The sequence below is a fragment of the Trichoplusia ni genome, unplaced genomic scaffold, assembly GCF_003590095.1.
Source record: "Trichoplusia ni isolate ovarian cell line Hi5 unplaced genomic scaffold, tn1 tig00000182, whole genome shotgun sequence".
Lineage (NCBI taxonomy): Eukaryota > Metazoa > Arthropoda > Insecta > Lepidoptera > Noctuidae > Trichoplusia > Trichoplusia ni.
The window spans coordinates 81,404-139,002 of record NW_020799994.1 but is presented as its reverse complement, the minus strand read 5'-3'; the positions used below and the strand labels follow the sequence as shown (position 1 = coordinate 139,002).

General features: G+C 36.0%; 3 protein-coding genes, 1 long non-coding RNA gene and 1 pseudogene across 9 annotated transcripts in view; 3 read left to right on the top strand and 2 right to left on the bottom strand.

The window, feature by feature from the left end:
- Window positions 1–12,817: 12,817 nt before the first annotated feature.
- LOC113506987 (telomerase-binding protein EST1A) lies at window positions 12,818–34,105 on the bottom strand. 3 transcript variants are annotated; one of them, XM_026889835.1, is made up of 24 exons: window positions 32,755–34,105; window positions 32,444–32,583; window positions 31,866–32,026; window positions 31,468–31,740; window positions 31,251–31,377; window positions 30,584–30,939; window positions 30,399–30,506; window positions 30,202–30,311; window positions 29,848–30,085; window positions 29,272–29,761; window positions 29,088–29,198; window positions 28,807–29,004; window positions 28,513–28,574; window positions 27,548–27,699; window positions 21,120–21,280; window positions 20,711–20,784; window positions 20,529–20,626; window positions 18,629–18,791; window positions 18,147–18,264; window positions 16,830–17,003; window positions 16,487–16,640; window positions 15,950–16,186; window positions 14,467–14,636; window positions 12,818–14,268 (listed from the first exon to the last, which is right to left on the bottom strand). In XM_026889835.1, the coding sequence occupies exons 1-24, from the start codon at window positions 33,818–33,820 to the stop codon at window positions 14,221–14,223; spliced, it is 4,989 nt and encodes a 1,662-aa protein (XP_026745636.1). In that variant the 5' UTR covers window positions 33,821–34,105; the 3' UTR covers window positions 12,818–14,220. The 3 variants fall into 3 exon arrangements, with proteins under 3 accessions (XP_026745636.1, XP_026745638.1, XP_026745637.1); XM_026889837.1 differs by having other exon boundaries at window positions 29,848–30,025; XM_026889836.1 differs by having other exon boundaries at window positions 30,584–30,936.
- Window positions 21,764–22,921, top strand: LOC113506989. Its single transcript, XR_003401784.1, has 2 exons — window positions 21,764–22,393; window positions 22,526–22,921. It is a non-coding gene; the product is annotated as an uncharacterized LOC113506989 (long non-coding RNA).
- A 516-nt stretch (window positions 34,106–34,621) lies between the features above and the next one.
- Window positions 34,622–38,800, top strand: LOC113506988 (annotated as a pseudogene).
- Window positions 38,801–45,167: 6,367 nt separating this feature from the next.
- Window positions 45,168–48,747, top strand: LOC113506999 (transcription initiation factor TFIID subunit 5-like). 4 transcript variants are annotated; one of them, XM_026889853.1, is made up of 6 exons: window positions 45,169–45,817; window positions 46,196–46,419; window positions 46,929–47,118; window positions 47,305–47,506; window positions 47,886–48,062; window positions 48,350–48,747. In XM_026889853.1, exons 1-6 carry the CDS (start codon window positions 45,600–45,602, stop codon window positions 48,521–48,523), a joined length of 1,185 nt encoding a protein of 394 aa, XP_026745654.1. In that variant the 5' UTR covers window positions 45,169–45,599; the 3' UTR covers window positions 48,524–48,747. The 4 variants fall into 4 exon arrangements, with proteins under 4 accessions (XP_026745656.1, XP_026745654.1, XP_026745655.1 ...); XM_026889854.1 differs by having other exon boundaries at window positions 45,170–45,817; window positions 46,196–46,269; window positions 47,865–48,062; XM_026889852.1 differs by having other exon boundaries at window positions 45,170–45,817; window positions 47,865–48,062.
- A 59-nt stretch (window positions 48,748–48,806) lies between these two features.
- The window catches only part of LOC113506997 (protein phosphatase Slingshot), an 11,235-nt gene continuing 2,442 nt past the window's right edge, over window positions 48,807–57,599 (bottom strand). Inside the window, 7 exon segments of the mRNA XM_026889849.1 lie at window positions 48,807–49,081; window positions 49,083–51,156; window positions 51,242–51,511; window positions 52,205–52,399; window positions 52,603–52,668; window positions 53,236–53,399; window positions 53,768–53,939. Coding sequence (XP_026745650.1) covers window positions 49,046–49,081; window positions 49,083–51,156; window positions 51,242–51,511; window positions 52,205–52,399; window positions 52,603–52,668; window positions 53,236–53,399; window positions 53,768–53,939 — 2,977 coding nt within the window. The 3' untranslated portion in view covers window positions 48,807–49,045.

Sequence of the window (57,599 nt, the reverse complement as noted above, 5' to 3'; positions counted from 1 at the left end):
GCCGTCAATAAATTGATCGCTTAGTGGTTCGATTTCAATCACGACCTATACGGAGAGTATTAAAAAAAAAAGAAAAATATTTCTGTCCATTTCAGGTACGAGTACGTTGTGCTGCTTGTGCTAATGAAATCCTTATCATTGAGTCGAGACGGTATTTGTTTGGCGTCCATTCACTATTTCCGTGTCATTAAATCGAATAGGTGGATCACAAAGGTGGTAGTCGGTGTAAGTCGCTCTGCGTGCTCACTTTTTGCGTGGGTGTACTGTTACTGTTAGCCGAGTTTCGGCCGCCCCGCCTGCGCCTAACCTTGATACTTTCAGTTACGACGTCTAAGTCTATTTCGCACTCCTCTTGTTACCGCTGTCATCTTATTGTGGCCGAGTTAACTCACAAAAAATATCAATCAAAATTCTAGCACAAAAGCCCGCGGCATTCGCGCTGTCTCTTGCTCAACATATAAACGAGAAGAAAAATATTTTAACAACATCACTCTTACATGTGTAAGTAGAGCCGTGATCGCTACGTACGAATTGAGTGTTTTATTAGGATTTATGGTACACACGTGTTTTTGACTCGCATGCATATAATTGCTATGCAGGTACCCACGAACTTATAAGTGCTCGCGTTATAGATTGCTACTAACGGTATTTATGGACGTATGGACACAAATTACTGTTTCTCAACAATTTTGTGAGTAGATACAAAAAATTAAAGCAATTTTGAAAACAACTCTATCGAGAATAAGTTGTACTTTTGTTTTAGAATATATCCAGAATATGAGACTATTTTTGGCTCTATAATTACGTTTATTCTGGGACAAGTTGGTAATACATATAATAAAACGAAGATGGTTCAGAGCAATTTATATCTACACTTTATAGCCATCTTTATTACTAGAGAATATTTTATTTAAATACATGAAGCACTTGAAAGTATGCAAAAACTTAACGAGGTATGAAGGAATTTGTAAAATGCAAAAATGCTTGCTTTTCATGTTTGACTTTCTAAATGCTATCAACTTTTCCCTATAGCTGTAAGCTGTAAGTAATGTCTTCTTCCCCGTAATTTAATAATTACGTGGTTTCGTTTCGGAAACATTAGTCAAACTGTGCCGGCCGTTTACCTCACGAAAAGTTGTTCAAGAAATAGGTGACATCCATTAAGAACAATTATTTGTAAAAATATGTGTTTCTCTTTATTTATCAAAATCAAAACGGTTTCTTTAATTTATGGCAATTAAAAATTAAGTTGGAATTGAATTGAGTCGTAGTTTTATCCTACGTAAATTATTTAAATTAGGTTCGTACAAAGAAAAAGTAAATGTGGTACTGTAACTGTGCGATTTTCGCGTGTAGAGACGTATAAATAGGGTGTACGATTTTTTATTTAAGTAGAATGAAACGGAGGGTGTGTGTTGAGATGTTGAAAAAAGTTAGCGCAAGATGAAAAGGATGTAAGAAAAGTATATGTTCATGCCACGGGTATGACAAGAAACTTCGTAAAATGTTATATGGGTCCCAGTTAGTACATAAATAAAAATACACGTTTTGAAACAATGCTTAGTACACACGGCTTAATTTAAAACTGGTACGGGTAATCTAAGATGTGTTTATATTCGTGTGCTGATGTTTTCTTGGCTCAAGTACTCGGTGGCACATTTTCCACGTCCACCGTTACTTCTTGATTCCAGCGTGTAACGACGTCTAGTTAATAAATTGATAAATTGCTTTGAAATTGAAGAAATAAACTTTCTACCATCACATGACTCTGTATTGTAATGTATTGTAATATCACCTTTTTAATAAAAATAAAAAAGTTAATGTTGAGTACTATGTTAGTATGCAGGGTACAGTACTGTAAATATAAATTTCAAAGTAAATGGACAGCATAATTATATTTCTCATTTAAATACAATTTACTGGAAACATAAAAACAGGCTCGGTCAATTCAGAAACGTTTGATTATCTTCAGATATAGCCTCATATTATAACGAATGGTAACGAAAGAAGTATTTCAAGTATGATGTCTTATAATTGGTAAAGCCAAGGAATCGATAAATACTATAGCTACTATAGCTCACAGCAATCGGTGCAATATATGTATAACTTAAAAGAGAAATCCAAAATGTAATATACAAATATATTTCATTATAACTACCATACTACAGCAATTTATAGTACAACATAATTTGTACTATAAATGGAAGATGCATCAAGGTGTTTTGTCCGTTTTTACTAACTCTCGTCTACCTTTATAATAACAAAGATATTTTACAATCACAAGAACTATGAAGTAAGGAACGAGATGTAGCATGCGACGTGCAAGTTCAGTGACTTTACCTTCCTTCGGGATTGGCAAGAAGCGGCATTCGCGTTCCTCGAACCTGTTTGTGTATCCCAATATCGTCAGCGTGGGGATTTTGGCGACCAATTAAATGTACTTGCAAGTACAACGTCGTAAAATTGGCATGTACCGAATATTTGAATGCGTGGCGGACGATACACGTAACTTTTCTCTGTTACATAACAATTAGCGAGCGAGCTGGTCGCGGCGCGGCGCGGGCGCCTGCGTGCGGGGTCATTGGCAACGCGGCCGAGAGCTGCCACTTTAGGTTCAAGGGTATCTAGAACGGGCCTACATGCCATCGCGTCCGGACTGACTGCGAGCGATACGCGATCAATTACCGCACCGCACTCAACTTTATGTAAAACAACATATTACGCTCATGTCGTATTCTTATTATCTGAAATAATCTCAAGTGCCTTCTTCCGGTGCTGAACGGTAAAAATTGCTATTCAAGAGTAAAACTTTTATCAAGTTATGAAACAAAAAATGCATAGAGTGCAGACATTAAATGTCACAGGTGTGTAAAACTACACGAAAATTAGGTGTTCAAACGGTAATCTGTCTGTGGCATCCAAGTCTAATTTATGAAATAATTGCATTTAGTGTCGGTCAGGTATGGTGGCGATGTGTTGCTGGACCCGCGACCTGACGCCGCCGCGGTGGCGTCATGTAAGCCAGCCGTGTATCCGCTGTTCTTTGTCATTAGCGTACTCTCACGTCTAGTGCATTAGCTAATTTGTCATCGCTGGGTGCGCTTCGCTGATCGATTTTACATTATTACAATACGCTCCTTTATTTCACACCGCGCTTCTTAGAATCTCTAAGAATAGATAGCGCAATTAAAATTGTTTGAAATTATCCTTTCATTTCTTGTAAACAAGTCACTCAATCTTATTAGATATTCGTATATTTTGATTTAGCTTGGCACACTTCTCTCTAATTGACCATAAAATTCATAATTACTCGAACGGTAACATTATGCAAATGAAACAATTTTCAAAGGTCCAATTCTGACATATCTCACGTAGCCGCCATGTGCATGGTACACAGGTACGTATGCATAAGCCTTAAGTTAATTAAAACACAGCTATTAAAATTGAATGATGAAGTGTCGTTTCCGTTAACTTTTATTGATGTAACCCATAGAAATCTAAATAACAAGGTAATAGAAGTGCCAACGCCGCGTGACCTTGTCGCCACACTGGTGTCTTGGACGACACCAGCGCGCGAACTTACGCTCAGTCGCTCGCGGAACGTCGTCACAGCAAGAACCACTTAAAATGGTGTTTTGCGGCGTTTCTCAGGCTGGAAATTCATCTGCATCGTGTAATAACATAAATAAATAGATAACATTTTATCGGTAAATAAATTATTGCAGTAATATTGATGTTATTGCAAAATTAAATTTCAAAACATAACCTTCACTATAAACCATATTTATATCGCTCCATCCTGCAACAATTGCATTCTTTATTAATCATTGCCTCTGCAGTAAGAGACTTACAGAAATGCACCGTTGTAAAAAGAGAAATGTATAACGAAAAATAATATTTATCAATGCGATCGTATTTGTAGTGGTACGGCCGCACAAAACTGTCGGAAATAGTGATGTGGTTAAGTGCGGACAAATTATCCAAAATGAACATTGTATACGAAAAGTAACAATTTTAATAGTCGTTTGTTTTTGTGAACATATTATTGAATATATTTTTATTTCAGAATCCCGCAGGATGCAAATAAATACAAAAGACAAGTGACTACCACGGGTAAACGAAATTGGTACCCTACAACTTAGGCCGAATATACACTATGAAATTAGTTGCATGCTTGATAACTTGCCACACGCCGCCGCCGCGCCGCCCGCGCCCCTCTCCATTTTTACGGCTCGGACCGCGCTCGCAACTGAATGTTTCAAAAAGTACGCCATGCGCTATAGCATAGCATTGAATAAAAATTGCAATTTAAATTTATCCAAATCTCATAAATACCTATTTTTTTATTATGAACGTTTACTAGTCATTCGATACATGAACTGGGCTGCTTTTGTAAGACGATTAAAAAGTTACCGTATAAACCAAACCTACCTAGGTACCAAGTATTTCCTAATAATATTTTTTTTTGTCAACCGACAATTAGCGAATTTTTTTTTTGTAAGTAGGTACATATTATAATGTAATCCATAGAAGAATACAACAAGAAACATTGTCACTCATAATTTCGTCTTTCATTATATTTCGGATCCGTAGTCAATCCCTAGTGTAGTTTACGTAATCACTACAACTAATGCAAAAAAATGCAATGACTGTGTGAGTTAGTGAATCCATACAACGACAAAGTCAACCTTATTGCATTAGACGTACGGCCTAGTGTTGTTTGCTTGGTCTACTCGATGTTAATGTTTGCGTGATTGCGTAGTTATTTGCTGTGAATGTGTTGAAGCCCCGCCCACCGGCGACATGCGTTTCGATAGATCGCCGCGGTGTATGCCATTTCTATTACCTTGTTATTTAGATTTCTATGATGTAACCACACTTAAATGAGAAACTACAGCTTACATGTTTTATTATTTCCTTCACTTTAGTAGTTTTCAGAATAGGCATATTTTTTTTTTAGCTCTTCTCTATATTTATCGCGATGACTCTCTAAACCTATTGGTTGTCAATATAAAAAATAATTACGTGTCAATGCTGGTGAAGGGTACAAGTCATAAAATATTGTATTTAATCCTTAATAATCTAAGGAGGCTTATTCGTGTAGGTAATATTATAAATTTATCATACATAAAATCCAAATATGACAAACCTTCTAGTTACGATTAGGTTAATGTATTTCAAAGTACATACCACCTTATGTGGGTACTGGGCTACTGGGCCACTTATGTATTTTCGCAGCATAGGTGTTCGCGATCGCATATGCGTAGCACTCGTCACGGTTGCATCACTCCCCAGGCATTTTTGTAAGCCGGAGAAGCCTTCTCATTTATCAGAACATAAGGTACTTGTGGGAACGATGCACGACTATGACGCATTGTCTGCAGACGTCCATCACGAACTATACTCGTGCTTCGCAATTCTTTCAATTTTGCCTATAAATAACTATTAATAGATACCGACCACGAAAAGCAATCTCGCAGAATGGCAGTTAAGAGCCCTCAGCTTATTTTACAGCGAAACTCATTAATGAGTGAGGAGCGAATCCCGGGAATATGCGTCCAGGCTCCGTGCGCTAGGGTCGCTTCTCACGTGCCGCGCGCGCCACGCCTCGTCCCCACAACATTGTATAATTATTACTTAATTGTATAATTGATTGTAATACGTAAGTAGACATATCGTTCGCTTGCTTCGTATATCCGTAACTACCTAACAGTAAAACGTGAAGTTTCACCTAAGAAATAGTTATTCTAGATTATCCGTATCTAATCAGTTAATGTTATAAATTGATTTGGCTGTGAAACCGTATTTTCTTGAAATATAAATTACGTTTATTTTTAAATATTGTGTAACGATGGCCACTGAATGATATTGAAGATTGGATAAAAAACAAGTTAAAATGCTATTAATCATCCTCTGATTCTGTGTACAATGAACAGCGATGACGTGCTGGTTGCGTTGCGCCGGCGTTGATGTCTAATATAAAGAACGTTATAGGTTCGCGTAAGCGTACAACGCGTAATTCCCATTCAACTATTGATCGTGACATTATAATAGACGCGTCTACCTACTCTTGACTTAAGACTCAACTTTATGAATAAGTATCATGTCGCAAGAACCTTCTATTTACAGATAAGGTCATTTTACGATTCACTACAAAAATAAAATAACACTCGAAATTTTTGTGCTTATTTATTAAAATAGCATTCATAACATCTATTCTAACTAACGAGAATTGTTAATGTTTAAGAATAACCTCATTACGAGTATAATATAGCTTCGTAGCTCAAACGAGGTGATGTCAAACCTCACTATCTCAAAATATTGATTATAACCAACAGATTAAATTCTGACTTTAAGATCTCTCATTATAATATAATTTTAATGTTTTCTGATTCCCGCAAAATGTTGAAAAAAACTTAATAGGTTTTCGGCAAAAGAAGGATAACATACGTATTTCCTTGTAAGAGGGAAGTTAACACGGATTTCTACAGCAAAAGATATACTACCTGTAGTCAAAACATTACAAGACCCTAATGCCTGTAACAATAATTTATGTAATAATTTATGCAATTGTTTATGTAATTTCCATTTGTATCCATTTTAAGCCGCAATATAACCTTCTTCCACATACCTCGAATCTCTCTGTAATCCATTATTTTTCTTACACGAAACAGTGTTGTACGCGCATAAAGTTCGCAACCCTTAGGGAAATACATATTTCAACGAATTATGTGTACCATCTGTGTATCCGAGCCGCTCCATAACTATATTCCCTTAATTGGTTCTTTTGACATTTATGGTTAGAGATCGGGTAGCCTATGGGAGACCACGGTATAGATAAACTCCTAAATATATATTGTTAGCATAGGACATTCATATAGTAGAATATCAGATATCTTTACACAAAGAAAGCTTGGATGTTTGAAATTTAGTGGGAAAAAGGAAACCAAAATTACTGTTTTATAAAACAGATTATAGGGATTTAGAATCGCGTGTTTATATTTTCTTAAGTAATTAGGTATAGTTACATTGAAGTTAAGTACTTAATACCCAACTTATGTACCTGGTTGTTATTATTGTTTTTAGCCATTATAAATGTTCCCACAGCAAAGGGCAGCTAAGTAACTTAACAGTAGTCTTGTAACTTATGTTTTTATAATTTTTTATCATGAACATTTTTATCTTTTGCTGAAAATGTTACCAGATGTACCTACGTCATGAGATTTCTCTTCCTAAATATTTGACTCGGGTTCCAACACCTAAAAAAATAAAGTAACTGCCTAAATCGGCTGAGGCTTATATAAATATTGTCATGGCCATACAAAAAATAATATTTTTTTATTTATATGCGGTTTATCTGAGTAAATTTGTTAGTAAAAGCTGTTGTCGCTGATGTTAGCTATGCCGTCATTTGTATAGAAAAATCGTGTTCGCTGAGGCCTTCCTCGCGCGACTTCTATCACAAAAACCACCAAAATGTTTGGCGGATGAGCTAACCCGCCCCGTACCAGCGCACGACTCATTGATTACCTTGTAAAAAATTCAATCATCGGCTAAAATTAATATTCCCAACGGACTTATCGGATTTCAACTTAGTAGGTGAGTTTACCACGCAATCACTCAATCCGCGGAACTCGACGAGCGCAGCTTAAAACTGCGCAGTTACCTACCTATTAGTAATACACATTTTCCGTATATTTAAGTAATTCCTTATAATTTGCAGTCTATAAATCATATTATTTGAAAAAATAACAATGTTATTCCGTGTTGGAAATCGGTACTTATGTTCAGTAGGATGTAGTAGTAGCAGCTAGTCAGTTGTGAAGAAACAGAACATAAACGATGTTGTGTTAGATACATGTACTTAGATGTATGCTCCGATAGAACCCTAATTGCTTGATGAATCATGGGTCTATTGCAGGATCGTCATGGCAGACAAACCGGATACTATTATTATATAGGTAAGCTGATGTCAACAGGGATGACGTCTTCGGTGAGGTTTACCTCTGCAAAAAGCACGACTATCACGATAATACGATAACGACGGCAAAAAAATAGCTTGGAAGTATCGATAGGTCTTTATTAGTCATATATCGACATGTATAAGAAAATCCTATTAAAGTTTTTGTCTAAGTGTTTTTATCGTTTCTCAGGTAAGAGGCTCCCCTTTTCTCTTCGCGGTTCAGAGCTTTTTGCTATTGACCTTTATGTGAAACCTCCTGACCTTCTTAATCAACATCGTTTTGCTAAACTGTGATTTTTTTAGGAATTTATGAGTAATTTCATCGAGATTGAAGATGTAGTCAATCGGTGAAACTTCAATTGGCATTTTAATATCCAACCAATATCCATACCTCAACTTAAGCATTTATCTGAGAGTGAGCTAGATAAAATAAGTTCTAACAGCTCTATTTTACTCCATACAAGGTATCTTTCTGTAAGGTGTTGTAGATACACTAATAACCAGTTACCCGTCTATTATTAACGTGCTATTTTCAACATCACACGATACTCTACAATTTACTCTATGTTATGCGTATGCATGGATAACGGTAACGGTACATTCAGAAGAATAATTGTTATCAGTTTTTTTTGTTTACGGCGTCAACAATTGCATACAATCGATGTGATACCTGCGAGCCTGTAATTTTCTTGTTTTCCTTCAAGGCTCACGGAGCGATCCCCTTGCATCATTAGTGATAAATCGTTAGTGAAGCAATAACTTTTTATAGCGCTGGCGTTGATATGCGGGAAGTAGTAAGTGTAGCCTGTAAGAGATCTATCATTGAATCTGCCTAGTTTACAGTTAGTGTCGGTTCCCCACCCCTATAAACTCGGTCTCAAACATAAAATAAGCCCATAAAGTTGCAATCAATTAAACATCTTCAGAATTCTGACGTCGGCAAGGGTTATACAGCTGAACATAAATCAATTGCCGTCTATAAGGAAATTGGCACGTTTATGTTTTGAAGGATACATGTAGGTATGTATGTTTGTATAATCGCACCATTATTTTACATTAGTTCATCGATGCGTGAGTAGATTGTGATAATTGTGAAGGTTTTCGTTAGAACCGCAGAAGTGCAATATTGAAAAGAGATTTTTCATGAAATATTGTAATTTTTAAATCGTTTTTCTGGCACAGCACAATATTTGTATTGCCAGATTGATGACAAGTCAGTTATTAGAATTGGTCTTAGACAGGGACAACAAATAAGGTAAATAGGTACCTACACAGATTTTATTTCGTCTTCGTCGGCTATAGGTATATGAAAGTTTATTTTTTAACACATAAATAAAATTCAAAGTCGTGTAATTGTTCGGGTATTATTCCACGTAGTCAATAAATTATTGGTGACTAACTGAAAGAATTACGTAAAAAAATGAGATATTTAATAGCACCTTACTAGGCTGCGCCCCAAGCGCCGAGCGTCGCGTCGCCCGAGCCGGTCGGTGCGGCCTTTGGCTACGCGACGAGCGCGCCTGCAGGCTGCACGCCACGCTAGGTGGATCACTGGCGCCAGGGATCTGCTTACCTAAATTTGTTCCAACATTTATAAATAGGAATTGGAGACATAAACAACGAAGTTTGCTTAGATGGTTAAAGCTGTAAGATGAAAGAGGAGAGAGTTATATAGGTTTTCTATAAAATCATAAAAAAGGGATGAAAATTGTGCGTTAGGTACTGTTTTAATAAGTGGAGATAGTCTCGCACGTCAGTTGGGTTTGTTATTTTAATCTCTATCATTTGCGAAAAACCTGCATGCTAAACGCTAAGCTACAAACAACTTCTTAATCCTGCAATGCTAATTAAGTTAAATATTAGTCTTTCAATAATGACATACGAGGGTCGTTGACTTAAGTAAATATTTGAAATCTCTTTACCATTGTGTGAAACCTGATAGGATTATACTAGTACATCGTGCGTGGAGCTGCCGCCTGCGCCAGTGCGTTCGGAAACGATGCTTAAACAATAATGTACGCGCTCCCTGGTAATTAGGATAGCTTCGCAAACATTAGCTAGAAGCCCAATACTCCCGTAAAACATAAACATTAGGCGTTTCGATGTTTGTCTGTATGCTTGTGTGATGGATAAATATTTAACTACAAATTTAGGAAATTAAATAATTATTTTGCCTATGAAAAGTATTTTTCCTCGTTATTTTTAAGAATCTTCTATCGCGAATATACTTGTTTGTACTATGCGTAGGTAGTATTTTGTGCATACCCAAGTTTCTAGTTAAAAATATGAAATCATATACCTACACAAGGCAAACCAGGCAGACTTCAAACAAACATTATTTTGTAGTAGAGCTTTGTTGTGCAACCCTCGATACGCGCATTTAAAGGTGGCATTATCACTTTTTTCACCCTTTGTATTTATGTGACTTGAATAAACAGACTTAAGTTTCTGTGTAGATGTACATATTTCACGAAGTTTTAGTAGATGCATTAGAAACAATATTCCGATCATCGGGTCTACAGCTCAACGATAGTGATCCTAGATAATAAGGAGATATTCGCACCAGGTCGGCAAATTGAACTTCAAATAAACCTAGGTGCAATCATATATTAAACAGATTCATTTATACCCACCTATATGGGTCAGAATAACTCTTCTAAGTTTATAGGTGTACGTCGAAGCCATCCAGCTTAATTAGCCTTTCAATTAATCCTAGCCTAGCCCGTTAAGTTAACGACGTCATTCAATCAGCATCGCCCTAATGGAGTTCTGCTATTTAATTGAATAGCTAACTTATTTTTAACGTAGCAGTAATTGTTCCCGTCACTGATACACGTTGACGTTTCATTATTTAGTAATTAACTATCTCTGAACATATTTTATTGATTTTATTGTAGGTTTTGTTGTTGGTAGCAGAGAAAATCACCGCAAAACCGTTCGAAAGGTACTAACTTGATGTTATTAACTGTTTCAAGCCACGTCTGTTAAATAAACAATGTAAGTACTTGCTTTATATTGACTTTTACAACAATTTATATGTAGCAAAGTAGGAAATATTGACGTAAGTGTTTTAGCTACTGTTATCCAATGCATATATACATAATATTCTGTTAAATGAAGTCACACATTTCCAATAGGATTTATAATATTACTTCAATAGGATATATAAGCTAATATTTACTCTTAGCTTTATTAAGTCTTGAAAGTAATTAGACTGGCCATCCATCTTAAAAAGTGCTAATTTTATTGAAATGCTTGACGATTTTGGCACTATATAACTCAGAAAACCCCTGTTTTAAACAAATAGAAACGCAAAAAAACACAAATAGCAGTGAAACATAGGTACAATAAAACTCTTTTTTCGTCGTCCTAGGTAAGAAAGTCTAACTACCTCTAAAAATTAATACCTAATAGTACTCATGAACACAAAAGTTTAATTTAAATTAGTATGTTTATTAGTAAATCAATACACCCCAACCTCCTTAACAGTGACTTACTTACACCGTAATTAATATCTTCTACGGTAAGTAGGTAAGTAGTTAAGTACCTTCGCATTAAACACGAATTAGGTGAATAGCTACATCCACATCGACTATAATAATCATGCAATTATAGATTAATCTAAGGAATAAAACGTAGCTATAATTTATACCATTATCACTTCTAACAGTTTATGGGTAAGTATGTACATATATACATTGTTAACTTGAAATAAGACGAGAACAATAAAATAAATACAGGACGTTTAACTACTTAATATATTTTAACCAGATTTCAAACAGCCTGCACTGAGCCAGGCAGACTTATGGCAATCCCGTTACATGACTTAACTATAAGTGGTACACCACCGTTTAGTACCACACTTTGGAAGTTTTCAATTAAATAACAACATTTGGGACATCGAAAACAGCATGTGCATCCATCTCGTATATATTTTAAATAAGCTAAGGCAGCGCCTAAAGCAAGATGCGCACGGTAAATAAGTATAACGGTGCTTTTACAACCTCCGCACCGGTGCGCGCCTAGCCTCGCCTCGGAACATTGCCAATTCCCATTGCTCAAGTCTTAACATTGGAATTTCTCACCAGTAAAACATGAATAGATTTACTGTTTATTACATTATATATGAATAATATGAGTTTCGAGTCTTCAGACATTTATTTCATAATTAAAAGGTTTTAATGTACACTACCTTTATTTCTCTTTACCATGCACTAAACTGAAATAAGCCTTCAGTAAATCATTTTAATATTCAAACGGCTACCGAGTACCTGATATCCAGATCTGTACCTTGACTTTTTTCATAAGACACCCAATGGCATAGCTACACTTGAAAGAATCATTAAATAGGTCAATCGGACAGTCCGATTCGGACTTAAGGTTTTGTTTATAATATAAAGTGTCTGTCATCTTTTACCAAAGTAAAAGAAATGTCTGTAATCCATGTACGCTTGTATTCGTCATGGAAAATTAGTATCTAAATATCTACTAAATAACATTTCCATAGGTACCCAATATTTTTTTCCTTTATATCAAGTAGCAATGATTGCAGCTGTCACATCTCCATCATTCATCCTAAAGTATGTTGCTTACAAAAGGTGTGAACATCGTCATAAGACATTTATGAAGGTTAGCGCAAGTAATCATATAGGTAGACATGCACACTTAAATGTAATTGACGTAATGATGTTCACTATCCATCATTTTATTACCTATGATTTCTTTTTGCTAAAACAAACATGGCATTTGCTAAGCACGCATTCGATTGTTTTTTTATAAATTTAAATATACATAAATAAAGTCATTCGGTAGTATTATCTCATTGAGAGGAAGAGGAAGGTAATATAAAAACACTTTATTTTGAAGTAATTCAATGTTTAATTAAAACGTCATGATCAAGACAAAAGTAACAGCATCAAATGTTTCAAAAATGAAAAACTTTGTTACAATAGTCGTTAACGATATAGTAATCATTATAAATCTGTTTTTACACAATACTTTTTTCTATATGTAAACTAACCTGTTTTTCAAAGTAAAGCGAATGATTAGTTTGTTGCAAGATTGCAAGATATAGACATATGTTTACAATGTATATGAAGATTTATTCAATTTAGTCAACCCAATAAAGTGGCCCCGATCACATGTCCGACTACGTGCAGTTTCCGTATGCCGGCCGACATGTATTCGGGACAAAACTTACCTAGTAAAAAATTCGAACTATTCGAGTGTATGATTGCATTTAAAGATAGACATTCTGATGCTGATAAATATAAAAGTGATGAAATATTTGCGTCTGTGCTAGTTCTATACAAACCTGAGTAAAAACACCAAGTGTCCTTGTAATGTCAAACATTTTGTACTACATTTTAATATAAAATTATCATGATGCAGTTGCTCATCCGAATTATAAAAAGTGGTAAATGGTAAGTTTAAGTGTTTAGTTAACTGAACTTTAGACGTTTGCTTATTAGTACACAATCAAAATAGTTTACTCCATCAAAAGTTGCTGATGTTTTCCATATTAGGCAGAGGCTACACATCCTGAGACGCAACGAGAGAGGATGATAATGGCACGTGACATTTCGTTAAATCATGCAAAAACACATAAAGGGATAATATAATGCAATGTACTTAAATTCATTTAATTAAAATTACAGTTTCTAAAAATCAAAAATATGCAGACGTGCAGTCATGAATTAATTCATTAATGTAATCATAATTAAATCTGTTGATAATATTGTATACAAACGATATTACAAACTATGTGTCCTGTACTTTTTGTTGGAGATAGATCATACAATACATTTTGTAACTATCACCTAACAGAAAATAATAAAAAATATACTTGCTATATTACAAAAAAAAAGTAAATAAAAATAGCTCAGCAACACTGAATTTCCGATTTATCTAACACCTTACAAACAAAACGGAAAATACGTAAAAAAATAACAAAGTAAATGTAGCTCAGGAACACGGAGGTGGAACCCTATAGCCCTTAACAAAATCTATTTATATTTTATCCATCTATTGGTGTATTTAGTTTTACTTAATCTATTCAATTCCTATACTATAATGAGGCGCATCCATATACCTCGGAGACATACAACAAGCGCATGCATTCCGGACCGAATGCTACATTAACTTTATTAAGCACTATTCTTCGCAACATTAAGTCACCTCGCTTTTCACGTTAATTATAAAGTAAATCAGAATATGAGCTAAACTGTTGTCACTTGGGTCGTTTGCACGCGCACCCGTCAATTACAGCCCGCATTTGCGTCCTCGGTCGGTGTCGGCTGCGTATTCTGTAACAGAAGAAATATATCAGTCTTTCCTATATCCTGCATAATTTATAACAAATATAGAAAAAATAAGTAGTGGTTTCTTAGGTTTACGCGAATGTAGAAAAAATAACTTAAGTGAACCGGCTAAAAGGTAAATAATAGGTATAAATTTAGTGTTGAATATACAAACGCATTTACAATAATATATGTATTACGTACCAGATTTTCCTCTGGGCTTAGTCCGGCCCATTGCACGAAGGAAGGCAGGTCTCGTGTGGGCAGCTCGGCCGCCAGTGCCTTCACGCGCAAGTTGCGATCGTCAGTAAGAAGCACCACCTCGCGGACTCGACGAGCCTTTAAAGCCTCTCTACCATCATCGCCGCGAGTGTCTGCGAAAAAATAGAACTTCGAATTCAGTCCTATAATCATAGATGGATATTAGTTTACCATTAAAAATGATGCAAGCAGAGAATATGTTGTTAAACAGAGAATAATTTTATCTTGACGTATAAACGAAAACGGGAGCTTCGCGGATTAAACCGCGGAGCGATACTAGTACGGAATAAAACTGGACACTCACATTTTGTCGCGCATCGAACTTTAATTAAGGAAGCGGCATTCAAACAAATAATGCGCGGCGCCAACTTAGATAAAATCACCGTTCACGCGAGCTAAGATATGTACTAACAGGCCGCCAGCGTCTAGCCGGCGGACTGGCCGGGCGCCGCCGCGGCCACTGTTGCGCCGAGCGCACGCACAGGCGCGCTACTCTACTGCGGTACTACTAACATTGTTGGTTAATATATTATGTCATGTACTGCCCGATTTACATTGTTTTGATAGTGTACCATTAAATTGAAAATAATGTAAAAGCAGAATAAAACAATAATCATTAAACAATATCAATGGTTAGTAATTTAACGCGTGACACTGTTTCAATAATGTGTTTAATGTCATGTTATTTTTAAGTGCTTACTTTTACGTTTTACTATTCAGAATAACAGACATAAAACTATGAAACTATTAGCGTTTATTAGATACCTATTTAACGAAATAATTTGTTTTATAATGAATTATCTTGCTTTGAAGAGCGCAACCATAAAGTACCTAAAGTAACAAAAAAAGTAACCATTAACATATTTGACTAAAAAATCAAATGACCGATCCAATATATACATAATATATATATTATGTACATTAGAGACAAAAAGCACGGAATTTTAAAAAAACCGCCCTGTACATTTTACATTTATTAATGTCTCATTATACACGATTTAATACCGGATTTAATTCGGATCGGTTGTAGTATTTATAAAAAAATTGGGTTTACGTCCTCATTACGTTCCTTGCGACTGGTTATTTTTTACTTAGTTTGACATTCATTGACGATTTAAAGATAGTGGTTTGGGTCACATACAAACTAATGAGTTTATTACACCGCTTCAGTCATGATGCTGCTGCAGTAATTAATATTTTTTTTTAAATTTAATATGATATTGCAGTACTTATGCACCTGTGTGGCGATGTGGTACTTATTGAATTTAATAATAAATTTGATAGTAATGTATCAATAAATATGCTTGCATGACATAATCAAATTTGATTTTTTTTTTCTGTAGAAAGGACAAAAGTTATTGTTTACTACGATAAACTAATAATAAGGGGGTCGCGCTTAAAGTTAGTATAAATACGTGTAAAATACCGGCATCGCTTGCGGTAGCGCTGGCGGCGAGCAGGGAGAGCGCGGTGGCCAGCACGCGGTCGTCGTTGGTGGCGCGCGCCGCGGCCTGCTCCGCCGTGCAGGCGCGCGACGCCAGCAGCGAGCCGCGCGACGTGGCCAGGCGCAGCGCGCCGCCCGCGCCGCCCACCCAGCCCAGCGCCGCCGCCGCCGCCGCGCCCACGCGCGCGCAGCGCCGCAGCCCCTCCAGCTCCGACATCACTGCGCGGGACAACACACGAGTATGGCATGTATGAGACGGGACGGACAAATTAAATCAATTAGACAAAGATCAGTTCAAAATAACGCCACAACATAAGCAGTAGTCAAGTCCATGTGGCCCGAAACAACATTGACCGAAAATTATAGTTCAGTTCTGTTGATTGTTCTATTTTTGCATGCAACTTTCACAGAATGTTACCGACAATGAACGAGCCACGATAAGGAGCCAGTTGGATAGGCGCTTTTGTATGAATTTAGGCTAAACACTAAGATTTGTAAAAAATCAAACAGTGGACTAACCGACAACAGGCACGGCCAGAGTATAAGGTTGCGAGGGTGCGTCAACAATAGCTTGAAGCAGCGACAAGTGGTCAATAAAACAGTTGGTGTCGGGAACGAGTAGTCGAGGTCGGACTTCCACCTCCGCACCGACAGAACCGCCGCGCAGTATTTCCTTGAACAAGAATTATATAACTTCGTAAAACATATCAATAAATCATCATTGATTTGTTTATGAGAGATCATTAAATAGGACACGTTTTAAGTAAAAAATGAACTGAGTGTATTTTATTACTTAGTTTATTTAATAAGATGATAATGGCATCAGTACCATCACTACCATCCTCATTATGACGATACATACTTGCATACGTTGTCGATGTCTCTCGAGCGTCGCTTTCCTGGTCTCGAGTTGTTCCTTGCGTCGCAGAAGTTTGCGAGTTGTTTCGTCAGTGCCTTCGGCCTCCTTGCCTTCCGTGTGGCTGCTGGGGCCAACGGCGACTTCGCTCGCGTTGCTCTCATCTTCAGAATTTTCCGACTGTAAATGGAACAAAATTTGAATAGCATTTTACAATTTATTGATGAAGTAAAAGGATATTGTCTTGATCTGTAAAAGTACGCACTTCGCTATAAGACCGTCTATTATAGCACCACGTAACAAGCACATTCTATTCTATCTATCTGTAGAACTGATCATGTGAATAGACATAATAGTTTAATAAGTCAGTAGGTTTATCGTACGCTTTACAAGATATATAATTTTGTATCTGCAATAGCTACTCATAATAAACTTTAACCAATAAATACGTAAGTAGAATGGAGCAGGGCGGCCAAACCATATGTAATTGTATACTTTTTAAGAGTAGAGTAGTTCTCAGACACCTGTTAAGATTTATTTTTATCAGATTAATGTTTCTAGCAATTGGAATCCAGTAATGCAGTAAGTTTATTGCTATAATCATAAAGTTGAATAATATAATTTCAAGCTACATTAACACTAATTAGTCAGGTACTCAGTGTGCTATAAAGTTGGCCAATAAACTTACATAACGAACACTAACATTTATATTACACACATAAACTGTACACCACAATCATTATGATTATTAGAATATTTAATAACGAGAGATGAGAAGACACATAGAATTCGCTTCCTTGTATCTGACCTGTTAAATATAATGGTTCCTATTAAACGCTTGTTTATTTAATAAACATTTGTGTAAATATGAAGATAGTTTTTACGTCTTGAGTAAATAATCCTCATGAGATGTTTAATAACAAATCAGTTTTTTGTATCATTTTAAATTATTACTTTGGCCGAGCAAATGTTTACATCTAACTTTTGGCTGTCGAATTGTATGTAAGGCTATTCAAATGATCACTTATATTTTTAGAGTACATATTTTCAGTATTATGTTTTAACAATAAAAAAACTAAACTTTTTTCTAAACTAATCAGAACTATAGCATGTCAAGGCGGGTTGTTTTGACTTAGTTTTACACAAATATATGTATACCTTTTCCCTGCGACTTCACATATGGAGGCAAAAATATACTTATGTCTCCTCGAATTCCAAGTAATCCCCACAAAAAATTGAAATAAGCTTTGTTGTTCAACCGTAAAATCGTCAAAACAAGCAGACATTATCATTTATAATACAGGTTAGTATTTCTTTCCTTACCAGTTGTTGTAGTGGAGGATGGTGCGGCTGCACGCGCTGCACGGCGCTGATGTAGCGCGGCGCCGCGCCCGCCGGGTACTCCAGCCGCAACACGGGTGGCTCCACGCCTACCAGGTATCTGTTCATAAATTCTCAGCGTTATTCGTGATGTTAAATAGATATAAGAATAAAAAATACGACGTAGTCTGGGAAAGCGCTAGGCAGAAGAATAAAATAAAACCTCAAAAATGTTTCATTTTGTCCATTTCCAGGTATAACAGATTAATTACAATTTTTGGTTTCGCTACTATATTTCTAGGGCAGGACATTGCTTAGTCTATCTAATTCTGAATTATAATACTAAAGAAAAAACGCGAATTAGTATTTAAATACAAATTAAACTTAGGGACTCTTCTCTCTTATCATATTTCGAGACATCAGCGTCATCATATCGACTGAACTTGACACATCAATGGTGCAATTGCACATTAAGGTTTACTCACTCAGTTCCAAAGAACAGCAGCTTGCTGATCCTGAGCGCGTGCTCGGCGGCGTGGTGCTGCACGGGCTGGTCCGCGCGCAGCCACGCCACGGCCGGCTCCATGTACATGAGCGGCGTGAACCCGCCCAGCGACGCGTCCTCCGGCAAGCGGACGCACACGTGACCTGAACGTGATAAAATAAATATATATTAGATATTGGATTAAAATCCCAAATTCGACCTAAGGCTTAAACAAATAAAACAATTAAGTTTTAACTATTAAACTAAATCCTCGACGCCTGTTCGAGTTTAAAACCAGTGTTTATGAAAGTTATGCATAAAAAATATTATCAGTCATTAATAAACTGGAGGTAAGTTTGAGTATCAGTGGTGCCATAATTTAGCCAACTTAGAGGAGAAAAATTGTAGATTAATAAATGGAAAATTAATCAGTGCTAGCCTCGTGCTGGGTAACACGGTTAACAACAGATCTAGTTATTGTTCTAGAAGACAAAGTGTGGCCTTCTAATGCCATATAGTGCTATAGACTTTAATTACAAAGAAAAACTTTCATGAGCATAAAAAGCCTTAATCTTAAAATGGTTACACGCAAAAATATTAATAGCTGCCACAACATGTCTTAAAAGAATACATCCTTCCAACAAACACAGACAGAGTATAACCGGTCCTAAGTAAGGCATCGTTAATCCCAATAAATGGAAACAATACTACCTATAGGTTTGGAGCGCTTACTTTCTAGTTTAACGCTAACTGCCATGATAAGAACTCATGACAATTATTGCCGGCGACATTGTTGCCGCGTTCTTGTCATGTTAAACTTTAAATGTTGTAAACTAGATAAAGATAACGTTCTTTACCGCTATCAAGTTCTAAAAATAAAGAATATTTGTTGCTAATATGGAGTTTTACCCGTGTCAGCTTCAAAGCACACCTTTCTAAAGAGCAGGCTTAAACCGGGGCTTAAACAACATGCAGTTACGTCCATGTTATCTTTATACGATCAACTGCAGCTGCTACACTAGATTCATAGTTACGAACAAAGTCACTGATATAGACACGATTTTAATGACAAGAATTTACTTTTATCGGGCTTCGCTGAAAACGTGATGAATAAACTTTGTAGGTACGTGTAACCTTAAGTTAATTCAAAGTAGATATATTAATAAGGTAATAAGTGTAACTATGCGTATGGTAAACACAAATAATATCCAAATAGTAGTAAATAACTTATTAATCATACAATAAGTGTTTGCATAGACATTGACACAATAGGCTACTTGACTCATATTAAATTTGGCGCAATAAGTGATAAACATGTCGATTTCATTTAATTAAAAGTCCAAGACGGATGCATAAATTTAATTAAAAAATATATAGTATATTTGGTACACTGAAAACGCTACCAGCTAGGACGTGACGTTATTGATCTAAACATAGATAGAGATACTAATATGAACGTCACCAGAACTTTTCTAATCTGTGTTGTGTCGGATGTGTACTATATTCGTATGTTCTTAAAACATTGCGGTTTCTACAATGTCTAATTTTTGTTTAACGACTAATGATTGTTTACAAATCACATGACGTCGGAGAGATAATCTACTGACTAATATGGCTGAAAAGAGATCTCTTAAAATACATTTTTGATTATTTATGTGAGACTAACAGTAGTATAACAAATAACATTTCTTTTTCAGAGCTACTTTGAAAATGATTCAACAACCTTTTTTTTATTGAACTAAAAATACAGTCCTGCATTAATGTAACCCTGACGCCTGTGCTAAGCTTAAAGCCTGAGTTACAGGCACCAGTGTCTTCGCCCGTTTAGGTTATAGTATTTATATCTTAATACTAACTTAATTACCGTCTATTAATTAACTTTAATATATAGGGAGGCTTACCTTCTTTTATTTCATTTTCGAACTGTATCGTCTTATCATCAAGAGATTCCAGTATATTCATAAGTTTAGCAAGCCAATCCCATGGGTCGTTATCGGCACTACATAAAAGAAAAACGTTTGTTAGATTCTAAAACAAATGCTGATGAGCACTGTTTGTTGCGTAATACAAAGCAGAAACTTACTCCATTTCAAAATTGTCGAACGAAGGTGGTGGATTCCATATACTGCTATGACACAACATCCAGTCGGACCACACCTTAAAACATAAATAACCATAATGAAACAATCACACTTCAATCTTCGTAAATTATCATATTTATTATGGTATAAACACGCAACCACATGTTTTCATTTAATTGCAGGTTGCTTCGCACTTACATAGTAGACATAGTTTATCCGTGTATCAGATTAGGCTGCTATTATAGTAGGCCACAAATCATATCATAGACCAAATAATTATATAACTGGCGGGCAACTAATAAGGCGCTTAAAAAGAAGTAACTTATGAATATTTAAAACTTTTTTTATGAATATCAAAGTTCTTGAATATATTTGTAGTTTTGAGAAAAGTAATGTAATGGTTTAACATACCTTGATGGCAGGCAGTAGCAGTAAAGCGTCGGTGTGATGTTGTGACTGCGGCGCCTCGGGCAGCAGCGCGCAACACCGCTCCAGCATTGCGCCGAACATCAGCAGCGATACGCCGAGAGCGCACTCTAGCCATGCTGTACGCTCTCCGCTGGTTTTACCCCCTAAAACAATTCCGTATATTGAAATACACTTGTAGCTTAATGTTGAATTCCTCCCTTTCCTGTAATTGCGCAACATGAGGAATAATTGGAAATCACGTGCGCAGACTCCTCACCTCACCTCACTCGCAAAACCCTCCTTAACGAAGTCGGATAAGTAGCCTGTGTGACCGAGTTGCCAACTAGCTCCATACCAAATTTTACCAAAATCGGTCCAGCTGTTTAGGCGTGAAGTTAGGTAACATAGGTACACATAAACGACATCTCGTCTGACGTCTATGCATACATACAAACGTGGTTCGTAACCACTCGGCACAAAGCCGTTTGCATTAATCAGTAAACGATCAGAACCAACCGGAACTAGCTACCTGATGAATCATCGTGTTCTCCGTGATCAAAACAGGTACCTACGTCGAAATGAAACAATCGTGACCCAAAACAATCAAATGCTGTTTTTTTACTGCACGCTTACATTTTTCATTTGAAATCATTAAAACAGTTCCTCGTCCCTATGACTAATACATGAATAATAATACAATATATAAGTATTACAAAAAATAAACTTCATTCATGACTTTTCAAATGATACGAAAGCCAACCTTGAATATTATTAGACAAGGACGTCATCTATACTCATGTTATAGTAATAAAGAAACAAAGCTCTATGCGTGTGAATAGTGATAGAAATAAGTCGTCATTGGATCATCCACCGACAGCTCATCGGTCGCTCCGAGCCGGTCTGATATAAATAGTCGTCTAAAAATACACGGCACGGATTGCACCTGCAAACGCAAAACACCTTCTATGCTGCTTAACAAATACCTGGATAAATAGACGCAGAGAAATGCCTTGCCAGGGAAATTCGTTACGAACGTCATAATAAATTCAAACGCAGTAAAATATTAAATGGGACGAGGGTGCAGATAAAGGAGTGTCGGGATGTCAACTAAATAAATGAAATCTACATTCTTGCCGTAAATAATTTAAGGCAAGCAGAGTGTTGGTGTGTGCAACTGTGCCTGTGTATACCAATATGGTGAAACACCCTTACCCATAAACATTCTATGAACATGTTATATCAGCGTGTGAAGTCGAAAGTATTTTTTTTCCTTAGAGGTAAAGGTACTTGCGTGTAGTATTTTATGTACAGTTACCAGAGAAGTGCTTTCTAATTGTACACTTAAATTGTTGTTTGGTTGATTTATGTGTATTTCTATACTTGCACCGTTATGTTGTACATCTTTCCAGGAACTTTTCTCGTCACAAGTACCTACTGCCAAAGGGCATCAGCTTTCCGAACATCATAATTAAGGGTTTGGTACGCCATAATTTTTCTATAATAATTCAAAACATCATTACGTGTAATGGCGTTAAAGAGTGGTCGTCACCGTGCCGACGCCAAGTCAGTTTGTTGAACCTGTCGCCATCAAATGTGTGCATTTGTGCGGTGCGCGGGCGCAGGCGGCTCGGCGGCAGTGCATCAACCTCCAATAACTTGTAATTTGTAATTACAAACCTTTACTGCGCCCGGACGGAGCCGCAGGAAATAGCCACGTTTACAGCTCACGTTATACATTAATTTCGTAAATCGAATACGTGTACCCCATGGCATTTCCATTATTTGAATATATTTTTACTAACGAATTACTTGTTTTGAATAATTGCAATTTAATTATACCACGCAATATCGGAAGAAACGTCTGAAGGGGTTTTATTATAATTTACGCTGAAACGAATGATAACAGTAGGCAATAGAAGGCGAAATAGAATAATACCTAAGTATGTCATTTTTTTTAGGATTCAATATTGTTGCGAGTTTATTACATTCCGAAAATTTTAAAAGCGAAGTATTATGTTTATTTTTAAGATCTTAATTTCATAATTATGTGGTTTCCTGATTTCGTTGAATGTTACACACAAGAATATGCGATACATAATTTATTTTCAAATCTAACCCTGGAAGAAGCATTCTAATTCATATGTATATAGCGCTTTCTATTTTTATTTTTTTATATTCATAACTGAGTACTAAACATAAATTCTTTTACAAAGGTCATCCTTAGTTATGAAAATACTCAGTCCTTTAAAAGCTTACATGAGAAGAGGTAAAATACTAAGAGGCCTTAAATTATACCGAGTTTATAAGTACCTTACTTGAATAAAATATATAAAAAAACGCAAGTAAAAGTTCCGTGTCGCAAGCCTCGAACTTGGCATATAAACTTACACTAAAAAATAAATTATCTAAAAGCTATAACATGTACTTACGTGGTTAATTAAACATTTTATATTCTTGTTAATAGAGCTGTCTAGAATGTAATCTCATTTCAGTTTTTATTACGTGTTAAGAACTCTATTAGTACGTATAGACATAAAATTTACAAAGAACGAGTGTAATAATAGTATCGATGTATTTGAGAGTTTCTTCAGACGTTTTTTTTTTTTTTTAATTTAAATAATTGATTTCTGATTTGAAAAATATATACACTAGTTGCCGTAAGGAATCTATGCTCATATTAAAAATCTGAAGAGTTTGTTTGTTTAATAGAACGCGCTTATCCCAGAAAAAAAAACTTTCAGTTTTAGATAGTTGATTTATTGAGGAAGGCTATAGGATATATATCATCATGCTAATATCACAATATTAAAAGAGCAGCAAATGTTACAAAAACGGGAAGAAATTTTCACTTTTTTACATCAACGGTTAAAATTAAGTAATAATCATGTGTGAACATTGTTCCTCACAAAACGTTACAAAAAAAGTCTGTGACTATTTATGACTAAAAAGTAGTTCTAAGACATGCGTACTTTGGAAGGCTTTTTTATAAACATGGTGTTAATCCTTATCCAAATAAATAAGTTCATCGTTACAAGTATACAATATTGTACAAAGTTGCCCTTTACAATATTTAATTTCAGTGAGCATCCCTTAAGAGTTATAACTCCGCGGCGAGGCCGGTTGTGACTTTGGATATAGTTAGTTTTTAACTTCTATTTCACGAAAACCCTATTACTATTTAACCGATTTGTAAAACCAAGCTGACGAAGTCACGCACAACAGATAGTATTTATAACTATATTTGAAACTAAGTAAACAGGTAATAGTGTAAAGGTATAAATATAACTCATAAACTTGTTAATGTGTAAAAGCACGTTTCAATATGGCCGATATTTTTATCCTCTTTATCGTCAGTGATAGTACATTACCACTCTCTGCATGTGCAGCAGATAATTACCATTTGAATATAACTTTTATGGATCTAATGTTTCCAATGCGAAATCTTACATAAAAGCGTAGTAGAGCCGCCATTACGTATCTGAATTACTTGCGGACTAGTACTTATCTCGACATTTCAATCCAAATGCTGACCATATTACTGATGGAAACTTACTTTTTAGTACGACATTTAAATTCTGTGGTATTAAAAAGACAAAAAGTACAAGTGTTTTAGAAGTAAAGCGCGTTGGGTTACCTACCCTGTAGCTTAATGGCTGATAACAAGCATCAGAAGAAAACGATATAATCTCTCATAGTTAGGGTTGCCAACTATACTGTTTTAAACAGTATTATACTGTTTTTCACTAAATTATACTTTTTACTGTTTTACAAAAACAAAGTATACAAAAATACTGTTTTCAGCATCGAAGCAGACGCTCAAAAATTTTTTTTGTCAGACAGAGGGCGCTCACTGCGCGCTCACTGCTGCAGCTAAAAACAAATCAAATCACACTAAGTTTCTGAACGAATCTGTCACTGTCAGTGTGCCTACTGTCACTGTCAGTGACAAATATTCAAGACTGTCAGTGTCATGTCATTCGTGTATGTTACAATTACTACTACGTTAAGTTCGTTATCAATATTTAACCGTTTTTTTGTGTGGAGTGAACCCTGTAGTGATAAGCTTAGTGTACAAAAGATGGAAAGTGATAGTGACACTACTCCTACAACGCCAAGAAAGAAAGCCAAACTATCGAAGGTAAAGCAAAAATATAAGCACGAATGGGAATGCCAATATGACTGGTTAACGAGTGATCCACTGTGCGAATATAATGCTAAATGCAAATGTGTGCTTTAACATTTACAATTTCTCACGCAGGTGTTGGGCAGGTTCGGAACTTTCGTTTGCATCTTGCTTGATTTCCACTTATCAATTTTTGCTTAAATAATAAGATATTTTAGGTAACTATTTTACTATATTTCGTTTCCGTTTTTTTAGGTTAAACAACACTTGACCAGCAAAAAACACCAAGCAAAAATGGAAATGAGAAAATCTAGTGGATTGTTACAAAAGTTTTTTCCTAAAACTTCTGCTTCTACATCAGGCTTGTCTTCTAATGAAGATACCAAGTTAGCAGCGGCTGAGTTAGCGATGACATACCATACTGTCAAGCATAATTTATCATACAATAGCCAGGACTGTAGTATCAAATTAAATAAGATTATCTATGTTGATTCCAAAACAGCCACTAACTTACGATTGGCTAGGACAAAAATGGAGGCATTAGTGACCGAAGTTCTTGGCCCACATTCCTTGCAGTCTGTTATTGATCAGTTAAATAAAGACAATGTATTTTACTGTCTGCAAACTGATGCCTCCAATAAAAAAAATATTAAATTGTTTCCTCTGGTAGTTCAATATTTTACCCCTAAAAGTGGAATACAACAAAAATTAATTGATTTTTATGAAAATCCAGATGAATCTGCCAATGGTATGTTTTCAGCAATTAAAAACTCCTTAGAGTCTTTGGAACTTCCTTTCAGTCAAATATCTGGTTTTAGCGCTGACAATACTAATGCAAATTTTGGACATAATCATTCATTATATACAAACATTTTAGAGGTTATTCCAGATTTAATAAAAGGAAATTGTCATGCCCATATTGTACACAATTCAGTGAAACATGCTATGAATTGTTTAAATTATGACATTGAGAACATTATATTAAAAATCTATAGCCATTTTTCTGTGTCAGCATGCAGAAGAGAAGAATTAAAAAGATTTGTAGCACTTGCTGAAGGAGAGTTTCATGAAATAAAACGACACATAGGAACTCGTTGGCTGTCACTTTTACCAGCGATTGATACAATTTTGCTTAATTGGATACCAATTTGTAATTACTTTGTTGATTTGGATGTTGACTGTCCAATGGTTATTCAAAATTTATTAATGTTAGATGATAATGTTAAAAATAAAGTTATTTATAGTTACCTTCTGTATGCTAGTCATATATTAAATGTTTTCAATAAAACAATTAAGAAATTAGAAGGAAATGATGTAACAATTTTAGATGTTTATAACACTATGACTGGTTTAAAGACTGAGCTAATTCAAAGAAAAAATGATAATTATTTTGGCCATGAAACAAAAAAAAGTTTTAAATACCATTAGAGAGTCTTCCCAAGAAGTTTTTAATAGAACTATTAATAACTTTATACTTTTTATTGAAAAGGCTAATTTGTATTTAGAGAAATGGTTCGATTTCAGTCAGACTAATTGGCTTTCTTTAATTAGCTGTTTGTCATTGAAGTCTGCAGTGACATTTGATCATTTTGAGAAAATTATAGATAATCTAAATTTATATAGACTCAATATTGGTATGGATGATTTATATTCAGAATTAACAAATTTTAAAGTAATTTATGAGAAAATATCAGAAGACAAAAATTTTACTGAAATGAGTACTGGCCAAAAATGGAGCCATTTATTAGTTAACACTGCAGAAGAATTTAAAAACATTACAAAAATAGTCTCATATCTACTTTCTGTTCCCGCCACCTCAGCATTTACTGAAAGAGTTTTTTCAGTAATGAATGCTAAGTGGCGGGATGATAGAAACAGAGCATCCATCAAATTAATAAAAAACGAGCTCCTCATTTATTTTAACTTTGATATAAATTGTGATGAGGCATATGAAATTTTTAAAAAAGATTGTGAATTAATACGTTGTGCGAGAAGCTCAAAAAAATATGTATTTAAAGCAATAAATAAATAAAATACTGTTCGTTTTTCTAAAATACTGTTTGATAATCTTCATAGACCTGAATATACTTTTTTTCTTGTAAAAAAAGTTGGCAACCCTACTCATAGTACAATGTGAGGACTTTTAAAGGTAAATTACACAAACCTGAAACTTAGTAACCCTAAAACGTTGACACATTAAGAAAAAGTAGGTTATCAACATCCTAAAACAATATATAAATTTGATAAACCCAGTTTCCAATGTGCTCTACAAAATGTTATTCACATATCAAACAAAAATTCCATCTACCTTTTAGGGAAGCAGCAGTGGTTTCCACGGCGAACATGTTGAGCGCTGTTAGTTGCAGCAATCGGGCAGCGGGCGTCGGCAATGGTTGACGATGAAGAAGCGCGCGGAACTGACGCAACATCTGGCTCGCGCTCTCGTAGAAAGTTTCCATTCTGTTGACAAATAATAGCATCAAACAAGGAATATACATATTTCTAGCTTACCCAACAAACGTTGTTTTGCCCTAGAAAAATAGGGGTTGATCGTAAAGAGTCGAAAATTTAGGATCGGATGTATTTTTGCATGTATTATCATATAAATATCATAAAAACGAAAAAAATAACCAAAAAAATTGTGCCCTTTGCCCTTGCCATTATTATAGCTAGCAATTGACTTTAAAAATCAGAGCAATGTTTATGATGTCCAATAAAAAAAATATAGGTACATAAGAAACATCATAAAAAATACAAAACATAAAATGTACTTTAGGTCTTAATAGTCCATAATATTATTCATAATTATTTGTATTCAAGATATGTTTCGACATTAGTTCTAAGAAGATTCCCTTCAATGCATTTGACATATTGACAGGTGTAATATTTTATGTGGTTGTGTTTAGCTACTTGGTAAAATGCATGGTATTGCTTTATTGCATCCTAAGATTAATATTTATTTGCTGACATGACTATTGATTATTATTTTTATAAATCGTTGCCTACTATACTTATTCTTGCGTAATTGTTATACTTCTGAAATACTCATCAACAATGACCGGATAGTAAGTTATATCCTGATGTTGATTTATTTCAGTTTTGCCGACTACAAAACACGGAACTTTGACACTTTACAATATCACGTAGCGTAGCCGTTGGATTTGAAATGTCTTTGTTTCTAAGTAATGTAACAAACATTACGTTAAACATATGTTTTTGTAAGATTTTTTTTTTTCAAAATCAATTTAACATTTAATAGTATTCTTGACTTACCCTATTTTAGTAATAAGCTTGCCGTGCACGTGAAGATAACTGGTTATGAAGTTTTTATTTAACTGTAACAAAAAAATACATAAAGACTGCTGTAAAATGTTTTAAATGATCATATATCGTCCGTAATAACGTAATTTTTTTTTCTTTCGATCTACAATAAAGACCTTAATTTAATTTCGGTCGCTAAATGCCTGAATGTGAGACACAGCACGAGATAACGGGTACTAAGTAGCAACTGAATGGCGAATTAATTTTCTACCGTAAAGCACTTTGTTAAGGTTTGATATATCTTACTTCTACGGAGGTCATGGATGCAAGCTGCTCATCTCTAGAGGCAGGCCGAAACGTAGTGGTCCTGTGTCCGCTGGGCCGCACCCACACCTCGCGGCGCATGCCGGCCGTGTTGTCGCCGCTGTTCCCGCCTGTCGTCCCGCTCTCGGCATTCTTTGTCACCTCAAGGGCTGCTCGGCGTTTGCGCTCCGCAGCTTCGTACTAAATATAACGTTTATGTAAAGTTACTTGTACCTTTGTTTGAATACTCTATATTCAAGTAATTAAGTTTTATGTTGGCATACCTTCTTTCTATTTTCGTCAAACAGTGATAGTAAACTTTCCCGCGCTGAATGAAATGGATTGGATGACATTAAACTTCTCATATAGTAGTAAACTGCGTCTAATTTTCTTCTCTGTAAAGAAAATATTAGATTAGGATTATTTTGATAATGTAGATTGTTATTAGTTTATTTGAGACAGACTTACCGCGTATATTGCTAAAATAGCTAACTGGTTGTATGGTCTGCCATTCTTTGGGTTAATTTGTTGGGCTTTTGTATACCAAAACTTACTCTTAGCATAATTATTTGTCTCGTTCACTTGTTCCTTATATCTTGCTAAATCACCCAAAAATACATAGATCTTTTGTACTGATATTAAAGCCAGGCCCACATATCCAAGACCTTTAGGTGGTAAAACATGATTGTCATTTATGTAGTCGTCAACATTGAACTTGTAGGTTTTCTCCAACATTTGTACTAAGTTCTCAAAATACGTGTTTCCTTCTTCTATTATAACATTTATTAGTTTTGTTATTTTGGGTTTATCTTCCGGCGTAACTTGAGGAAAACTTTTTCTTAAAAGTTCTATAAAATTGTAGTATAATATTTTCCAAAAATGATGTTCAATGTTGTCTGCTTGACAGTACTTCAGATCTGACATGAGGAGTCTATGAAGTGCATTTTGCAAGAAAGCCCTGAAATGGAATAAAATGTATTGGAAACTATTGCACTGCAGTAGTTGAAACTACGACGAGTGTAGTTTGGAAGCACACAAGAGTACCTGGTGTCGGTGAGGTCGGGCCAGTGGTCGGCGAGCGCGCGCGGGCCGCGCAGCACGTGCGCCTGCAGCACGGCGTCGGCGCGCTCCACCTCCTGCAGCAGCGCGCGGTGGCGCAGGCCGCGCGCCGCCTCGCCCGCCTCGTAGCCCGACCCGCCGCGGCCCGCGCTCTCCTTAGCTCCTGCACGGAAACTCTCCATGTGTAAGCCTGCGGCCACACTACCGACTCGCTGTATTTGCACTAAGGATTATAATGAATTTCCTTCCTTTATGTCTTATCAAAAATGTGATTTACAAACACGCCCAAATTATAAATACTACTTTTCCAACACTTTCTTTATAATATACTTCACTCACCTCTTTCCATCCGTATGTCTATTTTTGTTGGACTTGTTTGAACAATTATAGGTTTGGATGGATTTTGATGATCAAACAAAGTTTTTTGTGTTTCTACTGAACCACCCCTTCTGAAAAGTAAATTATTAAACATTGAAGCAGTGCACAATGCTATCGAAATACTTCAAATTATTTCATTAATTAGCATCTGAATTTACCCCATATCCTTCTGCATATGTGTCATTGACCCTTGAGGTAACATTATCAAACCAGGCTGTGGCCCAGAAGGGTCTGAAGATGGTTTATTGCGAGAATTTTCCGACTGTCTATAAAGGAAATTGCATGTTTAATGTTAGGTAAAAAATCTTGTAGAAACATGAACTATATGCGGCAAACAACATACTTATCATGAGAGGTGAATTTCTTGGACTCGAGTATTTCCTCCCTCCAATTCAATCCACTTGGAGCATGTGAATGCGTAAAGGGTGTTGCAGGAGGTACGGGCGCGGCGGATTGGGTGTGTTGCGAATGTTGCGTATTTGACGGGTGTTGGGGATGTTGCGCATGTTGCTGGTCGCGTTGCGCGTCGGAGTGTCGTCCGCGACGCCGGCCGGAGCGCTTGCTCAGGCGCCGGCCTGAGCCGCCACCCTCGCTGGCCGCGGGGCCTGCGCCGGCGCTAACGTGACTTGGTGCTGGGGACTGACGACCTCGCTCTATACTTGATGTTCGCCCATTTGTCCACGATCCATTGCTTTTCTTCTAGAACAAGTACAAGATGTAATTTACCCCATTTATTATGGAAAAGATAATACAAAGAATAATTAAATTGACAGTTGCCAGTAACAATGAAATAACTTAATTTACGTGTAAAGTCCTGCAATAGATTAACGGTTGTGAGCAAGAGCGATTTTACCTGAACTTTTAACTGAACTTTTTAAATATGCATTTATCTAAACATTTTTTAGAAAATACGATATGCCACTTAAGAGCTTTGCCATTTTTCAGAGTCGTTCTCGATTACTGTCCATAGTAGAGTATATAAATAGGACCATTCAAAGAACACTAAATACCTGATTTGTTGATAACCATGCTGCTGATTTGGAGACGGCCGACGGGATTCTAAAACCATCGTTGTCTCTAGGGCTAACAGCGCGGTTAGCTGATACGTCTCTGCTGTTGCATTGTGAAACTATTCTCCTAAAATGAAAATCAAGGTATCAGGTAGTTATCTAACTTTATTTTCAATAGGTATGTAGAAAATCTTAAATAACTACTGTAAATACCTACCCTTCAGTACTCTGTTCTCTGCTGAAAGATCGCAAGGATCGCCAACGATCTAAGTCATCTCTGCTGTTGCCGATTGTAGAAGATCGGTTACTCTTGTGGCTGTCTCGCCGTTCTCGCTCTCTCTGCTTCAAGCCCGAGTGTATTGTCTCATAATGTATACTAACATTACTGTCCTTCCTGTTTCTCTCAGGTTCATGTTGGACACTCGCCGTACTGTCCTTTCTATTACGTTCTGTTTTCTTTTCAGGATTCCCTATACCTCTACTAGAACTTCTGTAATTACAAAATGTTAACTATTTACAAGCAACTACAATAGCATAGATAAACATATTTTTTAAATTAAAACATATCTTATAATTCGTTCAATTATTGTATTGTAGTAGATTCTATTATCTTACCTTCGATCTTTATGTCGCGACCTACCGCTTCGCTTCGACTGCCGAGGCTCAACAGGTTTTATATCATCCTGAACTGATGTTTTTAATTTTTGTGAGAAACTAGTTGAGGAATCACACATGTCATCTAATTTGATGTTCTTTTCCACTTCTTCAGTCCAATCCTTAAATTTATGGTAGTTATGTAAGTTATTTATTGACATGAAATACTTTAGTAAAAAATATTCTAGTGACAAAATTAAAAATAAACTAAAGGTACATTTAGGAAGGATTTGATTTGTTTTTATTTTTCTCTGAAAAATTGGTCGAGCTAGTGACATTTAATGATATCACTAAATTTTGGCTCATATACCCCTTGGGCAGACAAAAACAAGCCATTAATTGTTTTGCATTATCAACAAGGTGCTCTGAAACTGAAGCTAATCTATTGATTAATTTTTGTCTATGTTGTTGTACAATACCGGGGCCAGCAAATTGCTAATTCAATAAAAATACAAAGAAGCTGATACTATGAAATCATATACAAAAACAAATTAAGCATTAGGTTAAGTTTATAATTTAGGAAAATGTATTTTAATTACCAAGTTGGAGATGTCTAGAAGGGTTGCTGATATCTGTGATGTTGTCTCACTGTCATGTTCATTATCCGTCTCCTGTTTCTGTTGTTCCAACTGGCTACTTGATACCGTATTAGCCATACTACTTGTACCATTTTGAGATGCTGAAATTGACAGTTAAACATTGAGTACAGTTGAAAATACTTTAAAGAAATTAATATAAACTCTCCAGTAATGTCTGTACTGAGAACAGAAATTTTATTTGCCTTATATATCAAACTGTTTATTTGAGCGTGCCAAGTATGTTTATGTAAACAACTAAACACATTACTTACCATCATAATATTCTTGACTCTCAGTACTACTTGGTCCAGTATTAACTTTATCATTAGCATGCTTGGTGTCTGTTGAACTAGTATCATACAGATTTAAGTATGAACCACTAGGTGTAGATTTCCTAGAATGTTGATTGTCATAATTTTTCAAATATGTACTTAAAAATTTTTCTCTATCAAAGCTATCATGATCTCTTAAGCGTCCTCTTCCTCTTGATGGTAGAGTCTGAGACCAGTTGGTAATGTTATAATATGTATCCTGGTTATTTATTGGCTGAACAGAATGATTTGAAGCATACTTGTCTTTACGAATCTGGTCAACACTATCAAAACTATGATGACCTGACTGTTCTAAAAACTTTTTTCTAAATCTTGGAGGTAAATTATCTAAATTGACCATATATTTAGGTCTTGATGAGTCAGATGTATAGCCAGAAGAGTTTCTTCGTCCGGAAGGAGGCTTTCCACCAGATGACATATTGCGCCCTGCTGATGTTTCCATACTTCTGCTATCTCTATTTCTATCTATAGAGTTTTGATCCTGCAAATGTGTAGGTGAAATGGACCTTGTTTCTGATGCTTGTCTATATTGTCTATTATAATTAATATCATTGTTTACACCATCCTTGTGATGGTAATCTGCAAAAGACCTATCTCTTTTGGAAGCACCTCTAGAATAAGACCCTGAACCACTATTCACACCCTGTTTGTCTGGATTTTCAGACATTCTTCTATTGATGTACTGACTAGAATTATCACACCTCATTGGTACTTTAGATTGTTTATCATTATCAGAACATGAATCTCCTGATTTAGGCACATAAAGCTGTTGCTCAGGTTTTTTGTGGCGCATATTTGTCCCTTTGTACGTGTCGTTTATATCGTCAGCAATAGAATTTTGAGATCCATAATAGTTTTGGTTTCGGCTTTTAGAACCTCCGTCTAAGTCATTTGTGTCCATTTTTGCGTCCAAACCATAACTTGATCGTCTCAATGGTCCACTACCAGGCTTGTAAAACTTCTGCTGTGGTTTATTTCTTCTGTATTCTTTAGAGTCATCATCCATAGCAATCCTTTTTATATCGTTAAACCATTTATGAATATAGCATAATTGAATGGATTTTTAAACTACAACAAATCGAATAATCTTTTTACACATTTAGGTTATGTTAGAATTACCACTTCAGCATTAAAACGAATGCTAATTACTTCAATAACTGAAAAAAAATGATTCAGCTTAAACTATTAAAACAATATCAAATTCTGTAAGTTATTGAAAAGAGCACATCTATTCATTCAATACTTTTCTTATTTTTTCGGACTGTCGAATCGAATTCTGCATTTATTTATTTTAATTTTCTAACGGACAACCCTGTAAGATTCAACTATCTTAGGTATAAAAGTCATAGAGTGGAATTCACATAGCACTTCATGTTTTGCTCAAGCAACAAAACATTTCAGTATTGCCAATTACATGTTGATTTATTTATTTCTAAAAAAATACGAAGGAGGATTTAATAAGTAAATTTCACTCGATATAATGCTTAACTATTATATATCTTGCCAGTAAAACTTTGTGATATATAGTAGAAGTAGGTCTAGTTGTAACATAATCATAATCGCCTACTTTGTATCAATAAAGCAAGTCTTTTCACCTTGTAAAGACACTTTTGTCATCATTTCCCACATTTAATTTTACAGCTTCAACTATAACTTTTGTAGGTGTACTAGCAGTGAACAAAAGTGATGTCAATCAAGCGGTAATAAAAATAAGTTCTGTCGATGCTCCTATTTATTCAAGGGCAACATTGTGATGATGTAAAATGTCAATTTTAGAAAGTTGTCTATTACTATAGCATGATCACCAATATTTGACACTTGTAACTCTATAAATTCCCTTTGATTCCAACTCTACAATAGATCAAAATTATTTAATCGAACTATGTTTTCAACCTGCAAATTGCAATGGGTTCATAACCCGTAGGTGACGTTAATTAATTTTATTTATTTATATGACATAAAAATTGTACATTTGTATAGTGTTAAGTATAATAACTGTGTTTATTTTTATCATTTTTTATCAATCTTGTTCATGAATAAGAAATAATGTCCTTCGAGTACTTGCCCGTGGCTGAAGATGAAAATGAGGAACCCATAGAATTACCTATCGAAGAGGATGGTACGTTGATGTTAACAACTGTATCTGCGCAATTTCCAGGCTGTTGTGGCCTGAAATATCGTCACCCCGAGACGAAAAATATCAGGGGCATCAGATTAAGAGATGGCAGATTGTACCCTCCCCCAGAAGGATGGGGCAATCATCTGTACATATGCAGCTTTCCTAAAGAGACTAAACGTAAATCTGGTGAAAATTCAGAGTCGTCTGCGTCGAAAAGCAAGCGTAACGATAATCTGTGCTCTGATCTAATAGTGTTGGGTTTACCTTGGAAAGCGACGGAGCAAACTGTACGCGAATACTTTGAGAAGTTTGGGGAGGTTCTTATGGCACAATTAAAGAGAGATCCGAAGACCGGTATGTCGAAAGGTTTCGCCTTTATTAGATTCGCTTCGTATACCTCTCAGATGAGAGTACTTGCCCAGCGCCATATGATTGATGGAAGATGGTGCGATGTTCGGATACCGAATTCAAAAGAAGGTTCAGTTGCGTCAATGCCGTGTAAAGTGTTCGTAGGTCGTTGCACAGAAGAACTTACAGCCAATGACCTGAGAGAATATTTTTCACAGTTTGGGGAAGTAACTGATGTGTTTATCCCAAAACCATTCAGAGCATTCAGCTTTATTACGTTTTTGGATCCTGAGGTAGCACAAAGCCTCTGTGGTCAAGATCATATTATAAAAGGTGTTTCTGTAAATGTTTCAAATGCTTCACCTAAACAAAACAAAAGTGGAGCCAATCAGCGCAATATGCCTGGCAGGAACTATGAAGAAGGTCACCCTCATAATGCTACTAATAATAACTCTTGGAGCAGCCGAAACATGGATATGGTAAATATGCAAGCTTTAAGCATATCGGGACAACATGGACAAACTGCAGTTGCTGGAGGAGGTGGTCAAGCCCAAGGTGGTAGTATGCCATTGGGGATGGGAGGCTTGCCAGTAAATCAGGCACTTGTAGCAGCAGCATTAAACCAAGCAGGCTGGGGCCTTATCAACAACATACCGTCCGGTGGGTCGGAGCAAGGAGCTTTTGCAGGACCAGCATCTTCAGCACCGCCAGCACCACCAAACTTTCTGTCATGGATGCAACAAGGTAACTCTGCACAGGGACCCTCTAGTCAGTGGGGACAAAGGCATCAGTCCCAAGGCCACTCGGTTTGATCTAACATCTGGTTGAAAGCTCACAATAATTTCTGTGATTGTAGCAACAATTAGATAATTATCATTTGTTTTATCTACACTATACAAAAGGGTTGTTCTATGGGTGATGTGAATGGTTTACATATATAGTTTGCTACTGATGTTATTTATTTATTATGGAATTGCTTGTGTTTTGTTACTTTTCTTGACACTTATTTGATTCAGAATGAAGAAGTTTCATAAAGCAAGCATTAATAACACTGGATTCATTATGTAATGTCTATACTGATAATGAAATTACTGCTGTTGTGTGTTTTATCATTTAACATACATTAATTTATAATCTACCAAATTTTGACAATGTTAATCTTTATGAAACTTATTGCTTTTCATAAAATTGGTTATATGGGTAATAATAAAATTTTGATGATTCAGTACTATTGGGTAACTTTTGACATCCGAAAGATTGTCATTTATTTCTATATATACAAATTATGATTCTGAAACTTGTTAAACCATAATAAACAAACAACATCACTTTGAAATTTATTTCAATAAGAAAAAGAAGATTTAGTGTTCAATATTTTGAGTAGTCATTAAAATATGATGCCTTATTCTTAAAAGAATTTCGGTTTATTAAATGAGTTAGTATAAAAATATCTATCAAAATGATTGATGACTTAAGTTTTCTATCATGGTTTCTTTATTCTTGTTGACATGTTTCTTAACCAGAATTTGCAATACTTGTTTTTATTTAATTGTTACATGGCATTCACTGCTTTAAGCTCATGTCAAATTTATTTATGTTACTAATATTCTGTAGTTTTTATATATTAAAGAAATGATTATATTTATATAAAGGACCTACTAACAAAGGCCTTTAAAAAAAGTTACCATTACCAAGGATTCAAACTGTCATGGTTGTATAGTAAAAATATTAGTTAATTAAACCTTGAAAATTTTGCTTCAATTTAAGAGAACAGCAGCCAGCAAATAAACCTTTGCTTATTGAGGATATTTTTCGCTAAATATTATAGATTTTTATATATTAGAACATGTACACAAACTCTACCTAAATATTGACTAAATAATGTCAAAAAATTGCTGTATTCACTTAAAAATAATTAAAATATTTAAATTGCTAACCATTTTAATTAAAAAAAATACATATATATAAAATGTTCACCCTACAATAAGGCTCGTCTCAATACGCTAGGAACTGCAAGACTACGATTCCCAAACACTATCTCAAACAAAGCGAGAGAACAATATAGGAGTTACTATTGTGGTGGCTGCGGAACGTCGTCAGAATCGGAAACTTGCCTTAACCTGTGTATTGATGACCTATCGCAAGTTCAGTGTTAATTATGAGTTTTGTAGAAAATAAGTGTACTGTGCTTTGTACATTAATAGGTAAAACTTTGATTTAACAGTAACTGTTGAGCGTTCATACATTGTATAGTAAAAAAATAGAAATCTATTGATTGTTATCATTGTTTAACAAATAATGTTGATTATTATAAATTTATTGTGTATGTTTCCTCAGATGGATGTGGGTATGTAAAATTGTAGACAGATGTCTATTTTTGACGAAATAAATAGTTAGAATATTTTTGTTACTAAGCAATGTGGGATTGTTTATTGAATGGGTATACATAGGCGTAGCTCTAGGGCACGGATCCAATAGACACTGTATATAACAATTAGATGAAATTGGAAGGATGGTTGTACAAATTGCAAGACTGGATATATACCTAAAACGAGGTAACTAATGCGACATCCACTACAATTAATTATCTCTAAGGAGACAAATACGTTAATAAATATAACTGCCAGTTAACTGTGCACTGTCATAAAATATATATTGGTAATTCTTAGCTAATACCTACCTTTTATTGTAAATTACAGTTCTTTTCATAAAATTATATTTTGCGTCACTGGTACAGTTAAAATAATGCCTTTGCTCTTTTGATTGATCTTAACTCTAGAATTAGTTAACAAAAACATTTTTTTAAATATTTTACTTACACTCACAGTATATTTCTAGGAATTGCCAATAAATTTTGGTAACATTAAATTTACCGATATACCGGTCTTTTTCTATAGAGATGAGACATTTAAAATTAAACAATAAAAATGTATTAAAGAAAAATATTTTTACAATGAATAAATATAAATTCTAATTTTTGATTTGTGGGCTCTTAATTTACATGAAGTCGTTTAAGACAATGCGGAGTAGTGAGCAAAGGGCAATAATTAGTGAGTTTTTGTACTCAAACAAAAATAATAAAACAGCTAGCCAACAGCAATAATAAAAAATAAGAAACCACTTTAAATATATATAACAATTTATAAATATTGTATAGAACCTGTTGTCAGCGGTAAGCCAACTGACCATTGAGTAGCTTGCCAAAAATTAAATATCAATGTATTGCTCATTATTCCGTATGTACGTAATAATTAATGTTACAGTGTACCTACTTATGTGTAAACAGTAAATAGGCTACTTTAGTAGCGTGTGTTACCTAAACTATTAAGTACAAAATACTTGATAATTTTATTGAATGCGGAATACAAACGGACTGTCTGATTCCACTTGCATTACTTTTCTTGTAATAAATAGTATAAAATCAATTGTATAATTAAACTAAAATTTATTTACATGTAAAAACTTCATTTCATGTATCGACTATTTGTTACTGCTAATAGATAATCAAAATACTGAAAAGATATTATAATTTTCTACAAGTCTTGGTATAAAAATATGATTGCGTTGTGTTTTGAAACATGATCAAAATGGTATTTTTTCTGGTGATTACGTCTATTGTGATGTTTCTATCTAGGTACCTATATGACACTATGTAGGTGGTTAGATAGTAATATAAATATTTGCGTAACTATTCATCAATAGCCTGTTAATCCACACTGATTGTCCCACTTAGAGACGTAACTATAACTTTGGGGTTTATATTTCATTTCTAATTGCTGGTACCCCTTCGACCCTATTACTGGAAATCCTTTCATAACTAATTAACGTGTGTAAGTGTGGCAGTGAGTTTCCTGGGCCCCAAATCCGCTAATTAGATACTATGACCGATGATATAGATATACCTATATGTATCGAAATTTTATTAAATTTGAAACTATTTGTACCTACTTTAAGTATTTTGACCCTAATAATTGTGAACTCATTGTATTGACCAGGGCCCTGAGTCTGCTATTTTACAATGGCCGATGAATGAATGGCAATAGGATTAAATTTGAAATTATTCCTATTCTCTTAAGCATTATGCCAACACAATAATTGAAAATTCATTTTATTGTCCTTGAGTTTACAAACCCATACAAAATTTCAAAGTGAAAAAAATATTGGCTATTGTAATTAGCAGAATTGGGGCCCTTTACCCCGTACTGAATTGGTCCCCTGAGGTGCTGACTGCACGTACCGCTATAAGAACTAAAACCACTAATGAAATCTAGGTATATATATATATTTTTATAAGTAAATCAACCGTAGGTCTTTGCTGGGATCCTGAACAGGATATAAATCTTCAAACAGAACCACTTAAGACCACATCCATACATAACCCACTCGTTTATTTACCTGCCTAGAACCAATTCCTAAGACCTATTGTAAACTTAAATATTTAAAATGAAATATATATACTTTATATAGGCATAAGTAACTGCTATAAAAATATATACAAAGAAAGCAGCGAGCATTTGACGTGCGCACGACTAAATGTATCCGTAGCAAATGTTTTATCGTTTCCGTGTCTAACCAAAACATCAAAACGTGAGTTGTTTTAACTCACAGCAATTTTAATGGAACGTTTTTTTTGGTAATGTAATAATCTTGTTATGTAACACTACATTGACTATTGCTGCCATGGGCGGAGAGCAACGTTATGGTCTCTTTTCGAATGTCCACGTGCCACTGCAGGTGTACCTACCCGAGAAGTTTATAAACATGTATTGAACTATGAGGAAATTTTAATATCTTTTCGTTAATGATTGCGTAGTACATAATATTCCGAAAATATAAAATATTGTCGATAGGTAAATAGGTATTGGTATTGTTTTTCATGTGTATGTTTTCGCTTGATTTTGTTTATTTTATTAACTTATTTGGTTTGGCCATTTGTTGTTTGGTTTTAATTTATATGCATGTCGATTGTCGGTGTAAAGTAAGCATTGTTAATGTGTGTGAAGTCTAATATAACAATATTGCATAGATTACTGAGGTTTTTTGAAAGCACGTGACTTACTTAAATCAATTAGTTTTATCGGTATTTGGCATAGTTATTTTTCAAAGATTTTTTTATAAATAAGTACTTGTTTGCATAACATTATTATTATTATTCATTATAACAATACTTCTAAGTCAAATGTTTATTTTTGTTTATGAGAATTCTTTAAGGAATAGCACATTTTTAACCAGAATGCAGATTGTCTCAAACTTTCTCTCCGCCATATCTTTATCGACATCTTACTTACTTTTAAAGTGCAACAAGACAATATCTGGTACTGCCTGATAGAAGAACTTTCTGGTCGTAGGCCTAAAACCAATGAAAACTACAACGCAACAACGCCGCAGTTATGATGTGATGTCCCTTGAGGGCTAGTTCATGCCTCCTAAAAAAATACACACATCGTTTAACATTTTGGCGACCTATCGTGCTAGGTACTAGCGGCAAATGAATACGCGTTAGCCTCCATTGAATCGTGCAATAACACTCCTGTGTAGCGTCACCGCAATAAAGATAGTCGAAGGCATAGTGTACTTTTTAGCGCTGTGTTACCGCGCAGCAGGCACCGTACCGCAGCGTTAACTCTTCGTGTGGCCACGCTCTTATTGCCACCACTGAAAAAGATATGTGTTAAAGGCCTCGTTAATAAAATGCATTTAAAATCAAGTGCAAGGAGCACATCAGCAATGTTATTAGATAGACGACCGGAACACTCATTACTTAGTGGTACCTTTCAATTGTGCACGTTTGTATTTGGCAAGGTTTAAGTAGTGTCCATATTCGATGGCCACATTAACGGTTACGTTCGGGTTTTCTTAAATGTCAATTACTTATGTAACTAAATTTACCAATAATAGGCTGTAATATATATTTTTATTAAGAATGGCTTGCTTTATTTACGTTTAAGTATTTAATGTTTCGAAATGAATTGTCACCATGAGTTGTATTGAGAAAAACTTTACATAAAGTGCCATTATAACAGCCATAACATTTCGTTGTGTTGCCTGGTTGACTTGTCAGAAGGTGTAACTATTATTGTTCTATTCATATTTGATAGTACAGCATATTAAAAATGTATCTATCAAATGTATTGCATATGCTTATAAAAAAAACGAAAGTTTCAATCTATGGTTTTAACCCACATGATAAACTAATTTATCGCAGTAAAGAATAAGGCGTTTTTGTATAAGTGTTGTGCTGGGAGCTTTTTAAGAACGATTATAATCGGTGTATTTACCTAGCCGTACATAGATTTATTGTTAAACGAATATATTGTTCTTAAAAACACATTCCTCGCTATTCATCTTTGGTGGAAATCCAGCCTTGATCATTTATCTGCCAAAACAGTGTACTTATTTTATTGTATAACTATGCTGCTTAACAAATCTGTTATCTTTAACTTATTAGTTTGTCTTTAATAATAGTTGTTGAAATAGAGACTATTTCTCAGCAAAAGCTTTTTAAGCACCAAGTATTTTTAAATAGAAAGTAGTAATGGTTACACAAATCTGACAGCGAAACCAGGCTTTTTCTCTTAAAAACATCTTCAAAGTGGGTTAGATTCCTAAAATACTTGTGCAAAACGAGAAATGAGTAAATCTGCTTGAAGGTTTTGTTACTCTGTGTGCAAATAAGTATATATTTATATTGTTGTGTATTTATGGAATGAACAATCTTGAAATTAGATTTTAAATACTTGAACCTGATTGTAAAATAATAAACCTTGTAAGTCGCTAGAATCAATGTAACTAAGCATCAATAGCATGGGACTAACTGCTAGATACACATTTAAGGTGCTTCGCGTCATGGCTCTTCTAAGGTTCATGTGCGTAAATAAATGTATTGAGAATTGATTGCAATGAAAGTTCGTAAAGTAGAGTAATAATTGTGTATTTATTATGAGTGAACTGTTGTTGAAGACTTGTAAGTAAAGATTTATTTGTAGTAAGTGTCGTGTGACGACGTGATTGCGTGGTTCTTAGGCACCCTATGTAAATTAACAAGGTAGTACCTGTCCATAACGACCATAATATATTGTTCATATTTTAACTAGCTTGTGATCGAAGAGTACTATGTTGGATGATAATAAGTATATATCGACCTGTAAAATGGACTATAATTTTTTAACTTCAGATACAAAAGCAGAATAAGCATAGATTTTGTCGTTGATAGACATATTATATGCAATATACTTTAACTGTCTACTGGGGTATTTGACTTTAATCAAAATCCTTATATTTTACTAATATTTTCAATAACAGACAACAACAAAAACAAATTTTGGAAGTACATAAAATAAGTTTGATTAGTCGCCGCTGATTAACGCCTTATTACTTAGATCTTTTAAAGAACTTTTAAAGTGTCTAGATGAAAGTCATCTTTGTTACCCAAGTGGAAGTTTATAGCCAGCTTATAACGTACTTACTTATCGTAAAAATGACGTTTTTCCACAGCGTAACAGTCGTCAAATACCCTACAAGTCTTGAAATGACTATATTCTGCATTTAATTGAAAAGGGGTGTGACTATTTTTTTAATGTTGGGACTACTTAGGTACCTATGTATTATAATGAATTCTCAGTCGCACCGGGTCTATATTCATTCCTTAGTAAGGTGGCGCTACTAACCATTAATTCGCAATTCCTTCAGCCATGACGCTGATTTATTAAAGAAAAACATTTACAATAGATATAATCAACTTAGTTTGGTTACAAGAACAATTTACGCACCTCTTATTGATGAATATGCACATCCTTGTTATTTTCCGCTCCGTGATATTTAAAAAATCTACTAATGCTAGACAGATTCGATGTTATTAAGTATAAGCTGTACATTATAATTTGAGTGTGAAAACCTATTGACATGAAATAAAATTTATTTAGCGTTGCAATTTTGTTTTACTTCTACCTACTCTCCATAACAACGGAGTAACTCTATTCAGGTTAAGGCCGCGTTTCTACTGACGCGGATCGGGGCGGAGAGAAGCTTAGCGGTGCACGAAATGACCAATCACTTTACTCGAAATCTCCGCTCCTCTTCAATGGAAACAGCACGAGCGGGGTGGAGCAGAGAAGATATTCATAGTAAAAATACAGAAGCGGAGCGGTGCGGAGGACAAAGAGTATTGGGGTGCAGAGCGGAGGACAGCTAAGCGGAGCTACGCGGTGGAAAGCGGGGTGGTGCTGTCTGGATGACAAAAATAAAAAAAAGTCGCAACAGTCAATGCTACTTGATCTGATTCATTGTCTTCGTCTTCAAATAGAGAAATATATAAAATGATTGCTTTTTAAACGACAACATGACGTATGGTCTTGCTGAGAGATTGAGTGTAACTAAACGCAAAACTGCGCGATTTCAAAAGTATGTTCCACTCCGCTCCGCTTCAGTGGAAACACTGACCATTTTTCACCGCCCTTCTCCGCTCCTCTCTGCCTCGCTCCGCGACAATGGAAACGCGGCCTAATAAATCTTGAGGTTTCGCACCTTAGTGGTGACCAAGTACACTAGGTCTCTCCGTCGTTGTTTTGTCATGACACACACTACTCGAACATTTTCACGCGAAACAAGATGGACAAATACAACTAGCTACATTCCTTTTTTTATTTCCGATGTGCAGTTTGAAATTAAACTAAAGAAATAACGGAATAACCATACCCAAAAATATTTGTGTGTTCATTCCCACTAATAATGGAGATTTTCACCGTTCTGCTTAACTTGGGAGTAATTACAGTACTGCAAAATAAACTACCGCGGCTGCGTCCACTGCAGTAAATGAGCGAAATTAACTTTTATTCATCAGTACGGCAAACAAGAAGCCAAAGATTTTTAAGTGGTATCGCCCAATTCTCACATATTTTTTTCTTGTCATCTATTGACGGTCGGAAATAAGAAATCCTTGGCCAATTCTTCGAGCAGAGAGCAACCTATACTCATTGCCGTATTATCCATAAGGCACTTTAGGCCAGTGCTTAGGGGCCCACCACCAAAGTAGGCATCTAAGAAAAGCTCGATAAATGTTTCACTGAATGAAAATAACTTGAACCAAGGGGCCCCCACTCGCTTGTTGCCTAGGGGCCCCTGGGCCCCTAGATCGGGCCCTGCCCATACTGTCAAGAAAGCATAGCAATGCTCAGAAGAAAGCAACATGTTCCTAGGAAACGTTCTTGCCAGGCATGATATAGCTACTCAATATTTTTTTAACAGCCGCAATTGATCTCTGCGCCTACCTACCTGAAGAGGCCCAAGCCACGCCGCATCAGGTCAAACTGGAGCTCTAGCTAGGGAGTGTCAGATTTTACTAACTAAAATCCTCACATGTTCCTTTCCCCTTTCCGCTCCGAGGCCGCGGTAAATCCCACTGGTTCGGTGATAGCATGATCATTAAATGGCCTCCCATGAGCTTGCTGACATCTCTCTCATTGTGACGAGATAGTAACATTTCGTAATGTTTACTTAAGCAATGATGAACTAAAAACTCAGCATATTTTTATACTACGATTATATCATTAATTTCATAATAAACTAGCTGTTGCCCGCGACTTTGTCCCCGTGGGTACAAGTTATGATTTATACCTGCCCTGTTTTTTTCTCATTTTCCATTGTATCTTCGCTCCTGTTAGTCGCAGCATGATGGTTTATAGCCTAAAGCCTTCCTCGATTAATGGTCTATTCAACACAAAAAGAATTTTTCAATTTGGACCAATTTGATTTTGGAGTTCCTGAGATTAGCCCGTTCAAACAAACAAACTCTTCAGCTTTATATATTGGTATAAATAAAAAAAATTAAAAACCCACGTATTTAAATGTCAATCCATTCAAATTTTATCAAAATCGGGCCCAGCCGTTTTTTATAGTTGCAAATTGCATTGTCATCGGGTTTGAAGCTACTCTGAAATGTAGAGCCTGCAAGCTTATCTTGAAGTGCCTCAATTGAATAAAAACGTGGGGGAAATTTCAAACATGAGCGGAGGCGAACAGCATGGACTTTCCAAAAATAAGGCCATAGGTACCTACTAAAAGCAATAAAAATCTAATATTTAATATTAAATCTAATATTTTTAATCCGTCCGTCCGTCCGTATGTATATTCCATGTTGATACTAAACCTCCGCGTTGTTAACTTCAAATAAATGACATCTTTCGGACGTAAGGATAGTTACTATTGTCAAACAAAATAATTTCCAGTGACAGCTAATCAAAATTATTACTGTACGTATTTCTAAAAGAAATAAATAAATAATTCAAATAAATAATGTACACACACTTCATACATTGGAACAATGGATCCTCAGAGACACGTTGTCGCCGGCCCAATGGCTCCAACTAGTATGAAGACTGCACGGAAAAGTTTTGCTATTACTAATACTTACGTCAGAAGTCATCCTGCTAACAAAGAAATAGTCAGTGTACACACTAGCACACCAGCAGTTGAAAAGCGGACTTTTAATCTTGAACAAAACCAAGTGTACCAAGGAACAGTAAACGTACTTTCAATTATGTAAGTAAGGGCAGAATAAGATAGATTTTGTGGTTCATGAAGTCATTTTAACTTGTGTTTATCACATTAGGACTTTTTTTACATAAAACTTAATTGAACTTATTAACCTCACGCTAGACCAGCTCTGAATTTTAGTAGGCAAGTCGTAGCGCATAATAAGTCAATACTACCTATCTTAGTGATAGGCCGTAAGCTAATTATCTAGCTACAGTGGCGCCCTGTCATTCACAACTAGGCAAAAGTCAGAGTTGGAGAAGGAAATACCATTCGTATCCGCGCTTACTGTTTTCACGCATGATTTTTAGCCATCTAGTTTTTCTCACTACTTATGTTTTCAATGCAATCCATGAAATAATGTAACATATTAATGTATTACAGAGATACAAATAAGGATATTATGTGCTGTAAATATACGGAAGACACGAATGACGTAGCAGCTGGATTTACGGACGGTACGATTAGACTATTCAATTGCAATTCTGGACAATGTGTGCACACTCTTGTAGATGATGAATGTCGCGCATATCCCGGACCAGTAACTGCTATTAAACATCGGCCGGTCAGCAAAGCTCACCCCGTCACTAATATGTTATTATCTTCTTGTAAGTACAGGCTAAGCCCAAAAACAACATGTTCCGCACTTTGCATATTTATTTGTCCAGTACTTACACATTTACTAAATAAATAAAAAATCAGCAAGTATCATTTTGTCTGATTTCTCTTGTCCTTTAGACCTTTACATTGTCTCATTTTACCCGTCTGCTGGGTCCCAATTCTGCTTTTTTACAATGACCGATGAATGAATGGATTGCACTAAATGTTTCCAACACAATACATGGAAATATAGTACGGGACGGAACACTCATGACAGTCAATACAATTAATTTCCAATTCCTGTGTTGGAAAAATTCTTAAGAGAATAGGAATAGTTTCAAATTTAATCTTATTGCCATTTATTCATCGGCCATTGCCAAAAGCAGAATCGGGGTCCTGAGGTCTACCAGGTTTAACTACACTTTTCTGCCTTGAGCTACTTCATACCAATACGTCTCCTAAACGGAATTAGTAAATGAATATACTTAATCGCACTTTTTTATATATTATTATTTAGATGTTAATGGATGTATCAAGTGTTGGAGTTATAAATACGATCAATGTTTATACACGATACGGGAGAAACGACAAACTTTAGGATTATGTTACCACCCCTGCCATAGCAAATTTGTAACTTATGGAGATGATGCAAAGTTAAACATGTATGACGAAGAAGCTCAAACTCAAGAACGTGCATTTTACTCCAGGTATGGCATCTAAATAAAATCTTAGGTTGGTTTTGCTTACGCCAAGGTTTAGAACTAGAGGCAGCTGCTGGGATAGAAACAGCCTATCTTCAAAATGAATAAATGTGTGCAATCCCTGACCTCATATCGTAGTAAGTTTGTCAAAAGCAATGATTTCATTTTTGATAATAATATTTATCCTTGCAGTGGACACAGGAGCAAAATGGATGGTCATGAATCTCGAATTTTTGCATGTGCCTTCAATCCTAAATCACACCATGAGTTGATCTCTGGTGGATGGGATAACGCCGTAATGTGTTGGGATGACCGACAGCCGTATGCAACTCGTTACTTTCTTGGAATCCATATGTGTGGGGAAGGCTTAGATTTTGATAAACCCGGGAGGCAGGTTAGTTTTTCAGAGCCATATCTAAGAATATGTACTGTACCATGCTATATTATTTTTAGCCTATTTCCCAATCTATTGTAAGATGCGCCACGAACAACAAGGGTTGTAGGCGGAGCCAATATTTTAAGTATCCATTTTTTTGACGTATTTACTATTCATATATACTTACTTGAGGTTTCAAGCCAATTCTGGTATTTGACAGATGGCAGTCATTTAATTTTACAGTGTAAAAAAGTCTTTTTGAAAATCTGTCCGAAAACGACGGCCATCCGTGTTGAGTTGCTGAGCATAGGTACTATAGTTAGCAAACGGTAAAAATAAGCATCAGTATCTAATTATGTTCTGATGTTGATTTAAGATACTAACATGCTCATGGCAGGAAAAGGATGCTATTCAATTGTGGGATTACGGGTCATGTAAATTGATCGAAACGATCGTGCCCGACAATTTTAGTTCAAAACTTTATTGCGGCAAGATGGTGCCGCATACTAACCTAATTGTTTGCGGTGGATCCGATGCCAACATTTTGAGAGTTGTTGATACCAACATGAAAGTAGTAAGTTTTACAATTATTTTAGTTTGTTACTTTTTAGGATTATAATTCTTGGTTGTTTACTTCGCATGACAGAGCACAGCAAGGAACTAATCCTTTCAGCAAATTCATTAGTATGTGTGTGCCAGTGATTGCCATCGACTAAAAAATTGCTGCTATTAATGCTAAAGTAATGTATTGCTACTGAAATAACTTATTTCAACCCAGATTGGGTTAAATAAATTAGTTAACTGTTAACTTCGGAATTATTACAAGTAGAAATTAATAAAACGTATATTTTTATATTTCAGACAGAGTGTTGTATTCGAAACAATCCGGGCGGCATTTACGCGTTTGATTTTGGGACAGTACGAAGAAAAGTCAAAAAAGCTACAGATAGTTACAAAAAAATTAGCGAAATCGGACTCGTACCACGAGTTTCGTTTGTTACTGGGAAACGATTACAGACTGTAGACTTTGGATGAAAGAAATGAACATTAAAAACACTTATTGTACTATATAACTATTTAAAATGTTGTGGTGAAATCATTTTCATCAGCTTTGAAGATTAAGACTAGTATAAGCTTAGCACAATTTTAAGTATGTATGTATAAAAATATGTAATTACTGAATATCTGCTCTGTAGGCTTGGTCATATAAAAATTAAGTAGTGGTAATATGTATGGCAATAAATGTTATTTTTTCAGAACAGTTTTTTCAGTTGGGTTAGGTCTCGTATTAGAAACGCTGACGTAAAAGTTGTACATCAGTTGTATTGAATTTATTCTCCTTTTAACATTTCTACTCACAAACAGCCGTTTATACAATTTAAGGTGATAGACAAATACACTGTGATTTCATTTTGTAAATATAGTATATAAACTCTAGAAAGATAAAATATCGAGTTTGGCAAGAATTCATAATAAATAAAAAACATAAATATTTCTACATAGTATTATATACAGGATTTGAACATCTATTATTCGACCGATTCAAGTTGAGCCTCGTCAACGGATGGGTCTTACCATGTTGTAATTGTTTTTTAGTTTGAGCTTTCGACATCACAGTAGATACCAACACTTCGCTGTAGTCGATGGGGGCCAGCGACACGACCGTGGGCGCGGGCGGCGGACGCTCGCCAGCTGCGCGCACAGCGCCGCAAAACGAGTTACGCAGCGACGAACGAGCGCGACCCTCGAGCGCCGAGCTCTCCGACGTCAGCTTGCATTTTTTCGAGACCAGTTCGTGCGAAGCTTTACTACGGCGGGACTCGCAATTCGATTCGCATCGCGCTCTACCTGGCCGGTCGTATCTATCTACTAAAACTTTTACTGACAAATCTTCACCCGTAGGTGGCGAAGCCGGCGGCCTCTCTCGACCTTCAGCAGTGATCGGTCGAGTTCTCGTTTCGGTTCTTCGGGTGTCGGATTCGGAACGCGCTTCGAACTCCTTCTTGAGGTTGCTGACGAGCCCGGCGGCGGCTGCGGCTGCGGCGGCGGCGGCGGTGGGCGCGGCGGGCGCGGCTCGCGGCAGGTCGCCGTGCGAGGCGCAGGCGGCGCGGCGGCGGCGCAGGCCGGCGCGCAGCCACGTGTCGGCGGGCGCGGACGCTGACAGTCGCCCGCTCCATGTGGACGCGCCGCGGTCACGCGCACTCTCCATGCGGGCGGCGGCGCTGGCTAGCTCTTTCAGTATGGCACAGGTTTCATTGAACTTTCGTTCGTTGTCAGCCCGCCTGCCTCCCGCGCGCGTTTCGATGTGCTCGCTGATAATACTGAGATCCGACGTCGGCTTCTGAGGCGGCGACTCAGAGGGCTTGTCTCCCTCCTTGTCCTCTTTCCGCACATTGCGCTCGTCGCCGCGCTCTTTGTGTCTCTTGGGTTCATCGCGCGGCGTGGGTAGCGACTTGGCGGCCGCGCGGGTGTCGTACGAGCCCCAGGAGGAGTGCCGCGACAGGTCGAGAACAACCGCACTGTCAAATGAGCTCCATGAACTTTGTCTGCTTGGTGGTGGTGCGTCATCGTCGCCAGCTCTTCTATCATCGCAATCTAAACTGGAACGTTCCGCGGAATTACCTAGAGCGTCACTCGTCGTCACTTTATTAGTTTTCACATCTATAATTCCACTGTCACTTTTTACTATATTATCACTAGTACTAACAGTCCTAACACTTTCTTCGCCTTTAGGCCACGAAGCTTCCCCCGGGTCCCATGTGTGAATTTTATCAACTTCGAAATTCGATTGTGGGTATTTGTGACTTAGATTCCTCGACGGAGACGCTTGTGGCGGCTTGTTAGCTATATCCGTTTGATTTATCGAACTAACCAATGCCTCGGTTGGTTTACTGTTTTGAGTTTCGTTCTGAGTACCAAAATTTAATCTTTGGTATCTTTTACTAAATTCCTTTCGATCACCTGATGCCGCATTTTCTATTTCATTTACAATATGCTTGACGGATGGAGCGCCTTCCTCTTTCAACCTTATAATTTGGTTCGGGGAGACGCTGTAACTACCGTTTGCATAAGGCATCAACATATGTCTGGTTTCGAAAGCTAAATTTTCCAAAGAAACTGAAGTGGGCACCGGCGGAGGCAGCAGCTCAGCGGCGACCTTGGTGTCGGGCGACCACGACCGCGGCCGTCCGTTGTATGACCCTGTTAAAGCTAACACCAATGGTGTTGGATCCATTACTTTGTGTTCAGTTTTGGATGTATTTTTAGGGGATTTTAGGTTAGTTTCAGATTTAGAGCGCTGTAATTTTTCTTTATTTTTCATGGCATCAAGTATACCTTGGTATGTTTCTAGTTGGTTTAAAAAATTTGTATTAGGTTTAATACAACTTCGCTTAGTTTTAACGTGCCTGAGAGCTTTGTCAAAATTCCAGTTAAATGCCTTCATGGCATAGGCAATCACAACAGATGCCGATCTACTAATACCCATTTTGCAGTGAACAAGCACTTTTGACCCCTCGTTTCTGGCTTTATTTATATATTTGTATGTGTTGTCCCAATGTTTTAAAAGGTCAGTCTTCTCATCGTCGTAAACTCTAATGTTAAGATAGTCAAACATACCAGGGAAAAAGTTGTCAATCTCTCTTGTCACATTTAATATGTGTCTAACCCTGCAATGCGATTAAAAGAATAATTAGTAACTCATAAATAACATAGTATTCGTCAAAACATTAAGCATAAAAATGAATGACTCACCCATTGCGTTGTAATTCTTCTAGATTGCTTGCATTCCATTCAGAACCAAGATAAACATGATCAAAAATTTCTGTAGGTGCGTCCATCTGCCCCAGTATGGTGAGCATCTCTTGGTCGATAAACGACTTGTATTCTGCGAGGTCCATGTCCAGTTCCTCTTCGAGCCGGCCTCGGATGGCTTTGCTAGTCACTTCGTCTAGATCCACACTCATCATAATTTCCTTCAATGTACATCGAATAACACGTTCAGTTTCATCTCTTTCCCGAGGCCTAAGATCAAAAATAACAATAAGTTATTGTCAGTTTAGTTAGTCTTTTGTTGGAGCTTCAAAATTGCGGTGCATAACTACAGGAATATAAACTAAGGTTTTTCGACAGGTCTCTATTGTATTAGTGACCTTTTCATTGCTGTCATACTTTGTGCTACCTATCTAAATCTCCAGAATATAAGTGCGTTAACTAGCAGAACAGCTTGGTTGGATACATTGTATCCTTTGTACTAAATAATAAAAACACGGTCATTCAATAGTTAACATCTTTGCGAGCTAGCAAATTTTTAATTAACGTATTTGCGTGTTTTCGATCCTTTTGTAGGTCAAGAAACTAGGTCTCGGCACAACACGCATAATCACGTCATTATACTGTTAAAGAAGAATTTTAGTCTTTTCAATAAAATTTAATCAAAATTGAGTTACCATTGTACATTTATTTGAGTGTAATAAATCGCAAAAAAACGAGACGTTTAAAACATGTAGATAGGATTTTTAGTAGCTGGTCGGTCTACTGACCTTGGTCTTAGTAGTTGATTGTTTAAATTCATAGTAGCTTACATCGACTTCAAATGTTTGTTTGTTTGTCTCGGCACCTACACACTTTTATTTATATTGAAAACGGAATGACAAAGTGCTGCTGGGGAGTTTGAATAACTGAGTTTAAATTTTAAATGGATCGAATCGAACTTACTTGTGCCTTAGCGAATCAGGGGAAGGTGGTCGCCGGGACTCAATGCAATCCATGGCATGCCATTCGTTCAGACAAGAGCGGTCCGAGTCCACATGGCTCTCATAGTAGGAACACCACGAGTGCGACGTGCCCCCGGCGAAGTGGTTCAGCTCCCGGGCTTGTGCGCTGGCGCGGTGGAGAGTCTGCAACGCTGACCTGCACACATCATTAAAATAATCAATTTTAATTCCTTAGCACATTTCATTCATTTATTTATATAATTAAAGCACAAAATTACAATACAGGAGCCTCATTTTTTAGTAACTTTTTGACATTATGATTACGAGCTTAAAATACACACTTATAAGCCTGCAAACCATGAGTTATCGCAACGGAGTGTAACTGTAGCTCACACTTACCACATGGCCTGTACGGACACCGGCTTGAATATATGTTGCTGATTGCACACACAAACACTGAATCCTCTGTGGACAATGAATTCTATATTAGAAAAGTAGTTATTGTTCTGGATTTGGTAAATACATATATTCAGCCTAAATGGTTTTGTATTGCAAAGCAAGCGTCTTCAAGCAGGATCCTAAAACTAAAATAAGATAAGAATAGGGATGATGACTGGGTATAAAAAGAAAAAATCTATTAGTCCCTTAGTTAGATAATTGAAAAGAATTAGACCGGTATTTTTTTTTCCTTTTTCTGAAAAAATAGAATTGACAAAGATTAAGTGATTTAAAGTTTAGGAGAGGGGGCTTCTGACGTAACGATATGGTAAAAATTATACTCCATCGTCACGTCACGCGTAAGTTTCATTCACTGTAATCTGGTCAATTTATGTTTGCGGGACAAATTAAAAAATACGTATCCATTATTATACAAAAAACTACAAGACGGACACTGCAAAAAAAATTTGTCATCATGCCTATTCAGAAAGTGATCATGGTGACTTAGAGCAGAATGTTTAATATTTAAAACTTTGAATAATATGTGAAGGCTGAAGGTTACCTTAAAAATATATTTTGATTTGTTAAACTCACCCATCGCCATCCAACTTAATAGAAGTGTCAGCTAGAACGCGCAGCACGAGGCCGACGGAGGTGCGCTCGATGCAATCGATGCCAAGCAACGCCGCCTCGTTGCTGCGGCACACCACCACCAGGTATCTGGTGCGGCCTGCGTGAGCGCTCTCCAGTTTCACCGCCTACAAACAAACAACATATTATCTTAAGATAGCTTAGTGCGTAGAACACGTTTTAAACGCCAAAAAGACGGCGCCTCGTTATACCCATTCTTTACCACTTCCTAAATGCTATAGCCGTAAAATAAGGGCGCACCAAACTCTGTTTTCTTTGTGAAATTACTGGCTGTTATCGACTAAATACTGCTTAGAAGTTAATATTATAGAAATTTATTATTAATTTCTAAGCAACAAGCAATATTTAGTCTACCCTAAAATAAATATGGCAGTTTTTTGTTTGTGATCCAAAAATCCTTAATAATGCATTCTGTGGATTTCTGTATGAACGGATATAAAAATTAGTAAGGCTAGGATGTTTTTAATGCTATTACCATTTTGAGCGTTTCCTCGGGACGCAACAGGTAGAACATGGACTGCAGGTGGTGTTGTATGTCAGGCTGAGGAAGCGCGCGCGCCGGCGATCGCCACTGGTTCGTGCAGCCGCGCTCTGTCCCGCCCAGCACCACTGCAGCACCTTTATTTGCGAAGTAGCACTCATTGAGACTGCAACAAGTCAATGTCCTTAACTTATTTAAACTAAAATAGGGCGGTATGAGATGATGCCAAAGCTGAAACCGACATTTTTTTTTACCTGTTTACTAAAATAAATTAAACTTATTTTCGCCTCACTTAACCCAAGCCGCGACTGAGAAAGTTATTAAAGTTTCCTTTTACTAAACGATACTTAACCTTGGATTTATAACAATAACTCAAAATACCTACGAATTCATAATTACAACAAAAATATAACCTAAATTCATACAGTAAGTGTACATCATAGGTCATAAATTAACCTAGTTATAATAGCTTTTTTAATTAATTAAATATTTGTTTATCGCGTAATAAAATCGCGTACCTTGATGTTAATTACCTTTAAAACATAATGTTACAATGAAATGTATGAATGACGCCATTTTTAGTAAAGTTGTTGCAATTCGTCTTGCGGGCGGCACATTTAACCTCCCTTTCACCGGCGCGGGCGCAGGCAGCTACATGGCGCGCCGTGCGAGCACCGACGCGCTGGCTGGCTGTCGGGCTTGCCTCAACACCGTCATTCGTATTGTATTATTTATGGAAGGATATTTGATTACTCATTCACATATATTTATGTATGAATATTATTTTGCACATTTGGTGCAATAACTGCTTATTATAATTAATAATGTTTACTCGAGGACACAAAGCCAAATAGGATTCCAAGCTCGAAATATATCACTCATAAATCATAATAAATTCAAGATAAATTACAATGTTTGAATTTTGATTACCACTCTCAAGTCGGGTAACTTGAGAGAGAAAAACCTGCAATAAAACGAGCATAGGTCCGTAATTACGACACTATGACATTTACCTTCATACGGGTCGAGTAACTTTTAAAAGAAGACAAGTGTTTATAAGGAGCGCATAATGCATGATGAGGTCGTCCTAAAATAGCGCAACGGGAAACATGTGTATTTTACTATACATGGGAGGGTGAAGTTACGCTAATAATAGAGTGAAAAATAGATTCACGATGATAGTAAGCCACAAACTGAATCTTGACTTGCATTAAAGCGACAAGGGCGGTTTCTCTCAAGGTTCAATAAAAATAGCTCGGTCGGAGCGTTGCCAAAACGTTTCGCCCGCCTATACTATACGTAGACACGAGCGTGAACGCTGCGGCCGCCCATCATGCTCCGGCAACCTTACCCATTTCGGAGCACGCCACACCGCGTCTTTTGTTAGTGACCACATGCCATTGATTATATTTATCTTATGCGATCTTACTGTCTTCGATCAAAATTATATGAATACAAAATCATATTTCTCTTTATTAATGTACTATTAATTTTTGTTTTGAAAATAAATCACAGACGGACGAATAAATTTACGGAAATCATCTCCGCATACACCAATCATAAAATAAAAATTAATTCGATTAGTTATTGTTAAATGTTAAACATACCGCATAAATAAAATTGACAACAAGTAACAATTCCGAATCTCTATTTCAGCTTTGTTAAATGTACGTTACCGTATTTCCTTAAGTGCATGTAGTATAAGAGTGAAGGGGGTATTGGGGTTATATGGTATAAGTATTTACCAGTCATTGATAAACAAGCTATTTTAATTTATCAAATATTTGGCTACATCAAGGGGGATTTCTTTCAGCAATCGTTACTAGCTACGATAAATATATACATACAACAACCTTTAACGAGATTGTATATAAAATTACTAAAACCAAATTGTGAAGACTTTGACTATCAGTAAAAGTCGCTAAACTGCATCATCTTTAGGCGATATTCTAAAACTTGTAACAGGAAGGATTTTCGATATGTTATACAGTTATCAACCCATATACTAAGTAATCTATCGATTATCTACTAAATATGCACGTAAACAAGCTGTGCAATTTGAAAAACCATATCAATATAGATTAACTTTAAATTTCATTTTCCATAAAACGATTCCATATTTTCCGTTGGAATCCGAAACCACGGATAAGTTGAGCAGAAGCAGTCCACCAACAAAGATCTGTTACTAAGTCTACGATGCCACTAGATATTTGGCGATATAGTTTAATGTGATATTGCAGGATATAATACGAATGGTTACTATTGTGTCGAGTAGGGTTGAGTGAACAGTGAAGAAGTAACTTCTGTAATTTTCATTTATATTCAACAAATTTCCTTAAAACGTTACATACGTTCAATTTGTTACATTTACCTGTTATTAAACATTAATTGTTAACATAATATCCTTTCTGAAACTTTTTACCTATTTAACGGAATTTGCGTATCTGTTTGTATACATGTAGTAATGAAGGGTTCTATACAAGTTGCCAAACATAATTTGTAAGGTTACCAAGCAGCAGTCGTCATATTTTTAATTAGATCATCACCTACTTTGTACCTATAAGGTTACATCACTTTTTTGTGTTTTAGCAGGGCACTTTCCTATAAAGGCTACATTTATTTTGTACTATACGAAAATCGGAAGGAAACCAATGCTTCATGCGCAATTAGATATTGCATTGTCTAAAGGCTTTTTCCCATTGATTCCTTATTATATATTATTATACATATTAATATTTGCTCGTAATTATTGTTAATGGTTTTAAATTACTTCTAAAGAAGACTAGGATCATTTGTTTACTACAGGGTTTTCTGAGATTGGATTAATAAGTTAATAGTTTCAGAATGCCAAGTGTCCCCCCGTTTTTGTAACATATTTTATTACTATTCTCCTACAATTAATTATAGTGAAATTGTATATATTATTGCATATTCATCAATAATATTACACACTGAAAAAAATATTCAATACGAAACAGTAGTTTCTGAGATAAGCGCGTTCAAACAAACAAACTCTTCGTCAAGTAAGCGCGACATAGGAACGTATTGTAAAGCCAAATTTTATTTAAAAAAATGCTAGTAGCTAGCATTTCTTCTAAGGAGATATTTTATCAGAAAAAAAAAGCAAAGGATGGATATACATGTTTGTAAACGAGTGCAGGTAAATCATTATTATGAGATATTTAGTTTTTTTTTTTTTATAATATATCTCATTACTCACGACGAAAGTAGTACAGTAGTGTCATACCACTTCTAAAAAGTGAATTTTGTGGATATAAATATAATAAACAGTTTGTTGATTACCTGAATGCAACCATTTTTATTTAAATCCAAGGACCCAATTTATATGTATCAATTCTTAAGTCACTAAATAAAGCACCGGCACGATAATTCCATTTCAAAATATGTTTTATTAGGACGGGGTACATTCACATAGCGTCTGCGTATTTTAGCCAACCATGGCATGAATCCCGGTACGCGGTGCACCATCCGACACATCCCGAACGATAATAAAGTGCGTGCGCGACGCAACAACGAGCCCACTCGACAAACGACGTCACAACACTCATAGCTTCCTTCTGAACCGAGCACAAACTACCGCTTAAATATAGAAACACGACGCAGAACAGGAACACGAGGCGTTCGGGAAAGGAACACGCCGTGCTTCAGACAGACTACACGCGCAACTTGTTGTTTCATAGTCGGATACATAATACTATTACTACAAATATAACCCATCATTTAAATGTTTTAAAGGAAAATTGACTATTGATACGGGGTCATATTTCAACAGGATGCTCGGAACCTAGAGTATTAATTAGTATTA

What these genes read in the sequence shown, in the direction of transcription:
- LOC113506999 (XM_026889852.1), top strand. Translation starts at nt 45,600, where the DNA reads ATGGATCCTCAGAGACACGTTGTCGCCGGCCCAATGGCTCCAACTAGT. An exon ending in TAATATGTTATTATCTTCTT is followed by an intron (nt 46,420 to 46,928) that starts GTAAGTACAGGC and finishes ATTATTATTTAG; the next exon opens with ATGTTAATGGATGTATCAAG. An exon ending in TTGATAAACCCGGGAGGCAG is followed by an intron (nt 47,507 to 47,864) that starts GTTAGTTTTTCA and finishes TGTTGATTTAAG; the next exon opens with ATACTAACATGCTCATGGCA.
- LOC113506987 (XM_026889835.1), bottom strand. Translation starts at nt 33,820, where the DNA reads ATGGATGATGACTCTAAAGAATACAGAAGAAATAAACCACAGCAGAAG. An exon ending in CATATGCAGAAGGATATGGG is followed by an intron (nt 30,312 to 30,398) that starts GTAAATTCAGAT and finishes TTTACTTTTCAG; the next exon opens with AAGGGGTGGTTCAGTAGAAA. An exon ending in TTGACGAAAATAGAAAGAAG is followed by an intron (nt 29,005 to 29,087) that starts GTATGCCAACAT and finishes CGTTATATTTAG; the next exon opens with TACGAAGCTGCGGAGCGCAA.